We start from the raw sequence: 72,089 nt of genomic DNA, 5'->3' as shown, positions 1-72,089 counted from the left end.
AGTAGGTGAGGAGATTTACCTCTGTTCTAATATTAACAAAATGAACACTTTCGGAGGTGACGAGATTAACCACTGTTTTGATATTAACACTATCGAGGATTGTAGGAGGTGAGGAGATTTACCACTGTTCTAATATGAACACGAATGAGCACTGTAGTAGGTGAGGAGATTTGCCACTGTTCCAATATTAACAATAATGAGCACTGTAGGAGGCGAGGAGATTTACCACTGTTCTAATATTAACACTAATGAGCAGTGTAGGAGGTGAGGAGATTTGCCACTGTTCCAATATTAACAATAATGAGCACTGTCGGAGATGAGGAAATTTACCACTGTTCCAATATTAACAATAATGAGCACTGTAGGAGGTGAGGAGATTTACCACTGTTGTAATGTTAACACTAATGGGCACTGTAGGAGTTCAGGACATTTACCACTGTTCAAATATTAACACTTATGAGCACTGTCGGAGGTGAGGAGATTTACCACTGTTCTAATATTAACACTAATCAGCACTGTAGGAGGTGAGGAGATTTACCACTTTTCGAAAATTAACACTAATGAACACTGTCGGAGTTGAGGAGATTTACCTCTGTTCTAATATTAAAACTAATGAACACTGTAGGAGGTGAGGAGATTTCCCACTGTTCTGATATTAACACTAATGAGCAAGGTCGGAGGTGAGGAGATTAATCAATGATCTAATATTAACACTAATGAGCACTGTCGGAGGTGAGGAGATTTACCAATGATCTAATATTAACACTAATGAGCACTGTAGGAGGTGAGGAGATTTTCCACTGATCTTATATTAACACTAATGAGCACTGTCGGAGGTGAGGAGATTTACCACTGTTCCAATATTAACACTAATGAGCACTGTAGGAGGTGAGGAGATTTACCACTGTTCTAATATTAACACTAATGACACCCCACTAACCCAGTCCTGCGATGTGAGAACTCCCAAGTTCCATGTCACTACGTCAATGAATCAGCTGCTTCTCTTGTCCCTTACCAATCACATTAGTTTTAACAATTACAATTCCCCAAACTCTTGGTATAGCTTCACTTTGAATGAACTGTCCATGAAATCGTTCAACTGGAGACCGTCCCAGAGAGATTTATGAACAATAACCTCCTGCAGGCGGCGTTATCATTTGACTGCATTCCTGACACAGATGTTCTTTCCTCCCGGGCTTACCGCTATCACAGGTACCTTTCTGCAGCCAATTCGGATCACACCACGTGTGAATGAACGGGAGTCAGTGAATATGATTGGTCCTGACTGCATCCCACCGCCGTGCTGAAGAACGAGCTGTCGCCCAGACAAACTATGGCAGTGCACCGATTATACTGACTTTACCCGCCAATGCACAAGCTGGACCTGCTGTGTCCAGTGCACAGAATCAAGGACTAATTGGACCCGGACAATCAGCGCCCTATCAGTCACCTCTCAATCATCAGCAAAGTGATGGAGGGAGTTGGTCCATCAAGTAACATTCGCTCGTCAATAATCTGCCCGCCAGCGCTCAGAACTAATTCCGCCAGAACCACTCGGTTTCAGACTTCTTTCTGGTGTCAATCCATAAATGGATGCGAGAGAGGAGAACCAGAGGAGAAGTGAGAGGAACTCATCCCGTCAACAAGCGGCGTTTGATCGGGTGCTGCACCAAAGAGCTCCAGCAAACTGAGGTCAACGGGAGTCAAAGGGAAAACCTCCAGTGGCTGGAATCATCCGGGCCACCGCATTGGGTTATGTTGGTGGTTGGGGACTGTGTTAAATGTTGCAAAGTGTCAACCTCCAACTGTTTGTTCATAAGCGATGTAATAATTCAGAAATATCTTCCAATAATATTTTAAACAATAGAATTTTAGCGGAAGAGAATAGATTGAGGTTTTTGTCTCTTAAATGACCCTTCCACGAATGTTAATTTCAGGAAATAAGCAACCTTTACATTCTGATCCGTGAGTAATTCCCCGACTTTCAATATAATTGAATTACTTCACCATAAACGGTGAATTCCCCATTGGTCTACTTTGAAACACAATCATTGTGCTCAGTATATTCGGGGACCTTACCTTGTGCTCCGGCTCCTGATCCTGGTTCCAGAGTGTCCGGGTAAGTTAGTGGGGTCTTCAGGTTAATGAACACACCCTGGGTAAAGATCAGTTACACGTCACCGTCATAAACACGACCTTCAGCCTGATCAGTGCAATCGTCCCCGCCCTGTTCTCTGGTGTGGGGCTCGGTCTGAATCACGCACCGTCTCATTCAAATTGAAATAGTCTGATAAATTACTGATATTTTAACCAAAGTCATTAATTCTTTGTGTGGAAAAAAATACCAAATCAACCCACCCCCCACCCCAGCTCTTGCATCTGTGGTTCAGAAGACCCCGCGGTGAAACTGTGTTCTGTAGCCGGATTCAGTTCCATGTCCTCAATTCGATTTTAATACTCAGTATAAAACCTGTTTATTATCGAACCATAAAAGGACACAGATGGCAATGGGCCAAGCTCGCTGTTAGTTTATTGGGGTCAAACACCAGAGGGAAGGATTAAGTGAACTCTTTGAGTTGAAACGTTTCGTGTTTGGAATTATCTCCCCTTTTGATAATTGACTGTTTCATTGTCCCGATTCCAGCTCTGTATAAATGTAACACATTGCGATCCCGGCTCTATTAATCTCAGTATTGGGTCTATTATAATGCTAATCTGATCCAATTGCCCTGAATTTGTACCATTCCTGTCACATGACTGGTTACACTTTATCTTCCAATCATGGCCATTTATTACCAACAGAGCAATGAATATAATCTCCGGCAGATAGTCTCCAGTTAATGAGTAACAGTCTCGGCCTTGATCAGGATATTCACACCCTTCAGTATCAGGATCCAGGTTTCACTTACTGGAACTGATTCAGCAAATCTGTACGGTAAACAAGTGACTTTTCAGTTCATCGGCCTGTTAATCTTTATTGGGGATGATGGAATTTCACCTTTTCATTTAATCTTTGTTGTAAAAGTTTAGCAGCGGGTTCAATTTATTGTGAGGCTGAGAAACTCTGAACATGAAATTCACTTCCAAATTAGTATTTGTATTTAATAGAAATATTAAAGTCCATTGCGACTCCTCCATGTCTGATTCCACTTCTTGCTTCTCTCACCTCCCACTCCAGTTACGGCTCCCCCTGCTTCGTGTGTGAAATCCCTATCTTTTACCTGTCTACTCTCTCCACCGATTCTGTACCTGACCGCTAATGTTTGTTTCCCCCCTCCCCCAACAGAGACCGGTTCCATATCTGTGACTCCCCTTGTTTCCATTCACTCTGCTCTATGTCTGATTCTGCTCTAACTTGCCTTCCCCAGATGCACTCTCCATACCACCTGCACCTATATTTATTCTGAGGCTGCGAAACTCAACATTAGCATTTGTATTTAATATTAATATTAAACGTTGATATTACCTCGTGCGACTCCTCCGTACCTTATCCCCCTTCCTGCTTCTCCGTGTTGCCGCTCCCAGTTTGTTTATAGATCCCCTGATTCGTGTCTGACATCCCTCCCTTTTACCTGTCTACTTCCCCCACCCATTCTGTGCCCGACCGTTAATGTTTCTTACACTTAATATGTATTTATACACATTTTTCCCATTTGCCTTTCTATTATTTGCACTTTTTTCATATTTCCTTTTTGCAGCTCATAATATTTCCTCTGCCTTCCTTTGTTGTTTTCTATATCTCTCCCAGTCCTCTGGATTACCACTTTACTTGGTATTTGTGTAAGTCACTTCCTTTAGCTTTATACTGCCTCTTATCTCACACGTTCACCATGGTTGCTTGACTACATGTGGAATGTTTTGCTCTTTAGGGATATGTTTTGGATGAACAGCTCTGTTCTATCCACAAAACAAAAGAGCAGACTGAATCCAGCCAATTCCCGCCCTCCCAGCCACCTCTCAATGATCAGTAACCTGATGGACGGACTCATCAATCGGGCCATCAAGAAACATTCACTCATCAATAATCTGTACAGCGACGCTCAGTTCGGGCGGTGCCTCAAATCCCCGGATCCCCACTTCTTCACAGATACAAGAGTTGAATGCTAGAGAAGAAGTGACTGTAACTCGCCTGGACAACAAGGCAGCGTTTGTCTGGGTTTGGCACCAAGGAGCCCCAGCATCCTGAGATCAATGTGGGTCAAAGGGTAAACCGTCCCGTTGCTGGAAACATTGGATTTCGGTGACGGTTAGAGGCTGTGATATACTTTGAAAAGTCTCAACCTCTAACAGTGTCATAAACGAAGATTATCTTTGAATACTCGTTAAAACGCAGAATTTTAGTGAGGAGTTTACATTTGGTAATTTGGTTCTGTTAAATGGCGCTTCTTCCATTAAGTTCACTTGTGTAAAAAAAACAATCGTTTCTTACTTGATCCAATATGGGTACAACTTTTCAATCTCATTGAACTAATACACAATTACACGGCAATGGATCAGTTCTGCTGCATTAAAACACTGTAATTGTGCTCAGTATATTCGGGGTCCTTACCTTGTGCTGAGGCTCCTGATTCTGTTTCCACAGTGTCGGGGAAGTTAGTGTTCTGGGGTCTGCAGGTTAATGAACACAACCTGTGTAAAGATCAGTTACACATCACCGTCATAAACACGACCTTCAGCCTGATCAGTACAATCCCTCCCCGCCCTGTTCTCTGTGTGGGTCTCGGTCTGAATCACACACCGTCTCATTCGGATTGAATTGTTCTGATAAATTACTGATCTTTTAACCAAAGTCATTAATTCTATGCGTGGTAACAATGATTAAATTGTCCCCCAGCTCTTCCATCTGTGGTTCAGGTGACCCCACAGAGAAACTGTGTTCTGTCGCCGGATTCAGTTCCGTGTCCTCAATTCGATTTTATTGCTCATCATAAAACTTATTTATTATCGGAAAATAAAAGGGCAAAGACAGCAAGGGGCAAAGCTCGTTGTTAGTTTATTGGCGTCAAACACCAGAGGGAAGGACACAGTGAACTCTCTGAGTTAAAACGTTAAGTGTTTGGAATTATCTTGCCTTTCGATCAGTAGCTGTTTCTTTATCCCTATTCTAATTCCGTGTAAATGAATTGCATTCGGATCCGGGCTTTATTAATCTCAGTATCAGGCCCTTTATAATGTCAATCTGATCCTTATTGCCCTGAATTTGTACCATTGCCGTCACAAGTTATTTTCCTATTAACAACAGAGCAATGATTACGCAGGCAGAAAGGAAATGGCTGACTGCCAGGCAGAGTAAAAGGACTAGGCATGTCGAGCAGGAGTCCCGTGGGGCCATCTCCCTCTCGACAGATATACGGCTTTGGATACTTTTGGGGGAGTTGGCTTAACAGGGGAAAGCAGCAAGAGCCAAGTTCGTGGCACCACGGGTGGCTCTGCTGCACAGGAGAGGACGAAAGAAGTGGCAGGGCTATATTGATAGAGCATTCAGTTGTAAGGGGAACAGATAGGCGTGTCTGTGGCGGCAAATGTGACTCCAGGATGGTATGTTGCCTCCCTGGTGCTTGGTTCAAGGATGTCACGGAGCGGCTGCAGGGCATTCTGGAGGGGAATGGTGAACAGCCATTAGTCGTGGTCCATATTGGTACCAACGACATAGGTAAAAAGGGATGAGGTCCTGCAAGGTGAATTTAAGGAGTTCGGAGATAAATTAAAAAGCAGGACCACAAAGAATTACTACCAGTGCCACGTGCTAGTGAGTATAGGAACAGGAGAATAGACCGGATGAATGCGTGGTTGCAGGGATGGTGTAGGAGGGAGGGATTTAGATTCCTGGGACATTGGGACCGGTTCTGGGGGAGGTGTGCGTTGTACAAGCGGGAGGGGTTACAGCCGAGCAGGACCGTGACCAATGTCCTCGCGGGTGGTTTTGCCAGTGCTGTTGGAGAAGGTTTAAACTGGAGTGGCAGGAGGATGGGAACCTGAGCGGGGAGTCAGAAACGAGTAAAGTTAGAGCAGCAAGAGAGGGGAAGACCTATGGGAAATTTTCAATTCAAATAGTACAAACAGTTGTTCAAGAACAAGTGAAAGGGAAAAGCATAGAGCATCAGAAATGAAGTGTACTTTAGGCACTACAGATAAAGTGAAAACTCGAAGGCGTCAAACGATTAACCCAGCATCAAAGCTGAAGGTCAGGCTAGGGTGTATGGCCCAACTAAGAGTTCTAAATACAAATGCACGGAGTATAAGGAATACATTAAATGAACAACAGGTTCAAATTCAAATTGGAGGGTATGACATGATAGCTATTACTGAGACATGGCTGCAGGATGGTTAGGATTGGGAACTAAATATACTGGATTATAAGATCTACAGGAGAGATAGGGAAAATGGAAGAGGGGGAGGAGTAGCCTTAGTGATAAGAGATGAAATCACTTTAATGATAAAGGAGGATATAACGAGAACTAAGCAGCAACAAAGACCTTATGGGTTGAATTGAGAAATCGGCAAGGATCTAAGACTATAGTGTGAGTTTTGTATAGGACCCCTGGCAGCAGCTCTGAAGTGCTAAATTGTGTAAATGCAGAGATTAGACAAGCGTGTAACAAAGACATAGTGGTCCTAATGGGGGCCTTTAACCTTCACGTAGATTGGGAAAAGCAGACTTGCAACTGTCAGAAAGGGAGTGAATTTCTTGAGTGTGTCCGGGACAGTTTTCGACAGCAGTATGTCCTAGATGCAACAAGAGGGCAAGCCATACTAGATTTAGTAATGAGTAATGAACCAGATTTAGTTAACAGCTTAACTGCGTGAACATCTATCCAACAGCGTTCATAATATGATCGAGTTCAAGGTAGTGTTTGAAAGGGGAAAAAAGTGAATCAGCTGCTAAGATTCGAGACTTGGGAAAGGCCGACTTCAATGGGATGAGACAGAGACTGTCCACATTAAACTGGGCAAATCTGTTCATGGGTAAAACGAATGATGATCAGTGGGAAATGTTTAAATAAACCATACAGAATCGGTTTATAGCCCTGAGGGGCAAGAACTCTACTTGCCAAAAAAAACAGCCATGGACAATTAAAGAGGTAAGGGACAGTATAAGTCACAAGGAAAGGGCATCCAAAAAGGCAAACAATGGCGAATAGGAAAGAAACAAAGATCAATAAGTGGTCACAAAACAGATGGTAAGAGCTACAAAAAGAGAGTATGAAAATAAACTTGTATGGGATATCAAAACCAATACGAAGAACTTTTACAGTTATATTAGGAAAAAGAGGGTGGTCAGGAGCAGTGTTGGCCCCTTAAAAACTGAAAGTGGGGATATCGTCATTGACAATGGGGAAATGGCGGACATGTTGAATAATTACTTTGCGTGAGTATTTACAGTGGAAAAAGAGGATAGCATGCCGGAAATCCCAAGAAAACTAATATTGACTGGGGAACAGGGACTCAATAAAATTAACATAAGTAAAACAACAGTAATGAAGAAAATAATAGCACGAAAGTGTGTCAAATCCCCAGGAACAAATAGTTATCATCCCAGGGTTTTAAAGGAAGTAGGTGAGCACATTGCAGATGCCCTACCTATAATCTTTCAAAGTTCTCTAGATTCAGGAACCGTCCCTCTAGATTGGAACATTGTACATGTCACTCAGCTTTTTAAAAAAGGAGAGAGAGGGAAACCAGGGAATTATACACCAGTTAGCTAACATCTGTTGTGGGGAAAATGCAGGAATCTATAATTAAGGATAGGGCGACTGAACACCTCGAGAATTTTCAGTTAATCAGAGAGAGCCAGCATGGATTTGTGAAAGGTAGGTCGTGCCTGACAAACCTGATTGAATTTTTTGAAGAGGTGACTAAAGTAGTGGAGAGGGGAATGTCAATGGATGTTATTTATATGGACTTTCAGGAGACATTTGATAAAGTCCCACATAAGAGACTGTTAGCTAAGATAGAAGTCCATCGAATCGAGGGAAAAGTACGGACTTGCAGGCGACAGAGAGTAGGGATAATGTGTAGGTAGTCACATTGGCAGGATGTGACTAGTGGAGTCCCTTAGGGATCTGTCTTGGGCCCTCAATTATTCAAAATATTTATTAACGACGTAGATGAAGGCATAGAAAGTCGCATATCTAAGTTTGCCGATGTCACAAAGATTGGCGGCATTGTAAGCAGTGTAGATGAAAACTTAAAATTACAAAGGGATATTGATAGATTTGGTGAATGGGCAAATCTGTGGCAAATGGAAGTCAATGTAAGCAAATGTGAGATCATCCACTTTGGATCAAAAGTGGATAGAACTGTGTACTTTCTAAATGGTAAAAAGTTAAAAACAGTAGATGTCCAAAGGGACTTCAGGGTTCAAGTACATAGATCATTGAAGTGTCATGAACAGCTGCAGATAATAATCAATAAGGCGAACGGAATGCTGGCCATTTATCTGAAGGACTAGAGTACAAGGGGGCAGAAGTTATGCTGCAGCTATACAAAACCCTGGTTAGTCCACAACTGGAGTACTATGAGCAGTTCTGGGCACCGCACCTTCGGAAGGACATATTGGCCTTGGAGGGAGTGCAGCGTACGTTTACTGGAGTGATACCCGGACTTCAAGGGTTAAGTTACGAGGAGAGATTACACAAATTGGGGTTGTATTCTCTGGAGTTTCGAAGGTTAAAGGGTGATCTGATCGAAATTTGTAAGATATTAAGGGGAACAGATAGGGTGGATAGAGAGAAACTAATTCCGCTGGTTGGGAATTGTAGGAGTAGGGGGCACAGTCTAAAAATTAGAGCCAGACCTTTCAGGAGTGAGATTAGAAAATGTTTCTACACGCAAAGGATGATAGAAGTTTGGAACTCTCCTCCGCAAACGGCAATTGATACCAGCTCAATTGCTAAATTTAAATCTGAGATAGATAGCTTTTTGTCATCTAAAGGTAATAAGGGATATGGGCCAAAGGCGGGTATCTGGAGTTAGATCACAGATCAGCCATGACCTTATTAAATGGTGGAGCAGGCACGAGGGGCTGAATGGCCTACTCCTGTTCCTAAATTCCTATCTTCCTAAATACCAGCTAGTGCCAATCTGACTTCGTTTGTATCTTTAAGTATAGTGTAACGGTGATTTAATAGGAACAGCAAATGAACCCTCTCCGTGCCTCTCACCATAACAAGCTTGCCCCTCAGTAAGATGGCTGCTTGATTGGCAGCCGTTACGTTTCAGGATCAGGGTGGCCATTTTGTCTTAGCTTCATGGCGGCCAATTTGTTCAATATGACCATCTTGCCTCCCAGTAAGTTGGCCGCCTTGCCCCTCAGTTAAATGGCCGCATTGCCCCTCTGTCAGATGTCCTGCTTGCGCCACAGTAAGATGACTGCCTTACTGGTGTCCACTTTGTTGCAGGTTCATGGCGTTGAAGTTGTTGTTCAGAGATTCATGGTTTCATGGTAACTACGGCAGCAGAGAAGACCATTCGGCCCACTGTGTCAGTGCCAGCTCTTTGAAAGGGTTGTCGAATTAATCCCATTTCCCACTCTGCTCTTTCCCTACAGCCATTGTGAAGGCTTTATAATTGTAGTTGTATTATGGAAATACATATCTATGTATATATGCAAATTGATGTTGTCGTAATTGGTGTAATATATAAATACAAGTTGTTGTTGTTTTCGATAAAGATTGTCTCAATCTTTTACTCTTTAGAATCTTCTCCTTTAATAACTGGGCTTTGTTTCTGTGTAAAGGAATGTTGCTGAGAGATTGTCCCTGGAACTGAGTGAGGGATCATGCTGTGTATTAGTTTTTTAAAAAAACTTTTTTGCTTTGTCTGTTTCAAAAGTCATGAATTTGTTTGAACTCTTTGGCTAATTGGAAAAAGCCACAAACTGTAAGTTGAACACAAACTCCAGGCTTTTTGTCCACTGCTAATTAAAACAAGAGAAAAGAGCAAAGGGAAAGTTCGTTCACCTTCGCAAACTGCAACAAGAAGGGTGAAGTAGAAAAAATGCCCGGGCTTTTTGTTGCCTGCTCCAGGAACAGAAGAGAAAAGAAGCACAGGGGCAATTTAGAACCTACAGCAAACACTAACCAGGACATGCAGACAGACCAGCACCTTTTAGGGGAGGGGTGAGGGTGAGTGCTGAGTGAGGGAGTGAGTGGCAAAGCAGGAGGGAAAACCCTGCGAACTTGTATTAGAGAGAGAGAAAAGCATCATTTGCTCTTCAGTCTGCCCTGTGTGTCTTTCTGTCTCTCTCTCTCTCCCATCTTTTCTCTCTTTTCTTTCGATTCTCTGCTTTGTAACTGAGGATTTTGTTTGTCAGTGGTGTTTGCTGGGAGATTGCCTGCCTGTGTAATGGAATGAGTGAGTGAGTGAGTGTGAATGTGTATGAGTGAGTGAGTGTGAGGGAGCCCTGGGCTCCTGCTATGCCTTTGTAATCGCTTGCTTTGTTTTAATCAATTCCATTTCACTATCTTTCTCTTCCTGCAGAGGAATATTTTTTGTGGAAATGCTGTAACATGAAGATGTGCAAAGAAAATTTTTGGTAGGACGTTGATTCCTTGGACAGGAAACTTTCTCTCCACAGGGGACTGACCGAGGCCTTCATCACAGGCTGCACGCAATTAACCTCACATGAGTTGTGTTTGGGTCACCGTGAGATCAATGGGACCACTGTGGGATCACGGGTTGCTGTGGGATCTCTGGGACACGGCAAGTTCACTGGGATATTATGGGATCACTGGGACACTGTGGGATCGGGACAATGTGGGATCATTGGGTTGCTGTGAGATCACTGGGACACTGTGGGATCATGGGTTATTCTGAGATCACTGGGACACTGTGGGATCATGGATTACTGTAGGATCACTGGGACACTGCATGTTCACTGGGATATTGTGGGATCACTGAACACTGTGGGATCAGAGGGACACTGCTGGTTCACTGGGATATTGTGTTATCACTGGGACACTGTGGATCAGTTTAAAAAGGATAATGGAATGTTGGCCTTTATTTCAAGAGGGCTGGAATATGAAGGGATGGAAATTAAGTTACAGCTGTAAGGAACTCTGGTTAAACAACACCTGGAGGACTTCATTGAGTTTTGGGCACTGCGCCTCAGGAAGGATATTGGAGGGGGTGCGGCGCAGATTCACCAGAATGATATCAGGGCGGAAAGGGTTAAATTATGAGGCCAGGTTGCATGGACAAGGCTTGTATTCTTCTTAATATAGAAGATTAAGGGGTGATCTAATTGAGGTGTTTAAGATGATTAAAGGAGTTGATAGGGTAGATGGAGAGAAACTACTTCCTCTGGTAGGAAATCCAGAACAAGGGGGCATAACCTTAAAATTAGAGCTTGGCCGTTCACGGGTGATTTCAGGAAGCACTTCTTGACACAAAGGGTAGTGGAAATCTGGAACGCTCTCCCACAAAAGTCTGTTGAGGCGGGGGGTCAATCAGACATTTTAAAACGGAGATTTATAGATTTTTATTAAGCAAGGGTATTAAGGATTCTGGAACCAAGGCGGGTAGAAGGAGTTAAGATGCAGATCAGCCATGATCTAATTGAATAGCGGAACAGGTTCAAAGAGCTGAATTGTCTACTCCTGTTCCTATGTAACAGCGTCGTGGGGCTGAATGACCTCGTTTGTTCCTATGTAACATGCTCGAGGGGCTGAATGACCTCCACCTGTTGCTATGTAAGAGGCTCGATGGACGGAATGTCCTCCTGTTCCTGTGTAACAGGCTCGAAGGGCTGAATGGCCTCGTCCTCTTCGAGTGTAATAGGCTCGAGGGGCTGAATGGACTGTTCCTGTTTCTGTATCACAGGCTCGAGGGGCAATGGCCTCCTCCTGTTCCTGTGTAGCAGCCTTGAAGGGCTGAATGGCCGCCGCCTATTCCGACCTAACAGGCTTGAGGGGCTGAATGGCCTCGTCCTTTTCCAGTGTAATAGGCTCAAGGGGCTGAATGGCTTTCAGTTGCAATATAACAGGCTTGAGGGGCTGAATGGCCTCCTCCTGATACTATCTAACAGGCTTCTGGAGCTGGTTAGCCTCCTGTTCGTGTCTAACAGTCTCGAGTGGCTAAATGGCCTCGTCCTGTACCAGTGTTATAGGCTTGAGGGACTGCATGACCTCCAGTTCCTGTATAACAGGCTCCAGGGGCTGAAAAATCTCAACCTGTTCCTATCTAACAGGCTTGAGGGACTGATTGATCTCCTGTTACTGTGTGACAGGCTCGAAGGGCTCAATGGCCTGCTGCTGTTCCTGTTTAACAGCCTTGAGGTGCTTGCCGCCATTTCATCCAAGATGGCTGCCGTACTCGCTGTCATTTTGTACAAGTTGGCCGCCGGACAAACAGCCATTTTATCCAAGATGGCCGTCGTAATTGCCGCCATTTTTCCAAGATGGCTACCGTACTTGCCGGCATGCGGGCGGTGTGTAAATACACACATATATATGTTATGAATACAGATTGTTGTTGGTGTAATAGTAGTTGTTGTGGTGGTGGTCTGAATATAAAGGTTGCCACTTTGGGTTCACTCTGGTGTGACTAGTTTCATTGTGGGATCAATGTGTGCAATCTTCATTCACTGTAGGGTCGCTGTGGGATCACTGGGGAGGCTCTACGCGGTACTTACCGCCATTTTGTCCAAGATGGCCAAAGTACTTGCTGCCATTTTGCCAAAGGTGGCTGCTGTAGGTGCTGCAATGCTGGCCGCGTGTAAATACACACACATATATATCATATATTTCTATGATACATATCTTATAAAGACAAGTTATTGTTGTGGTCATGTTCTAAGTATAAAGACTGCCAAGCTGGGATCACTGTGAGGTGACTGTGTGCATTCTGGGAACCCTGGGTGCAATCTGGGACCACCCTGAGCTGACTGGATTCACTCTGGGATGCTGCGTGCAATCCGGGATCACTCTGGGGTGACTGGGTGCATGCTGGGATCCATCGGTGCACTCTGGAATCATTCTATGGTGACGAGGTGCACTCTGGGATCACTGAGGGTTCATTGGGACATTCTAGGATCACTGTCGACACTCTGCATGGTAACTTCCGCCGTTGTGTCCAAGATGGCTGCTGAGTTGTTGCCATTTTATCCAAGATGGCTGCCGCACTGGTCGCCATTTTGTCCAAGATGGAAACCGTATTTGCGCTCATTTTGTCGAACATGGCCGCAATAGTTATCACCATTATGTTCAAGATGACCGCCGTACTTGCAGCTTTTTTTCCAAAATGGCCGCCGTTATTGCCGCCATTTTGACCAGGAAGGCCGCTGGACAAATCCGCGTTTTGTCCAAGAAGGCTCCTGTACTTGCAGTCATGCGGGCCGTGTGCAAATACACATATATATGTTATAAATACAAGTTGTTGTTGTGGTAGCAGTTGTTGTGGTGATGGTCCAGCTATAAAGACTGTCACTCTCGGATCACTGTGGGGTGAATGGCTGCATTCTGGAATCCCTGGGTGTACTCTGGGATCGCTGTGGGGTGACTAAGTGCACTCGAGATCCCTGAGTGCACTCTGGGATCACTCTGCGGTGACTGGATGCATTCTGGGATCCCTGGACGCACTCTGGGATCACTCTGCAGTGACCGGATGCACTCTGGGATCACTCTGAGGTGACTGGTTTGACTCTGGGATACTGCGAGCACTCGGGGATTATTTCGGGGTGACTGTGTTCACTCTGGGATCCTTGGGTGCACTTTGGGATCACTCTGTGGGTCGAGGTGCACTCTGGGATCACTGTGGCTTCACTGGGACTTTCTGGGATCACTGTCGTATCACTGTCGACATTCTGAGTGGTAATTGCCGCCATTTTCTCCAAGATGGCCGCTGTGCTTGCCGCCATTTTGTCCAAAATGGCTGACATACTAACGGCCATTTTGTCCAAGATGGCCGCAATAGTTGCGGCAATTTTTTCAATGAAAGCCGCCGTACTTTCCGCCATTTTTTCCAAAATGCCAGCCACGCTGTCCGTGTCTTAATGCACATATATATATATATATATATATGTTCTATATATTATAAATACATGTTGTTGTTGCAGTAGTAGTTGTTGTGGTGGTGCTCTAAATAAAAACGCTGCAACTCTGCGATCCCTCTGGGGTGACTGGGTGCACTCTGGGATCCCTTGGTGCAGTTTGGGATCAAAATGGGGTGAATGAGTACACTCTGGGACCACTGTGGGGATACTGGGAGATTCTGCAGTCACTGTGGTATCACTGGGGACATTCTGTGTGGTACTTTCCGTCATTTTTTCCAAGATGGCTGCCGCACCAACGATATTTGTCCAAGAAGGCCGACGGATATTCCGCGATTTTGTCCAAGATGCCGCCGTGCTGGTCATGTGTAAATACACATATATATGTATATAATATATATATATATATATTTATTATGAATACAAGTATTTGTTGTTGTCGTAGTAGTTGTTGTGGTGGTGGTCTAAATATAAAGATTGCCACTCAGGGATCCATCTCGGATGCCCATTGCCTCCCCGAGAGGGGACCAGCCGAGGCCTCCTCTAGAGGGAACCGACGAAGGCCTCCCCTATAGGGACCGACCGAGGTCTCCCCCAGAGGGGACCGACCGTGGCCTCCTTCACAGGCTGCAACCAAGCAGGGCCCACGTGAGTTTGGTCTGTTTATTTCCCTGGGGTTTAAATTCCTCTCTGGGACCTGGTTTTGGGGATTCGGTTTAACATGTTCCTATTCGATTGTGACCTATGTCTAGAAGTGAATGATGCCTAATATTGCTCGCTGAACTGTCTCACATCTCCCAGTTCAGATTGAATGAGTTCACCTCACCGACCATTAATTAGGATCCCCACAAGCTACTGAGTGACTGTGTTAACGCTTTCTTACCAAATCATCAAAGAAGAAGAAGTCAGACTGCAAATCATGCACAACAATGGTTTCTTGACTTGGAATTCATAATTACCTTTATTTAAACATTGAGTATATCAATAATAATAACATAAAAACAGTTCTCGATAGGGTCACCAAGCAATTTAGAAACAAAATTAATATGCAGATACTGAAAACAACGAATAACCGATGCTAAAAGCAGATGAGATTATCACCGTCATTCAGCATTAGCTGGAACACTGATTATCACATTATAGTTTAGATCAGTGTCTGAAACGACTGCAGATTGATAAGATTAATTTAGGATTAACCATTTACATATCTGACAATTCAACCCCATTAGATCGCCAGTCCACGGAACAGATTAGAGAATAAATTCACATTGAGCGTCAGAGCAAAACTGGCGAAAGCGAATAAGCAGCTCGTTTTCTACTCTGACTGATTTTATTTTCGATTGACTGTTGCTTTCAACGAAGAGATGTTAAACCAAGGCCTACTCTGTCTGATTTAGAGGACGGAACAGATCCAGCAGCAATAACACAAGAAGATATGGGGAGTCCCTGGTGTTCCGATGAACATTGATCCAACAATGACCCAGTGTCCCACTGCAGCCCAAACTGAGCCCCACCCTGGGCCCTTCCGTTCTGTACATTGACCCAGTGTCTCATTGCAGCCCAGACTGAGCACCAAACTGGGATCTTCCTGTCTGATCATTGACCCAGTGCCCCACTGCAGCCCTGTCTGAGTCCCACCCTGGGTCCTTCCTGTCTGTACATTGAAACAGTTTCCCACTGCAGCCCAGAATGAGCCCCACCCTGGGCCCTTCCTTTCTGTACATTGACCCAGTGTCCCATTGCAGCCCAGACTGAGCCCCACCCTGGGCCCTTCCTGTCTGTACATTGACCCAGTGTCCCACTGCAGCCCAGACTGAGCCCCACCCTGGGCCCTTCCTGTCTGTACATTGACCCAGTGTCCCACTGCAGCCCAGACTGAGCCCCACCCTGGGCCCTTCCTGTCTGTACATTGACCCAGTGCCCCATTGGGGACCATCCAGTCCCGGATATCGTGCAGAATCAGCGCTGGGGGACCGGGTGACTGAGTCTCGTGACCCTGTCGCTGGGCCTCTGACGTCACAATGGGAGACGACGCTCGCTCAGCTCGAGCTGGAAACCGTTAAAGGGCCGTTCGGATTTAAACCTGGAGCGCGGCCGGTTAAAGGGGAGGGACAGAGAATCGGCCAAAAATATTCATATAATGAGACCAGGAATGGTTATAAATTGAAATGTTCATATAATGAGACCAGGAATGGTTATAAATTGAAATGTTCATATAATGAGACCAGGAATGGTTATACATTGAAATGTTCACACTTCCACACTCAGTCTGGGTCTGGTATCCTGCAGCGACTTCAGCTGATTCTTCGCGTTTGAACTGAACTTATTCCCCCACAGCCTGAAACAGATTAAAGATTAAACAGGAAATAAACAGATTGAACAACAGTGTAAATAACAGGGAGACTGGGGTTAATATTTCAATAATAATTACAGACAAATATTACCCATAAAGGGGACTGAATCCCAGTGATATTTTATTTATTACATCAAACAATAACACAAACACTCACCAGATCCACTCCAGACTCCTGCAAGTGAGTATGACGGAGCGGAGAGCGGGGACAGATCGGTCTGTGAAGAAGTTTGATCCCAGGGACAGATCCGTCAGTGACCGGTTTGTTCTGAGAGCGGAAGCGAGATCCTCGATACAAGAATCGATGAGACCGACATCAGCCAGACTGGGGATCAGAGAGAGAGAAATGACAGGAATCAGGGTAAATCCCCAGTGTTTATTAATACCACTATTATTGATAGTAATACTGTATACCTTTATTAGTAACACAATTACTGATACTACTAATAATAGTTTATTAATAACACTATTATTGACACTAATAATAATGTACAGCGTTTATTAATAACACTATTTCTGATACTAATAATAATGTAAAGTGTTTATTAATAACACTATTACTGATACTAATAATATAGTGTTTACTAATAACACGATAACTGGTACTAATAATAATGTACAATCTTTATTATTCACATTATTACTGAAACTAATAATGTACACTGTGTATTAACTCCATTACTGAAAGTTATAATAATGTGTGTAATATACATCCAGTTATTATAAACACAATCTCACACAGCCTGATACTTACCACAGTTCCTGTATTTTACAGTCCGGGTTCCTCAGAGCCGCAGACAAAAGTTTCACTCCTGAATCTCCCAGTTTATTACCACCCAGGTTCAGAACCGTCAATGACCGATTTGTACTGAGAGCGGAGGAGAGATCCTCGGCACCAGAATCTGTGAGACAGACACTATTCAAACTGGGTATCAGAGAGAGAAAAATAACAGGAATCAGGGTGAATCCTCAGTGTTCATTAATAACACTATTACTGATACTAATAATAATGTAAACAATTTTACAACACCAAGTTATAGTCCAGCAATTTTATTTTAAATTCACAAGCTTTCGGAGACTTCCTCCTTCCTCAGGTAAATGTTCAGGAGCTCATTGAAGCCTACGCATTTATACATATAGAACAATACATGGTGTTTACAGAATGCCCCTGCAACTGCCCGTTGCCAAGGCAATCACCGTGTTCAGACAGAGAGGTGTCACCTGCAGAACCCCCGAATACACATTCAACAAAAAAACAAACAGGAAAAAAAAACAGAGAGAGGCAGAAACATCCGGAAGGCAGAGAAAGCCAGCAAATGACCCATTATATTAAAAACAGATAACATTTGTTCGCTGGTGGGTTAACGTGTTGCGTGACATGAACCCAAGATCCCGGTTGAGGCCGTCCTCATGGGTGCGGAACTTGGCTATCAATTTCTGCTCGTCGATTTTGCGTTGTCGTGTGTCTCGAAGGCCGCCTTGGAGTACGCTTACCCGAAGGTCGGTGGATGAATGTCCATGACTGCTGAAGTGTTCCCCGACTGGGAGGGAACCCTCCTGTTTGGCGATTGTTGCGCGGTGTCCGTTCATCCGTTGTCGCAGCGTCTGCATGGTCTCGCCAATGTACCATGCTCTGGGGCATCCTTTCCTGCAACGTATGAGGTAGACAACGTTGGCCGAGTCACAGGAGTATGAACCATGCACCTGGTGGGTGGTGTCCTCTCGTGTGATGGTGGTATCTGTGTCGATGATCTGGCATGTCTTGCAGAGGTTACCGTGGCAGGGTTGTGTGGCGTCGTGGATGCTGTTCTCTTGAAAGCTGGGTAACTTGCTGCGAACGATGGTCTGTTTGAGGTTGGGTGGCTGTTTAAAGGCGAGTAGTGGAGGTGTGGGGATGGCCATAGCGAGGTGTTTGTCCTCATTGATGACATGTTGAAGGCTGCGGAGAACATGGCATCGTTTCTCCGCTCCAGGGAAGTACTGGACGACAAAGGGTACTCTGTTGGTTGCGTCCCGTGTTGGTCTCCTGAGGAGGTCGATGCGATTTTTCGCTGTAGCCCGTCGGAACTGTCGATCGTTCAGTCGAGCGTCATATCCCGTTCTTACGAGGGCGTCTTTCAGCGTCTGTAGGTGTCTATCGCGTTCCTCCTCGTCTGAGCAGACCCTGTGTATTCGCAGGGCCTATCCATAGGGGATGACCTCTTTCACGTGGTTCGGGTGGAAGCTGGAAAAGTGGAGCTTCGTGAGGTTGTCTGTGGGCTTGCGGTAGAGTGAGGTGCTGAGGTGCCCGTCTTTGATGGAGATTCATGTGTCCAAGAAAGAAACTGATTCTGAGGAGTAGTCCATGGTGAGCTTGATGGTGGGATGGAACTTGTTGATGTTATCATCTAGTCTCTTTAGTGATTCCTCGCAGTGGGTCCATAGAAAGAAAATGTCGTCGATGTATCTGGTGTATAGTGTTGGTTGGAGGTCCTGTGCAGTGAAGAAGTCCTGCTCGAACTTGTGCATTAAAATGTTGGCATATTGGGGTGCGAATTTGGTCCCCATGGCTGTTCTGTGTGTTTGGGTAAAGAACTGGTTATCGAAGGTGAAGACATTGTGATCCAGGATGAAGCGGATGAGTTGTCGGATGGCGTCTGGAGATTGGCTGTTGTTTGTGTTGAGTATTGATGCTGTCGCAGCGATGCCGTCATCGTGGGGGATACTGGTGTAGAGTGCCGAGACGTCCATCGTGGTGAGAAGTGTTCCTGGTTCAACTGGTCCGTGGGTACTGAGTTTTTGTAGGAAGTCTGTAGTGTCGCGACAGAAGCTGGGAGGTCCCTGTACGATGGGTTTCAGGATGCTCTCGATGTATCCAGAGATGTTCTCACACAGGGTTCTGTTGCCTGATACGATAGGACGTCCGGGTGTGTTGGCTTTGTGTATCTTTGGGAGGCAGTAGAAGTCTCCCACGCGGGGAGTACGTGGGATGAGTGTGCGTAGGATGCTTTGAAGGTCTGGATCGAAGGTCTTGATCAGTTTGTTGAGCTGGTGGGTGTGTTCTTTGGTTGGATCTGCGGGTAACCGTCTGTAGTGTTCCTGGTTGTCCAGTTGTCGGTATGCTTCTTTGCAATAGTCCGTTCTGTTCTGTATGACGATGGCTCCTCCTTTGTCCGCTGGTTTGATGACGATGTTGCGGTTGGTCTTGAGAGCGTTGATGGCGTTGCGTTGTGCTCGGGTGACATTCTGGACTGTCTTCTGAGTGCGGCTGATGAAGGAGGAAGCCTCCGAAAGCTTGTGAATTTCAAATAAAATTGCTGGACTATAACTTGGTGTTGTAAAATTGTTTACAACTAATATTAACACTAATGGTTACTTTAGGAAGTGAGGAGATTTACCACTGTTCTCATATTAACAATAATGAGCACTGCAGGAGGTGAGGAGATTTACCACTGTTCTGATATTAACACTAATGAGCACTGTAGGAGGTGAGGAGATTTACCACTGTTCTAATATTTACACTAATGAGCAGTGTAGGAGGTGAGGAGATTTACCACTGTTCTAATATTAACACTAATGAGCACTGTAGGAGGTGAGGAGATTTACCACTGTTCTAATATTAACACTAATGAACACTGTAGGAGGTGAGGAGATTTACCAATATTCTAATATTAACACTAATTAGCACTGTCGGAGTTGAGGAGATTTACCACCGTTCGAATATTAACACTAATGAGCACTGTAGGAGGTGAGGAGATTTACCACTGTTCCAATATTAACACTGATGAGCACTGCAGGAGGTTAGGAGATTTACCACTGCTCTAATATTAACACTAATGAGCAGTGCAGGAGGTGAGGAGATTTACCACTGTTCTAATATTAACACTAATGAGCACTGTAGGAGGTGAGGAGATTTACCACTGTTCTAATATTAACACTAATGGTTACTTTAGGAAGTGAGGAGATTTACCACTGTTCTGATATTAACACTAATGAGCACTGTAGGAGGTGAGGAGATTTACCACTGTTCTAATATTAACACTAATGAGCACCGTAGGAGGTGAGGAGATTTACCACTGTTCTAATATTAACACTATTGTATAATATTATGAATCATGTAACTTTAAACATTTAGGTCATGCACAGTATTTATTTTCAGAATGTCTCCAGGGATCTTACAATCTCATAAATGTTCAAGTGGTAGATTTGACTGTTTTTATCTAATCATCTGTGTGTGTGACTCGCTGTTGTGTATGTGTCTCATGAATGTGCGTCCAATCAAACTATCAGTCAGTGTACTTTCCTTTCCCCACTGTGGAAATGTAAAAGTGAATAGGTTTCGGATCAGTGATTTACCATCACCGAATCCCCCACCGTCAACATCCTGGGGGTCACCATTTACCAGAAACTTAACTGGACCAGCCATATAAATACTGCAGCTGCAAGTGCAGGTCAGAAGCTGGGTATTCTGCGGCGAGTGACTCACCTCCTGACTGCACAAAGCCTTTCCATCATACTATTAGTACTCCTCCGCTCCATTCCGGACAGTATTAATAATCTCGAGCTTCATTACTCACACTATTAATGCTCCTCCGCTCCATTCCTGACAGTATTAATAATCCCGGGCTTCATTACTCATACCATTAGCACTCCTCCGCTCCATTCCTGACAGTATTAATAATCCCGAGCTTCATTGCTCACACTATTAATGCTCCTCCGCTCCATTCCTGACAGTATTAATAATCCCGGGCTTCATTACTCATACCATTAGCACTCCTCCGCTCCATTCCTGACAGTATTAATAATCCCGAGCTTCATTACTCATACTATTAATGCTCCTCCGCTCCATTCCTGACAGTATTAATAATCCAGAGCTTCATTACTCATACTATTAATGCTCCTCCGCTCCATTCCTGACAGTATTAATAATCCCGAGATTCATTACTCATACTATTAATGCTCCCCCGCTCCATTCCAGACAGTATTAATAATCGCGGGCTTCATTACTCATACTATTAATGCTCCTCCGCTCCATTCCTGACAGTATTAATAATCGCAGCCTTCATTACCCACTATTAATGCTCCTCCGCTCCATTCCTGACAGTATTAATAATCCCAGGTTTCATTACTCACTACTAATGCTCCTCCGCTCCATTCCTGACAGTATTAATATTCCCGGGCGTCATTACTCACATTATTACTACCCCTCCGCTCCATTCCTGACAGTATTAATATTCCCGGGCTTCATTACTCACATTATTACTACTCCTCCGCTCCATTCCTGACAGTATTAATATTCCCGGGCTTCATTACTCACGTTATTACTACTCCTCCGCTCCATTCCTGACAGTATTAATAATCCAGAGCTTCATTACTCATACTATTAATGCTCCTCCGCTCCATTCCTGACAGTATTAATAATCCCGAGATTCATTACTCATACTATTAATGCTCCCCCGCTCCATTCCAGACAGTATTAATAATCGCGGGCTTCATTACTCATACTATTAATGCTCCTCCGCTCCATTCCTGACAGTATTAATAATCGCAGCCTTCATTACCCACTATTAATGCTCCTCCGCTCCATTCCTGACAGTATTAATAATCCCAGGTTTCATTACTCACTACTAATGCTCCTCCGCTCCATTCCTGACAGTATTAATATTCCCGGGCTTCATTACTCACATTATTACGACTCCTCCGCTCCATTCCTGACAGTATTAATATTCCCGGGCGTCATTACTCACATTATTACTACCCCTCCGCTCCATTCCTGACAGTATTAATATTCCCGGGCTTCATTACTCACATTATTACTACTCCTCCGCTCCATTCCTGACAGTATTAATATTCCCGGGCTTCATTACTCACGTTATTACTACTCCTCCGCTCCATTCCTGACAGTATTAATATTCCTGGGCTTCATTACTCACATTATTACTACTCCTCCGCTCCATTCCTGACAGTATTAATAATCCCGGGCTTCATTATTCACATTATTACTACTCCTCCGCTCCATTCCTGACAGTATTAATATTCCCGGGCTTCTTTATTCACATTATTACTGCTCCTCCGCTCCATTCCTGACAGTATTAATATTCCCGGGCTTCTTTGCTCACATTATTACAACTCCTCCGCTCCATTCCTGCCAGTATTATTACTCCCTGTTCCCACACCCACCTTCTGCTGGGTCCGCGGCCAGCGCCGAAGGCGGACTCTCAGTCCGCCCGTCCCGCTCCTCCTCCTCCTCTCCTTCCACCATCACCCCCGGGCCCTTCAACCGCCGCTCCTGATCCTGATCCTCGCCGCCCTCCACGGCCGCCGCCTGCCGCTCATCCTTCTTCTTCTTCTTCCTCTTCCTCAACCTCCACCGCCACATTACCGACTCTCGGGCGGACGCGCTCTCCCAACAAGTGCCCCCCACCGTGCGTCTGCAAAAGCGTCAGTGCGCCTGCGTCAAACGCAGCCCCGCCCCGCCCGTCGCCCCTGACAACCAGGCGGTGAGTGACAGCGCCGCCCCGCCCACTCCAACACCACGGCAGCTGATTGGTTGGTTGACTGACTGACAGGAAGGCGGTGACCCCGCCCTCGTCTCCCCGGCAGCCGCTAGGTGAGTGACAGCGAGGCCCAGGCCCGTCCCCTGTTACCCTGACAACCAGAGTGATTGACGGAGAGGGCGCTTCCAGGGACTGGAAATCATGGGTCAGAGAATCATTGTATTGTAAGGGGGGTGGAGTACAGGTGTGAGGAAGTCTGACTGTAATTGGACAGGGACTTGGTGAGAGCTCACCTGGAGTACAGGGGTGAGGAAGTCTGACTGTAATTGTACAGGGACATGGTGAGAGCTCACCTGGAGTACAGGGGTGAGGAAGTCTGACTGTCATTGTACAGGGACTTGGTGAGAGCTCACCTGGAGTACAGGGGTGAGGAAGTCTGACTGTAATTGTACAGGGACTTGGTGAGAGCTCACCTGGAGTACAGGAGTGAGGAAGTCTGACTGTAATTGTACAGGGACTTGGTGAGAGCTCACCTGGAGTACAGGTGTGAGGAAGTCTGACTGTAATTGTACAGGGACTTGGTGAGAGCTCACCTGGAGTACAGGGGTGAGGAAGTCTGACTGTAATTGTACAGGGACTTGGTGAGAGCTCACCTGGAGTACAGGGGTGAGGAAGTCTGGCTGTAATTGTACAGGGACTTGGTGAGAGCTCACCTGGAGTACAGGGGTGAGGAAGTCTGACAGTAATTGTATTGGGACTTGGTGAGACCTCACCTGGAGTACAGGAGTGAGGAAGTCTGACTGTAATTGTACAGGGACTTGGTGAGAGCTCACCTGGAGTACAGGGGTGAGAAAGTCTGACTGTAATTGTACAGGGACTTGGTGAGAGCTCACCTGGAGTACAGGGGTGAGGAAGTCTGACTGTAATTGTACAGGGACTTGGTGAGAGCTCACCTGGAGTACAGGGGTGAGGAAGTCTGACAGTAATTGTACAGGGACTTGGTGAGACCTCACCTGGAGTACAGGGGTGAGGAAGTCTGACTGTAATTGTACAGGGACTTGGTGAGAGCTCACCTGGAGTACAGGGGTGAGAAAGTCTGACTGTAATTGTACAGGGACTTGGTGAGAGCTCACCTGGAGTACAGGGGTGAGGAAGTCTGACTGTAATTGTACAGGGACTTGGTGAGACCTCACCTGGAGTACAGGGGTGAGGAAGTCTGGCTGTAATTGTACAGGGACTTGGTGAGAGCTCACCTGGAGTACAGGGGTGAGGAAGTCTGACTGTAATTGTACAGGGACTTTGTGAGAGCTCACCTGGAGTACAGGGGTGAGGAAGTCTGACTGTAATTGTACAGGGACTTTGTGAGAGCTCACCTGGAGTACAGGGGTGAGGAAGTCTGACTGTAATTGTACAGGGACTTGGTGAGAGCTCACCTGGAGTACAGGGGTGAGGAAGTCTGACTGTAATTGTACAGGGACTTGGTAAGAGCTCGCCTGGAGTACAGGGGTGAGCAAGTCTGACTGTAATTGTACAGGTACTTGGTGAGAGCTCACCTGGAGCACTGGGGACAGTTCTGGTTTCCTTATATAAGGAAAGATATACTCGCCTTACTGTCAGTGCAACAAAGGTTCACTGGATTAATCCCTGGGATGAGGGGGTTGTCCTATGAGGAGAGGTTGAGTGGAATGGGCCGATACTCTCTGGAGTTTAAAATAATGAGAGGAGATCTCATTCAATCATATAAGATTCTGAGGTGTTTTGACAGGGTAGATGCTGAGAGGCTGTTTCCCCTGGCTGGATAGTCCAGAACAAGGGGGCATAGTCTCAGGATATGGGGTCGGACATTTAGGACTGAGATAAGGAGGAATTTCTTCACTCAGAGGGTTGTGATCCTTTGGAATCATCTACCCCAGAGGGCTGTGGATGCTCAGTCATTGACTATATTCAAGGCTGAGATCGATAGATTTTTGGACTCTAGCGGAATTGAGGGATATGGGGATCCGGCGGGAAAGCGGAGTTGAGGTCGAAGATCAGCCATGATCTGATTGAATGGCTGTGCAGGATTGAGTGGCCGTGAGGCCGACTCCTGCTACTATTTCTTACGTCCTAATAGATCATAGAATCATATATCACAGAATGATGGATAACAGAGTCACATATCAGAATCATATATCATAGGATGATAGGTGATAGAATCACATGTCATAGGATCACATATCATAGGATCATAGATCATAGGATCATAGATCATAGAATCATATATCATAGGATGATAGGTGATAGAATCACATATCATAGAATCACATAACATAGAATCATATATCATAGGATGACATATCATAGAATCATATATCATAGGATGACATATCATAGAATCATATATCATAGGATGACATATCATAGGATGACCTAACATAGAATCATATATCATAGGATGACCTATCAGAATCATATATCATAGGATGACATATCATGTAATCATATATCATAGGATGACATATAGAATCATATATCATAGGATGACATATCATAGGATGACATATCATAGAATCATATATCATAGGATGACATATCAGAATCATATTTCATAGGATGACATATCATAGAATCACATATCATAGAATCTTAGAAATTTACAGCACAGAAGGATGCCATTTGGCCCATCGTGCCTGCGCTGGCCGAACATGAGCTATCCAGCTATGCAGCCTGATCCACTCCATCACTGAGAGAGTTCATTTTCTGCCACTCCATCACTGAGACTGTCAATACTCCCCGCTCCATTACTGACAGTATCAATACTGCCCCGCTTATCTCCTGACAGAATTAATGCACCCCCGTCCAATTCCTGACAGAATTAATACACCCCCGTCCCATTCCCGACAGAATTAATACGCCTCCGCTCAATTTCTGACAATATTAATGCTCCCTCGCTCCATTCCTGACAGTATCAATACTCCGGGTTCCATCACTGACAGATTTAGTACTCCAACGCTCCATTCCTGACGGTATTAATACTATCCCACTCTATTACTGACGGTATTAATAATCTCATGCTCCATTACCGAGGGTATTAATACTCCACCGCTCTAATTCTGATGGTATTAATACTTCACCGCTCGATTCCTGACAGTATAATACTCCCCAATCCATTGCTGACAGTATCAATACTCCCTCGCTCCATTCCTAACAGTATCAATACTTGCTGTTCCATCACTGACAGTATTATTATTCCAACGCTCCATTCCTGACAGTATTAATGCTCCCTCACTCGATTTCTGACAGTATTAATTCCACCCGCTCCATTCCGGAGAGTTATAATACTACCCCGCTCTATTACAGAGAGCATTAATACTCTCCCTGTCCATCACTGTATGTATTAATAGAACTACATATCAGAGAATCAAATATCATAGATCTTAAAATCATAGAATCACATATCACAGAATCACATATCATGGAATCATATATCATAGAATCATATAGAATCTTAGAATCATAGAAATTTATGACACAGAAGGATACCATTCTGCCCATCGTGCCTGCGCTGGCTGAAAATGAGCCATCCAGACTAATCCCACTATCCAGCACTTGGTCCATAGCCTTGCGGCTTACGGAACTTCAAGTGCATATCCAAGCACTTTATAAATGCGATGAGAGTTTCTGCCTCTACCACACTTACAGGCAGTGAATCCCAAACCTCTACCACCCACTGGGTGAAAAAAAATTCTACTCAGCTCCCTTCTGATCCATCTATCAATTACATTAAATCTATTCCCCCTGGGTATTGACCCCTCCACGAAGAGAAATAGGTCCTCCCTATCCGCTCTATCTCGTCCCCTCATAATTTTATATCTCTCAATTAATCTCCCCTCAGCCTCCTCTGTTCCAATGAAACATCCCCAGCCTATCCAATCTTTCCTCAATGCAAAAATTCCCCAGTCCTGGCAGCATCCTCGTAAATCACCTCTGTACTCTCAAGTGCATTCACATCTTTCCTGTAATGTGGTGACCAGAACTGTACGCAGTACTCAAGCTGTGGCCTAACTAGTGTTTCATAAAGTTCAAGCATAACCTCCCTGCTCTTATATTCTATGCATCGGCTATATCCCATTTGCCTTCTTAACGACATTCTCTACCTGTCCTGCTACCTTCAGGGATCTGTGCACATGCACTCCAAGGTCCCTCTGTTCCTCTATACCTCTCAGTATCCTCCCATTTATTGTGTATTCCCTTGCCTTATTTACCCTCGCCAAATGCATTTCCTCACAATTATCTGGGATTGAATTCCATTTGCCACTTTTCTGCCCACCTGACAAGTCCATTGATATATTCGTGCGGTCTACAGTTTTCCTCCTCACTATCAACCACACGGCCAATTTATGTATCCCCTGCCAACTTCTTAATCATGCCCCCTACATTTCAGTCTAAATCATTACTATATACCGCAAAAAGCAATGGACCTAGTACTGAGCCCTGCGGAACCCCACTGGAAACAGCCTTCTAGTCACAAATACATCCGTCGGCCATTACCCTTTTCTTACTGCCAATGAGCAGTTTTGGATCCAACTTGCCTCTTTCCCTTGGTTCCCCTGGCCTTTTACTTTTCTGACCAGTCTGCCAAAATCCATGTAGATTACAATCAAACGCGCTACCCTAATCGACCCTCCATGATACCTCCTCAAAAAATTCAATCAAGTTAGTCAGACACGACCTTCACTCAACAAATGCATATATCATAGAATCATATGTCAGGGAATGATAGATCGTGGAATCCTAAATCATAGAATCACATATCATAGAATCATAAATTATAGAATCATGTTTCATAGAACCACATACCATAGGGTCACATATCATAGAAAGATAGAATCTTACAGCACATGTGTAGACCATTCGGCCCATTGTACCTGTGCCAGCTCTTTGAAAGAAAGAAAGACTTGCATTTGTATAAAAGCAGAATATGCTGGAAATACTCAGTAAGTCAGGCAGCATTTGTCGAGAAAGATTGTTAACTTTTCACGTCGATGACCCTTCGTCAGAACTGGAAGAAATTGAAGATGAAACAGATTTTGAACAGGGAAAGGAGGGTGGGGGGGGGGGGGGGCGCGGGTGAAGGAGAAGAGGAAAGAACGAAAGGGAAGGACTGTGATAGAGTGGAGGGCAGGAGTGATTAAATGACGAAAGCGATGATGGTGCAAGGTAAGGAGGGTGCTAACGGGACAAGTAAAGAAACAAAAGTTGCGTCTAGAGGAGCTGTAAATGGCAATAACAGAACCACAATCAGCACCTGCTCGTCCGGAAAAATGGGAGCACTGGTGGTGACCTGAAGTTTTTGAGATCAGCAAAAAAGGACCAAGAGATTGATTGAGAGGAAAAATAGTGTATGAGAGTAAAGGTGGAAGGAAGATAAAAGCGGACTGGAAAAGATTCTCCAAGGATGGAAATAGAACAAGATTAGTGAAGACAAGTGTTGGTCGGTGAGGGTGAGAAAGGGGAGAATTTCTAATGGGGAACAAGGACTGACTGGGTTTCACTGGGCAGCTGTCAGTGTCCCACCTGATGGGGAGCGTTGATCATCACACTGAGAAATGTTCAATCCCAGAGCAAACCGATGGTGTATTGGTGTAAAGGGGCATCCTCGCTCACACTCACCGATATACAGGGACATCCTCATCACACTCACCGATATACAGGGGCATCCTCGCTCACACTCACTGATATACAGTGGCATCCTCGCTCACACTCACCGATAAAGAGGGGCATCCTCGCTCACATTCACCGATATACAGGGGCATCCTCGCTCACACTCACCGATATACAGGGGCATCCTCGCTCACACTCACTGATAATAAGGGCCATCCTCGCTCATACTCATTGATATAAAGGGGCATACTCGCTCTCTCACGCACACTCAGAGTCACTCAGATATACAAAGGCATCCTCGCTCATATACTCACTCAGAGTCACTCACTGATATACAGGGCCATCCTCTCTCTCACACACTCACTCAGAGTCACTCACTGATATACAGAGGCATCTTCTTTATCTCACACACACTCACCCAGAGTCACTCACTGAAATACAGAGGCATCCTCTCACATTCATCCAGAGTCACTCACTGATATACAGAAGCATCCTCTCTCATTCACGCATCCAGACCATGCGGGGAGTGTCCGGGACTGTGGGAAGGAGGGAGGAGGATCAGGATCAGACCATGCGGGGAGTGTCTGGGACTGGGGGAGGGAGGGAGGGAGGGAGGGGGATCAGGACAAGACCGTGCAGGGAGTGTCTGGGACTGGGGGAGGGAGGGGGTTCAGGATCAGACCGTGCGCGGAGTGTCTGGGACTGTGGGATGGAGTGAGGGAGGGTGATCAGGATCAGTCCGCGAGGGGAGTGTCTGGGACTGGGCGAGGGAGGGAGGGGTTCAGGATCAGACCGTGCGGGAGTGTCTGGGACTCGGGGATGGAGCGAGGGAGGGGGATCAGGATCAGAACGTGCGGGGATTGTCTGGGACTGGGGGAGGGAGGGAGGGGGATCAGGATCTGACCGTGCGGGGAGTGTCTGGGACTGGGGGATGGAGGGAGGGGGATCAGGATCTGACCGTGCGGGGAGTGTCAGGGACAGGGGGAGGGAGGGAGGTGGATTAGGATCAGACCGTGCGGGGAGTGTCTTGGACTGGGGGAGGGAGGGAGGGAGGGGGATCAGGATCACACCGTGCGGGGAGTGTCTGGGACTGTGAGAGGGAGGGAGGAGGATCAGGATCAGACCGTGCGGGGAGTGTCTGGGACTGGGAGAGGGAGGGAGGGGGATCAGGATCAGACCGTGCGGGGATTGTCTGGGACTGGGAGAGGGAGGGAGTGGGATCAGGATCAGATCGTGCGGGGTGTGTCTGGGACTGAGGGAGGGAGGGAGGGGGATCAGGATCAGACCGTGCGGGGAGTGTCTGGGACTGGGAGAGGGAGGGAGGGGGATCAGGATCAGACCGTGCGGGGAGTGTCTGGGACTGGGAGAGGGAGGGAGGGGGATCAGGATCAGACCGTGCGTGGAGTGTCTGGGACTGGGAGAGGGAGGGAGGGGGATCAGGATCAGACCGTGCGTGGAGTGTCTGGGACTGGGAGAGGGAGGGAGTGGGATCAGGATCAGATCGTGCGGGGTGTGTCTGGGATTGAGGGAGGGAGGGAGGGGGATCAGGATCAGACCGTGCGGGGAGTGTCTGGGATTGGGGGAGGGTGGGCGGCGGATCAGGATCAGACCGTGCGGGGAGTGTCTGGGACTGGGGGAGGGAGGGAGGGGGATCAGGATCAGACCGTGCGGGGAGTGTCTAGCAGGGGGGGAGGGAGGGCGGGGGATCAGGATCCGACGGTGCGGGGAGTATCTGGGACTGGAGGAGGGAGGGAGGGGGATCAGGAACTGACCGTGCAGGGAGTGTTTGTGACTGGGGGAGGGAGGGAGGGGGATCAGGATCAGACCGTGCGGGGTGTGTCTGGAACTGGAGGAGGGAGGGCGGGGGATCAGGATCAGACCGTGCGGGGAGTGTCTGGGACTGGGGGAGTGAGGGAGGGGGATCAGGATAAGACCGTGCGGGGAGTGTCTGGGACTGGGGGAGGGAGGGAGAGGGATCAGGATCAGACCTGGTGTGGAGTGTCTGGGACTGAGGGAGGGAGGGAGGTGGATCAGGATCAGACCGTGCGGGGAGTGTCTGGGACTGTGAGAGGGAGGGAGGGGAATCAGGATCAGACCATGCGGGGAGTGTCTGGGACTGGGGGAGGGAGGGAGGGGGATCAGGATCAGACCGTGCGGGGAGTGTCTGGGACTGGAGGAGGGAGGGAGGTGGATCAGGATCAGACCGTGCGGGGAGTGTCTGGGACTGGGAGAGGCAGGGAGGGGGATCAGGATCAGACCATGCGGGTAGTGTCTGGGACTGGGAGAGGGAGGGAGGGGGATCAGAATCAGAACGTGCGGGGAGTGTCTGGGATTGGGAGAGGGAGGGAGGGGGATCAGGATCAGACCGTGCGGGGAGTGTCTGGGACTGGGGGAGGGAGGGAGGGGGATCAGGATCAGACCGTGCGGGGAGTGTCTGGGACTGGGGGAGGGAGGGAGGGGGCTCAGGATCAGACCGTGCGGGGAGTGTCCGGGACTGGAGGAGGGAGGAAGGGGGATCAGGATCAGACCGTGCGGGGAGTGTCTGGGACTGGGGGAGGGAGTCAGGGGGATCAGGATCAGACCGTGCGGGGAGTGTCTGGGACTGGGAGAGGGAGGGAGGGGGATCAGAATCAGACCGTGCGGGGTGTGTGCGGGACTGGGGGCCGCTCGGAGTGGGGGGGCTCAGGATCCAGGGGCAAATGTGATCCTAAAACCAGAGGCGGGACATCGAGAAGGAATTGCCTCAAACTGGGGCTGGAGAATGAAACGATCACATGTTGTGGTCGGGGTGGTGAAGAGACATGGAATGTGGAACAGAGTTCCTCAAACAGTGTGTTAATTTTAATAATAGAGGAAAAGTGTTGATTAGATTCTCCTTCACACCGTCAGTATTGGTCTCATTTTCTGCCCTGCCATCATTAGATCTCCCGGTGAATGATGGAGTGATTGAGAAAAGCCCACAGCTGGAAGTAAACTGGGATTGTAGACTGAGGAACAACAGCAGGTGAATCAGCACAGGATTGTGAGAGCAGCAACCAGAGAGAACGCTTCCGATTCAAAGAGCTTCCATAGATCGACTGGGGAGAAAGGTAAGAGAAAGTCCCATTTCCTCAGATAAACACTGGTCCTGTCGACAGTCCACAAAGGTTACAAGGTAATGGGGGAAATGGTGAGAATGAGACTGGGAGAATCTGATCACCGAGTACAATTATCCAGCATGAGGCCGTGCAATGAAATGTGAAGTAAGATCAGTTTCTGTCTCAAAACACACAGGCACAAATGGATCTTGTGTGTGTTTTAGAGCAAAGGGGTTTGATCTAAGAGGTGACTCCAGTCTGAGGCAGAGCCCAGCAGATATGCAGTGTCTCCCAGCCCCCAGCACCAACTCGGAAACAACCCACCTTTATAGCCCCCATAATATCGATATGTTGTATGTTAATATTTTACCAGACAGTGTTACCGAATTCAAATATATTTCATATCCATCAAAATCAATCATCTTACAATTCTGAACTGGATACTGGGTTTTACTTAATGTTATTTCCCATCAGTAAATCTATTTCTGGATTTCACAATTGTAGTTGGATTAAATTATAATTTAAATATAAACTGGTGAAAAAATGATACGTAAATCGGATTCTAATATTGATTTGTAAAATTTCTTCCAATTGATTATGTTGTGTTTTGTATCAGAATAATGTTCTAGGTGATCACATAATCCAGCTCCCGGCCTCGGCCGAGGGTTCCTTTTATTAAACTGAGAGCGATCTTTTTCCCCATACAATCCAGATTCATTTCCATGCTCTTTCAACACAATCACCTGATTATTGCAAGAGCGTTGGAGTACAAGAATAAGAAAGCCTTGCTGCAATTGTACAAGGCTTTGGTGAGACCACACCTGGAGTACTGTGTACAGTTTTGGTCTCCTTATCTAAGGAAGAATATGCTTGCCTTAGCTGGGGTGCAATAAAGTTTCATTAGATTGATTCCTGGGATGACAGGGCTGTCCTATGAGGCGAGATTGAGTCGAATGGGCCAATACTCTCTGGAGTTTAGAAGAATGAGAGGTGATCTCATTGAAACATATGATTCTGAGGGGGCTTGACAGGGTAGATGCCGAGAGGCTGCTTCCCCTGGCCGGAGAATCTGGAACGAGGGAGTGCAGTCTCAGGATATGGGATCGGCCATTTAGGACTGAAATGAGGAGGAATTTCTTCACTCAGAGGGTTGTGAATCTTTGGAATTCACTAGCCCAGAGGGCTGTGGATGCTGAGTCATTGAATATATTCAAGGCTGAGTTCGATAGATTTTTGGACTCGAGGGGAATCAAGGGAAATGGGAATCGGGCGGGAAAGTGGAGATGAGATTGAAGATCAGCCATGACTTTACTGAATGGTGGAGCAGGCTCGAGGGGCCGTATGGCCTACTCCTGCTGCGATTTCTTATATTCTTGTTATGGGAACCTGCTTTTAGCAGAAAATATAAACACCGTCTTTCAGCCCTTTAAACACTAACTGGAGTTTGCAGAAATGTGGTTTATACAAGTTTTGTACTATTCCAGATGTACAAAGAATGTGACGACCAGATGTTTCGCCATCGAATTCAGTGTTGTGGCAGTAATTTAAATGGTCACTGCTAACAGTTACAGATTTAGGTGGTTTAAGACGTTCAGATTTTCAGAGCAGACGCGGTCTGTTTTTAATAATGTGACTATTTTATCGATGTCCTTCTGTGGATGCGGTGCTGCTTAATGTTCTGCAGAGCTCAAACTGATGGTGAATTTACTAAATCCCAAGTATCAGCTCTTGTGGTGTAAAAAATCCGTTATTGGAATCGCAGCTTCATGGTTCGAAAAAGTGTCTGAATGTTCAGGGTTAATCTTCATCTGAACTAAACTCTCAACACGATGGTGGTTTTTGTTATTTCCATTTCAGTTATTTTCGTTGAGTGATTTCCTGTATTGCCAGGGTAACAATCTGTCAGATCTCAGTACAAGAGGCGTTGGTTCCAAATTATATCCGAAAGACCATGAAACATTCAGTGTAAACTCCTATCTATATATCCAGACCGTGAAACATTCAGTGTAAACTCCTATCGATATATTCAGACCATGAAACATTCAGTGTAAACTCCTATCTATATATTCAGACCATGAAACATTCAGTGTAAACTCCTATCGATATATTCAGACCATGAAACATTCAGTGTTATCTCCTATCGATATATTCAGACCATGAAACATTCAGTGTAAACTCCTATCGATATATTCAGACCATGAAACATACAGTGTAAACTCCGATCTATATATTCAGACCATGAAACATTCAGTGTAAACTCCGATCGATATATTCAGACCATTAAATGAGGATGCCCAAATCTCTCTGAACACCAACATTCAATATTTTCTCATCATTTAAAAAATATTCAGTTTTTCTAATCTTCCTACCAAAGTGAATCACCTCATATTTCCCCACAGACTCTTTGTGTCCTCTTCACAGCTTACTTTCCCACCTACCTTTGTATCATCAGCAAACTTGGAGACATTACACTCGGTCCCTTCATCTAATTCATAAAATCATAGATTGGTTACAACACAGAAGGAGGCCATTCGGCCTGTCGACTCTGCGCCGGCTCTATGCAAGAGCAATCCAGCTAGTCCCACTCCCCCGCCCTATCCCCGTAGGCCGACATTTTTTTCCCTTCAAGCGTTTATCCAATTCCCTTTTGAAGGCCATGATTGAATCTGCTTCCACCACCCCCTCGGGCAGTGCATTCCAGATCATAACCAATCACTGTATAAAAAAAAGGTTTTTCCTCATGTCGCTTTTGGTTCTTTTGCCAATCATCTTAAATCTATGTCCTCTGACTCTTGATCCTTCCACCAATGGAAACAGATTCTCTCTATCCACTCTGTATGTTCCCTTCATGATTTTGAATACCTCTATCAGATCTCCTCCAAACCGTCTCTGTTCCAAGGAGAACAACCCCAGCTTCTCCAGTCGATCCACATTACACGAACATAGATTGTTAATAGCTGAGGCCCAAGCACCGATCCCTGCAGCACCCCACTAGTTACAGCCTGCCAACCTGAAATTGGCCCATTTATCCCTACTCTCTGTTTTCTGTCCATTAACCAACCCTCTATCCATGCCAATATATTACCCCCAACCACCTTAACTTATGTAATAACCTTTTATGTGAAACCTTATCGAATGACTTTTGGAAATCCAAGTATTCTACATCCACTGGTTCCCCTTTATCGACCCTGCTAGTGACATCTTCAAAGAACTCTTAGGAAAATCGTGTTTAACAAATTTACTTTCATAAAACCATGTAATCATATTATGATTTTCTAAGTGCCCTGTTACCACTGCCTTAATGGATTCCAGCATTTCCCTGATGACTGATGTCAGGCTAACTGGCCTGTCGTTCCCTGTTTTTTCTCTCCCTCCTTTCTTGAATAGCGGGGTTACATTTGCTACCTTCCAATCCGCTGGGCCCGCTCAAGAATCGAGGGCATTTTGGAAGATCATAACCAATGCATCCACTCTCTCTGCAGCCACCTCTTTTAGAACCCTCGGATGTGGGCCATCAGATCCAGGGGATTTATCAGCTTCAGTCCCATTAGTTTCTCAAGTTCTTTTTCTCTTCTGATATTAATTGTTTAAAGTTCCTCACTCTCATTTGCCCCTTTGTTCCCCACTATTTCCAGTATGTTTTTTCTGTCTTCTGCTGTGAAGACAGATACAGATTATCGACGCATATTAATCTTAAAAGGTTTTATCTAACCATCCGTTTATCGATTAATAAATATATTTAATTTTACTTAGCAGTTGTAAATAGAGGACTGTGTTTTAATATGTGATTTCAAAACATCAGTGAGCGACAGGCCCTTTAGATTAATGTACAAGTCTGGCGTGTCATGTAACTTTCATATTACAAAGTGATCATCATAAGTAATACCGTTGTTGAGAAATGGCGGGGTTATAATATGTTCGATGCAAAACAAGTATAAGTGCAGAGACACAAAGTTCAAAGCACTTTTTTCCACTTGGCGGCTGTAAGTTGTCAGCGAGCTCAGGGAACGGAAATGAGATTCTGGGTGGAAACCAGATGGTGATCAGAATTAAAGATAAAACCTAATGCAGTGAATTAATCAACACCAAATGCGGGTGACCCCATTATTCTCAGATGGATGTTAGGGTCGAATTGAAACCCAGTGCTACTTTAATCAAAAAACACAGGGATTGAATAAACCTTCTGGTAAAAAAATCAAACTGAAGGGGGAACTGAGTGGGTCTCAAAATGTCTGCCCCTGAGTGACACAAAGTAACAGCAAAATGCTGAAACTTGCAGAGACAGAAGCGAACGGTTTTCGTTTGTGGGAACTCACTTCCTCAAACTTTGGGTTGATATGAGGAAGAGCTTTCTGCACTTTGCACGGAGACACCACTTGCTGAGTCTGATCCAACCTGTGATATGGACACGTGTCTTCTGGCAATTTAACTTGTTCAATCCCAGTCTGTGTAGGATTTTCCAAGTTGTTGATAGTTAAAGGTCGGGTTTCATCATGATGCCGCTTGTCCCCAACACAAAATACACACGGATACTCAGAGTCACTCACTGATATACAGAGGCATCCTCTCTCTCACACACTCACTCACTGATATACAGAGGCATCCTCTCTCTCACACACTCACTCTCACTCAGAGTCACTCACTGATATACAGAGGCATCCTCTCTCTCTCACACTCACTCAGAGTCACTCACTGATGTACAGAGACATCATCTCACACACACACACACACACACACACTCAAAGTCACTCACTGATATACAGGTGCATCTTCTCTCTCACACACACACTCACTGATATACAGGGGCATCCTCTCTCTCACACACACACTCACTGATATACAGGGGCATCCTCTCTCTCACACACACACTCACTGATATACAGGGGCATCCTCTCTCTCACACACACACTCACTGATATATAGGAGCATCCTCTCTCTCTCACACACACTCACTGATATATAGGAGCATCCTCTCTCTCACACACACACTCACTCAGAGTCACTCACTGAAAAACAGAGGCATCCTCTCTCACACACACACTCACTGATATACAGAGGCATCCTCTCTCTCTCTCACTCACTCACTCAGAGTTACTCACTGATATACAGGGGCATCCTCGCTCACACACTCACTCAGCGATATACAGGGGCATCCTCGCTCACACACACACTCACTGATATACAGGGGCATCCTCTCACACTCACACTCACTCACTGATATACAGAGGCATCCTCTCTCTCTCACACTCATTCAGAGTCATTCACTGAAAAACAGAGGAATCCTTTCTCACATTCACTCACTCAGAATCACTCACTGATATACAGGGGCATCCTCTCTCTCTCTCACTCACTCAGAATCACTCACTGATATACAGGGGCATCCTCTCTCTCACACACACTCACTCAGTGTCACTCACTGAAACACAGAGACAGCGTCTCTCTCTCACACTCACTCAGAGTAACTCACTGATATACAGGGGCATCCTCTCTCTCTCACACACACTCACTGATAGACAGGGGCATCCTCTCTCTCTCACACACACTCACTGATAGACAGGGGCATCCTCTCTCTCTCACACACACACTCACTGATAGACAGGGGCATCCTCTCTCTCTCACACACACTCACTGATAGACAGGGGCATCATCTCTCTCTCACACACACACTCACTGATAGACAGGGGCATCCTCTCTCTCTCACACACACTCACTGATAGACAGGGGCATCCTCTCTCTCTCACACTCACTCACTGAAACACAGGGGCATCCTCTCTCTCACACACACTCACTGATATACAGGGGCATCCCATCTCTCTCACACACTCACTGACATACAGGGGCATCCTCTCTCTCACACACTCACTGATATACAGAGGCATCCTCTCTCTCTCACACACTCACTGATATACAGAGGCATCCTCTCTCTCACACACTCACTGATATACAGAGGCATCCTCTCTCACTGTCTCTCTCACACGGTTCATTGCCTTCCGCAAAGTGTGTGACACTGTGTCATTACCCGTTTGTTTCACACCCCACCCAATAAACAGTACACAGGAACAGGAGAGGGCCGTCCGGTCCCTCGAGCCCGTTACACAGGAACAGGAGGAGGCCGTCCAGCCCCTCGAGCCCGTTACACGGGAACAGGAGGAGGCCGTCCAGCCCCTCGAGCCCGTTACACGGGAACAGGAGGAGGCCGTTCAGCCCCTCGAGCCCGTTACACGGGAACAGGAGCAGGCCGTTCAGCCCCTCGAGGCCTTCCAGCCCCTCGAGCCCGTTACATGGGAACAGGAGGGTCCATCCAGCCCCTCGAGCCTGCCCCGCCACTCTATTATATCGTAGCTGATCTGTACCTCAACTCCATATCACCTCAATATACCTAATAAAAGGGTAGATTTGATTACCTGTTACTTTGTACTGAAAACAGAATCTGACCCTGTTGGGGAAACTGGAAAGCAGGGACACAGACAGAGTGAGTGAGTGAGGAAAACTGTGGGAGATGGTGTTTAATGTGCGCAAGTGTGACGTCATCCACTTTGGATCAGAAAAAGACAAATCGGAATATTTTCAGAATGGGAAGAGTGTGGGAACTGTGGATGAGCACAGAAATTTACGGCTCCAAGTACACACATCTCTAAATCCCAGTGGGCAGGTACAAGAAGTTATCTCAAAGGCTAATGGAGTGTTGGCCTTTATCTCAAGGGATGGAATATAAAGTGGAGGAAGTTATGTTACAGCTGTACAGAGCTCCGGTCAGAGCCCATCCAGTGCTCGGTCAATGAGGTAGGTTTTAAGGAGCGTCTTAAAGGAGGAGAGAGAGAGAGGTGGAGAGGTTTAGGGAGGGAATTCCAGAGCTTGGAGTCCAGGCAGGTGAAGGCACGGCCGCCAATGGTAGAGTGATGGAAATCGGGGGATCGGCAAGAGGTCAGAATTGGAGGAGTGCAGAGATCTCGGAAGGTTGGAGGGCTGGAGGAGGTTGCAGAGAGAGGGAGAGGGGCGAGGGTCATGTCGGGATTTGAAAACCAGGATAAGAATTTTTAAATGGAGGCGTTCCCGGACTTGAGCCAATGTAGATCAGTGAGCACAGGGGGTGAAGTGTGAATGGGAGTTGGTGTGAGTTCAGATACGGGCAGTAGAGTTTCAGATGTTTATGGAGGGTGGAAGATGGGAGGCCGGGCAGGAGAGTATTGGAATAGTGGAGACTGGAGGTGAGAAAGGAATGGATGAGTCTGATTCACCGTCTGATTCACACTCATATCCGGGGGAGGATGGCGGTGGATTGAGATGATGGCGATGGATGGGGACCGGTTGATCCTCTCCAGGGGGAGGATGGCGGTGGAAGGGGACCGGTTGATCCTCTCCAGAGGGAAGATGGCGGTGGATTGAGATGATGGCGGTGGATGGGGATCGGTTGACCCTCTCCAGGGGGAGGTGGCGATGGATTGAAATGATGGCGGTGGATGGTGACCGGTTAATCTTCTCCAGGGGGAGGATGGCGGTGGATTGAGATGATGGCGGGGGATGGGGACCGGTTGATCCTCTCCAGGGGGAGGATGGCGGTGGATTGAGATGATGGCGGTGGATGGGGACCGGTTGATCTTCTCCAGGGGGAGGATGGCGGTGGATTGAGATGATGGCGGTGGATGGGGACCGGTTGATCCTCTCCAGGGGGAGGATGGCGTTGGATTGAGATGATGGCGGTGGATGGGGACCGGTTGATCGTCTCCAGGGGGAGGATGGCGGTGGATGGAGAGGATGGCGGTGGATGGGGACCGGTTGATCGTCTCCAGTCCCCTGGACTCTTCCATCCATCAGGTCGCGACCCCGCCGGATTGCTGACATCACGCAAGCGCGCTGCATCAGGGCCCGTGCTGAGTCGGTGAAACAGCCAAAAGGGTTTAAAAATCTGGGGACACGTGACCCTTTCTGCGGTCGGTCAATCAAGTGAGAGAGGGCGGTGTCTGTGGGGGAGGCGTTCATTTGTCCCGAGTCCGCAGTGCGCATATCCCGCTCCGGGTGGGCCCCGGGGGAGGAGACGGTTGGAGAGGACAGGGGAACGGACTTGTCAATCGGGTTTGATCCAATGGGTACAAAATCTATGGGGGGAGTTGGAGGATGAGAGAGAGCCCCATACTTTAATCAGTGATGGGCGGGGGGATGGGGGAGAGGGAGAATGAGAGAGAGCCCCTGACTTTAATCAGTGATGGACGGGGGAGGGGGAGGGGGAGAGGAAGAATGAGAGAGAGCCCCTTACTTTAATCAGTGATGGGCGGGGGAGGGGGGAGAATGAGAGAGAGGCCCTTACTTTAATCAGCGATGGGCGGGGGAGGCGGAGAGGGAGAATGAGAGAGAGCCCCTTACTTTAATCAGTGATGGGCAGGGGAGGGGGAGGGGGAGAGGGAGAGGGAGAATGAGAGAGAGCCCCTTACTTTAATCAGTGATGGGTGGGGGGAGGCGGGGAGGGAGAATGAGAGAGAGCCCCTTTACTTTAATCAGTGATGGGTGGGGGGAGGCGGGGAGGGAGAATGAGAGAGAGCCCCTTACTTTAATCAGTGATGTCGGGGGGGGGGAGGGAGAATGAGAGAGAGCCCCTTAATTTAATCAGTGATGGGCGGGGGAGGCGGAGAGGGAGAATGAGAGAGAGGCCCTTACTTTAATCAGTGATGGGCGGGGGAGGGAGAATGAGTGAGAGCCCCTTACTTTAATCAGTGATGGGAGGGAGAGAGGGAGAATGAGAGAGAGACCCTTACTTTAATCAGTAATGTGGGGGGGAGGGAGAATGAGAGATGGCCCCTTACTTTAATCAGTGATGGGCGGGGGGATGGGGGAGAGGGAGAATGAGAGAGAGTCCCTTACTGTAATCAGTGATGGGCGGGGGAGGGGGCAGAATGAGAGATGGCCCCTTACTTTAATCAGTGATGGGCGGGGGGATGGGGGAGAGGGAGAATGAGAGAGCTCCTTACTGTAATCAGTGATGGGCGGGGGAGGGGGGGAGGGAGAATGAGAGAGAGCCCCTTACTTTAATCAGCAATGGGGGGGGGGAGGAAGAATGAGAGATGGCCCCTTACTTTAATCTGTAATGTGGGGGAGGGGGGAGAATGAGAGATGGCCCCTTACTTTAATCAGTGATGGGCGGGGGGATGGGGGAGAGGGAGAATGAGAGAGAGCTCCTTACTGTAATCTGTGATGGGCGGGGGAGGGGGGAGAATGAGAGAGAGCTCCTTACTGTAATCAGTGATGGGGGAGGGGGGGAGGGAGAATGAGAGAGAGCCCCTTACTTTAATCAGCAATGTGGGGGGGGGAGGAAGAATGAGAGATGGCCCCTTACTTTAATCTGTAATGTGGGGGAGGGGGGAGAATGAGAGATGGCCCCTTACTTTAATCAGTGATGGGCGGGGGGATGGGGGAGAGGGAGAATGAGAGAGAGCTCCTTACTTTAATCAGTGATGGGGGGAGGGAGAATGAGAGAAAGCCCCTTACTTTAATCTGTGATGGCCGGGGGGAGGGAGAATGAGAGAGAGCCCCTTACTTTAATCAGTGATGTCGTGGCGGGGGGCGGGGGGGTGGGAGAATGAGAGTTGGCCCCTTACTTTAATCAGTGATGGGCGGCTGGATGGGGGAGAGGGGGGATGGGGTAGAGGGAGAATGAGAGAGAGCCCCTTACTTTAATCTGTGATGGCCGGGGGGAAGGAGAATGAGAGAGAGCCCCTTAATTTAATCAGTGATGGGCGGGGGAGGCGGAGAGGGAGAATGAGAGAGAGCCCCTTACTTTAATTAGTGATTGGCGGGGGGATGGGGGGGAGGGAGAATGAGAGAGAGCCCCTTAATTTAATCAGTGATGTGGGGGGGGGAGGGAGAATGAGAGATGGCTCCTTACTGTAATCAGTGACGGGCGGTGGAGGGAGAATGAGAGAGAGCCCCTGACTTTAATCAGTGATGGGCGGGGGAGGGAGAATGAGTGAGAGCCCCTTACTTTTATCAGTGATGGGAGGGGGAGAGGGAGAATGAGAGAGAGAGCCCCTTACTTTAATCAGTGATGGGGGGGAGGGAGAATGAGAGATGGCCCCTTACTTTAATCAGTGATGGGCGGGGGGATGGGGGAGACGGAGAATGAGAGAGAGCCCCTTACTTTAATCTGTGATGGCCGGGGGGAGGGGGGAGAATGAGAGAGAGCCCCTTACTTTAATCTGTGATGGCCGGGGGGAGGGGGGAGAATGAGAGAGAGCCCCTTACTTTAATCTGTGATGGCCGGGGGGAGGGGGGAGAATGAGAGAGAGCACCTTACTTTAATCAGTGATGGGAGGGGGAGAGGGAGAATGAGAGAGAGCCCCTTACTTTAATCAGTAATGTGGGGGGGGGGGGAGGGAGAATGAGAGATGGCCCCTTACTTTAATCAGTGATGGGCGGGGGGATGGGGGAGAGGGAGAATGAGAGAGAGCCTCTGACTTTAATCAGTAATGTGGGGGGGGGGGGAGGGAGAATGAGAGATGGCCCCTTAATTTAATCAGTAATCTGGGGGGGGGAGGGAGAATGAGAGATGGCCCCTTACTTTAATCAGTGATGGGCGGGGGGATGGGCGAGAGGGAGAATGAGAGAGAGTCCCTTACTGTAATCAGTGATGGGCGGGGGAGAGGGAGAATGAGAGAGAGCCCCTTACTGTAATCAGTGATGGGCGGGGGAGGGGGGAGAATGAGAGAGAGCCCCTTACTTTAATCGGTGATGGGCGGGGGAGGGAGAATGAGGGAGAGCCCCTTACTTTAATCAGTGATGGGCGGGGGAGGGGGAGAGGGAGAATGAGAGAGAGCCCCTTACTTTAATCAGTGATGGGCGGGGGCGGGGGCGGGGGAGAGGGAGAATGAGAGAGAGCCCCTTACTTTAATCAGCGATGGGTTGGGGGAGGGTGAATGAGAGGGAGCCCGTTACTTTAATCAATGATGGGATGGGGGAGGGCGAATGAGAGAGAGCCCTTTACTTTAATCAGCGATGGGTGGGGGAGGGGGAGAGGGAGAATGAGAGAGAGCCCCTTACTATAATCAGTTATGAGCGGGGGAGGGGGAGGGGGAGAGGGAGAGGGAGAATGAGAGAGAGCCCCTTACTTTCATCAGCGATGGGCGGGGGAGGGTGGGAGGGAGAATGAGAGAGAGCCCCTGACTTTAATCAGCGATGGGCGGGGGAGGGGGAGAGGGAGAATGAGAGAGAGCCCCTTACTATAATGAGTTCTGGGCGGGGGAGAGGGAGAATGAGAGAGAGCCCCTTCCTTTAATCAGTGATGGGCGGGGGAGAGGGAGAATGAGAGAGAGCCCATACTTTAATCAGTGATGGGCGAGGGAGGGGGAGAGGGAGAATGAGTGAGAGCCCCTTACTTTAATCAGTGATGGGCGGGGGGATGGGGGAGAGGGAGAATGAGAGAGAGCGCCCCTTACTTTAATCAGCGATGGGCGGAGGAGGGGGAGAGGGAGAATGAGAGAGAGCCCCTTACTTTAATCAGTGATGGGCGGGGGGATGGGGGAGAGGGAGAATGAGAGAGAGCGCCCCTTACTTTAATCAGCGATGGGCGGAGGAGGGGGAGAGGGAGTATAAGAGAGAGCCCCTTCCTTTAATCAATGATGGGCGGGGGAGGGGGAGAGGGAGAATGAGAGAGAGCCCCTTACTTTAATCAGTGATGGGTGGGAGGGGGAGAATGAGAGATGGCCCCTTACTTTAATCAGTGATGGGTGGGGGGAGGGGGGAGGTAGAATGAGAGATGGCCCCTTCCTTTAATCAGTGATGGGCGGGGGAGGGGGAGAGGGAGAATGAGAGAGAGCCCCTTTCTTTAATCAGTGATGGGTGGGAGAGGGAGAATGAGAGATGGCCCCTTACTTTACTCAGTGATGTGTGGGGGAGGGGGTGAGGTGGAATGAGAGAGCCCCTTACTTTAATCAGTGATGGGTGGGAGAGGGAGAATGACAGAGAGCCCCTTACTTTGAACAGTCCAACTTGTTTCCTGTTTTAATATAAAATGCTGACTATTCAGATTTCCCACATTCCTGAGCTGCTTGCATTGACTTAAATGACATTAACTTCCAGCGAATATCCTGCAATTTTCTGCGTCTGGCCCGAGGGACTTCAAAGCTCGGTTTGTTCGTCTTAGAGCAGGTAAAGGGGAGATTTAATAGTGGAGTTTTGATCGGGTAGATCGGGAGAAACTCTTTCCACTGGCAGGAGGGTCGGTTACCAGAGGACGCAGATTGATGAGAATTGGGAAAAAAGCCAGGTTGAAGATGAGTGGAATTTTCTTTACGCAGCGAGTTGTTCTGATCTGGAACCGAATGCCTGATAGGGCTGCGGAAGCAGATTCGTGTTTAAAATCTACCCCAATGACTCTGTCTATAACTGATGCTCCGACTGTCCAGTCGCTCGCGGTGAACAAATTTGTTTAGTAACTTTCAAAATGGAATTGGTTAATCACTTGTAAAGGAGAAAGGTTGCAGGACTATTGGGAAAGTGCAGGGGAGTGGGATTAAATGGATACCACTTTCAAAGAGCCAGCAGGGGCCAAATGGCCTCCTTCTGTGCTGTCTGCTTCAAATCAATGGGGGGATTGTAAATCGAAGCATTTACGTCATTTGAGCACTTAATACGAAACTTAACTCGCATCAAACCCACGTGAAACAGCTGGTAGGAAGAGTAAAGGCAACGCGAGGTTTCGGGTTCTGTCCCACATGATCTTTATATGTCAGTAACATTTAGCGGAAGAGGTGACAGCGAGGTTGATGTGCGCTGACACTTCCTGGAGGGCTCCACTCAGATTGTGTCCAGGGGAGAGCAAGGCGGGGAGATCAGCCGAATCCCCGAGTACCAGAGTCCTGACTGGGGACAGGGAGAGCAAGGCGGAGAGATCAGCCGAATCCACGAGTACCAGAGTCCTGACTGGGGACAGTGAGAGCAAGGCGGGGAGATCAGCCGAATCCCCGAGTACCAGAGTCCTGACTGGGGACAGTGAGAGCAAGGCGGAGAGATTAGCCGAATCTACGAGTACCAGAATCTTCACTGTGGACAGGGAGAGCAAGGCGGGGAGATCAACCGAATCCCCGAGTAGCAGAGTCCTGACCGGGGACAGGGAGAGCAAGGCGGGGAGATCAGCCTGATCCCCGAGTATCAAGTCCTGACTGGCGACAGGGCCCGTGCGGACCAGATCACATGTCGCTTCAGTCTTTTCAATGGACGAATTGGGTGAGTGACTGAGAATGATGAGAGTGGGGGATTATATCGAAGGAAACACATGTCTGCATTTAGTGCAGATCTCTCCTCTTTTTCTCTCGTCACACACACGGTTCTGGGTGGAAACCAGGTGGTGATCAGAATTAAAGATAAAACCTAATGCAGAGAATCAATCAACACCAAATACGGGTAACCCCATTATTCTCAGTTGGATGATAGGGTCGAATTGAAACCCAGAGCGACTTTAATCAAAACACAGTGGAATTGAATAAACCTTTTGGTAAACATTAAACTGAAGGGGGAACTGAGTCGGTCTCAAAATGTCTGCCTCTGAGTGACAGAAAGTAACAGCAACATGCTGAAACTTGCAGGGACAGAGGCGAACGGTTTCCGTTTGTGTGAACTCACTTCCTCAACCTTTTAATCTATAAGAACAAGACGCTTTTGCACTTTGCATGTGGTCTGCCCTTGCTGTGTCTGATTGAACGTTTGATATGGACATGTGTCTTCTGGCAATTTAACTTGTTAAATACCAGTCCGTGTACGATTTTAGAAGTGGTTGATGGTTAAAGGTTAGATTTCATCATCCTGCCGCTTCTCCCCCAACAGAAAATACACACAGATACTCAGTCACTCGCTAATATACAGAGGCATCCTCTGTCTCCCTCTCACACACACAAACTCACTCAGATATACAGAGCCATTTTCTCTCTCTCTCTCTCTCTGCCTCTCACATACACAAACACTCAGTCAGTCCCACATTGATACACAGTGTGTCTCCCTCCGTCACGTCTACACACACCTGCTCAGAGTCACTCAGATATACAGACACATCCTCTCTCTCTCTCTCTCTCTCTCTCTCTCTGTCTCTCTCTCACACACACACACACCCACTCAGTTGTTCACTGATGCACAATGTATCTGGCTCCATCACATAAACACACATTCAGAGTCTCACAGTTAGACAGAGGCATCCATTGTCTCTCTCTCATACTCATACAATCCTCAGTTGCTCACTGATAAAATCTGTTTCACTCTCCCTCTCTCTCATGTCCACACAAACATTAAGATTCACTCACTGAAACAGACACGAGTTCACTTCCCCTATCTCTCTCTATCAAACACACAAAGAATCACTGACTGATATACCCACGCCTCCTCTATATCTCAAATGGTACATTGCCATCTTTTGGGGTCGGTACCCGAGAGAGCCTGCCCCGCCCATTGTGTAAGGAACGGTAAACTGCCATCCTGTGGTGACACGGTGCCCTCCCCGCCCCATTGTGCCATACACGGTACACTGCCATCCTGTGGTGACAAAGTGCCCTCCCCGCCCCCTTGTTCGAGACAAGGTACAATGCCATCCTGTGGTGACAAAGTGCCCTCCCCGCCCCGTTGTATCAGACACGGTACAATGTCATCATTGGGGACACCGTGCCCTCCCTAAAGTGTGAGTCCTTCGATCATATCCATTGTGTTTGGACAGTGGCCACAATAAATCTTTCAATTCCAATTACGCATTCAACTATTGATATTTTTGGGGATAGTGATTTGATTTATCCTAAAACTAAGAATGGGCCATATTTGTTCACACATTCTACTTCAAATCATTTCGTTACTGATCGTGATTTTATCTAATCAGAGATATTTTATTACAGGCATGAGAATGAGTTGTAATCTATCGTCCAGTTCTGTACATCAATGACCATTTATAGCAAAATAGAAACAAGTTAATTGCTGAGAGCTTCTATTTTCTCTTGTTCTCTTAAATATGGTCAAAGTTCCCACCACATTCCCACACTGAGGTGTTGTTATTACAGTTAATACCTATTTGACAGTTAAATATTGTTATTAAAATGTCTCACTTGTAGTTACAAACGTTCCTTCCCCACCCCCACGTGCCAGAACTTTGGAGTTTGCAGCTAACTGGAGACACATCCAGCCTCTGAGTCAGGAACTGTCAATTCAAGACGGTTAGAAACCCGGTCCACAGTTGTTACTAGGACTTATACTCATCGCAGTGTCCAAACAGTAACACTCACAGCAGGGGAAATCTCTTCTTTCTGTGATAAATCAGTCCCATGTTATGTTATGTTTTGTAAATATTCAGCGAAGTGAACTCACTGTAATAGTCACACTTCCCAGTCACGGTGTTGGGGCAGTACAGCTGCCTTCTGTGGGTAGAACCATATCCCTGAGGATATTGTCCCATCAACTCTCCCTGTTTGTCGATGATGCTACTAAAATACACTTGGAAACTGGGGGTCTCGCCCCTGGATGGAGTTCAGCCAGAAAATATAAAGGAATGGTCACTGATTCACAAATAGCAAATGTGATCCTAAAACCAGGGGCGGGACATGGAGAAGGAATTGCCTCTAACTAGGGCTGGAGAATGAAACGATCAAATATTGTGGTCGGGGTGGTAAAGAGACATGGAATGTGGGAACAGAGTTCCTCAAACAGTGTGTTTATTCAATCAAATATTTGTTGTTCAATTGTTTAAGTTTCAATTACTTTTATTTTAATTCAACATTAGAGGGAAAGTGCAGATTACATTCTGCTTCACACAGTCAATGTTTGTCTCATTTTCTGCCCTGCCATTATTAGATCTCCCGGTGAATGACGGAGTGATTGAGAAAATCCCACAGCTGGAAGTAAACAGGGATTGTAGACTGAGGAACAACAGCAGGTGAATCAGCACAGGATTGTGAGAGCAGCAACTAGAGAGAACCCTTCCGATTCAACGAGCTTCCATAGATGGACTGGGGAGAAAGGTAAGAGAAAGTCTCACTTACTCAGATAAACACTGGTCCTGTTGACGGTCCACAAAGGTTACAAGTTAAGGGGCGAAATGGTGAGAATGAGACTGGGAGAGTCTGATCACCGAGTACAATTATCCAGCATGAGGCCGTGCAATGAAATGTGAAGTGAGATCAGTTTCTATCTCAAAACACACAGTCACTGATGAATCTTGTGTGTGTTTTGGAGTGAAGGGGTTTGATCGAAGAAGTGGCTCCAGTCCGAGGCAGAGCCCAGCAGAAAAACAGTGTCTCCCCGCCCCCAGCATCAAATCGGAATGAACCCACCTTGATAGCCCTCATAATATCGATATTATGTTGTGTGTTCAGGTAGTACCAGACAGTGTTACCGAATTCAAATATATTTCAGATCCAACTATCAAAATCAATCATCTTACTGGGTTTTACTTAATGTTATTTCCCATCAGTAAATCTATTTCTGAATTTCAAAATTACAGTTGAATTAAATGATTACCATTTCGATATAATTTGGTGATAAAATGATATGTAGATCTTAAATTTTAATAAAGATTTATAAAATTTCTTCCATTTGATTATTTTGTGTGCGGTGTCACAATAAAGACCATCCTAAAACTCACTTCTTTGACCAAAATTTTGGCCATTTTCTGTCTGATTCGGCATCTGTGAAGCGCCTTGGGATGTTTTTTCGATGTTAAAGGCTCTGTGGTGATGCAAGTTGTTGCTGTTGTGTGTTTATTATACTAGTGTCAGTGTGAGTGAAACAGCAGGAATTGAATTTTACAAAGTCTCAAACTTGGTTATAAATTAATGCCGGAGAATAACTTCAAATATAGTTTGGAGAAATTACTGATCCGAGATTTAATCATTTTTACATTTCCACAGTGGGGAAAGGAAATGGCACTGGGACTGATTTTTTGATTGGGAGCACATTCGTGAGACACACATACAACTGCCAGTCACAAACGTGATTATATAAAAACAGTCAAATCCACCACTTGAACATTGAGACTGTAAAACCCAGAACGACATTCTCTAAATAAATATTGTGCATCACCTGAATGTTTAAAGTTACACGATTCATAACATTATACATTAGTGTTAATATTAGAACAGTGGTAAATCTCCTCACCTCCTACAGTGCTCATTAGTGTTAATATTAGAACAGTGGTAAATCTCCTCACCTCCTACAGTGCTTATTAGTGTTAATGTTAGAACAGTGGTAAATCTCCTCACCTCCTACAGTGCTCATTAGTGTTAATATTAGAACAGTGGTAAATCTCCTCACCTCCTACAGTGCTCATTAGTGTTAATGTTAGAACAGTGGTAAATCTCCTGACTTCCTACAGTTTTCATTAGTGTTAATATTAGAACAGTGGTAAATCTCCTCACCTCCTACAGTTCTCATTAGTGTTAATATTAGAACAGTGGTAAATCTCCTCACCTCCTACAGTGCTCATTAGTGTTAATATTAGAACAGTGGTAAATCTCCTCACCTCACACAGTGCTCATTAGTGTTAATATTAGAACAGTGGTAAATCTCCTCACCTCCTACAGTGATTGTCAGGTGCTGACACCATGGGGATGTGGTAAATATATTCCAGTAGAAACACCAACCAGGACACCTCTCCATGAACACACGGACACTTTCACTGCCCAAAGGCACCAGAGGAATCCCACCCAGCTATATATTGTGTATGAGGATAGATATCATATTCATAAAGTATCTGAATTTAATGACGAAACTCAACAAATCAAAAATATTCAACACAATTTGTGAATAAAAATAACACAATTGCCTCAGACTGTGTTAAACCGAGTGAAGGGTCATTTAATCCATCAATGATCACCCCGCTCCAGATTTCCCTCCAGAATATTCACTGCCTCAGGAATAAGGCTGGTTCTGGCCTGTACTGTGTGAGTAAATCTTACCAAGGGACGTTCCCAGTTCAGAGTCTCTGCCGATGGGTTCCCGTCTGGAACTGGGTTGTGGAGATCAGCGGGACTCACTGGACTTCACTGGGCAGCTGTCTATGTCACACCTGATGTGGAGTGTTGATCATAACACTCGGGAAATGCTCGATCCCAGAGCGAACAGCTGTTGTGCTGATGGGGGAGGAGAGACTTGGAATCATGTTTAACAAGGCAATGCTCTGCTTATTTTAATATTTCTGTCTAACCCTCCTATTTATATTATATTTATTACAGGGCATCAGAATCTGGGAACGTCTGTCACCACCATGGCTGAAGGTTCAAACAGGGGAGAAGATCCAACATCTTCAACAAGAATGAGAATGGACACAGGTAGGTTCAGAAAATTCTTCACAATACAATTTCCGTCCTGACAAAGGGTCCAGATCAGGAGCAAGAACCTGCAGTTCATACAGGAAGATGTAACAGTACAGATACAGTGTAGATAGAGGGAAGTGAGTGACCATCGAGAGGCATAGTGCAGTCACAGGTGTAGGGATCTCCTGAGTACTGGAACTGTCCAATTGATACCTGATGGTGGGGACTGTAATGTGGACAGAGACAGTGACTCAGAGGATGGTCTTCCTGAGTAACAGTGTGAGGCCAGGGAGCAGGGGGACACCCCGAGTGGGGCGGGGGTGAGAGGCAGGTGGGACACAGGAATAGGAGAGTGATAGTGATGGGATATTCCATAGTCAGGGAATAGACAGGCTCTTCTGCAGCCCTGAGCAGGTCCCGATCCGAACCGATCAAGAACAATGGTTTTACAGACTGGGTGAATGTAGCAGGAGGGAAGAGTTCACGGTCTTGGCGAATAGAGTGAGTTTCGGGAGAAGGGAAGGGACGGACACGATATGAACCGACCAACAATGGTTTTACAGACTGGGTGAATGGAGCAGGAGGGAAGGGTTCACGGTCTTGGGGATAGAGTGAGTTCAGGGAGAAGGGAAGGGACGGTCACGGTCTGAACTGACCACCATTGATTTTACAGACTGGGTGAATGGAGCAGGAAGGAAGGGTTCACGGTCTCGGGGCACGAGGGTGAGTTCAGGGAGAAGGGAAGGGACGGTCACGGTCTGAATCGAACAACAATGGCTTTACAGACTGGGTGAATGGAGCAGTGGGAGGGTTTCAGCTGATATGACTGGAGGGTGGGAAATATCCGGGTCTGAGATGAGAGAACGGAATTCATAAAACTGTTGGAGCAGGAGCAGAAGATTTATGAAATAATGAAAAGTTATTGGCAGGTAAAAAGGAAGGTGGTTTTGAAGTATTGAGAGATAAAGTCACTTGGTATTAAAAAAAACAATAAACGGAAACGGGTCAACATTCCAAAAAATCGGAGTAATGGTTGATTTTTATCTCTAAATATACAAATCACTCCAAACACATTTGGAAAATCAGAATCATCAGAGATGTGATCTAGTATCTGTAAGACAGGGCCTGATTTTTCACAGGACTCAGAGCAAAACGTTCTTGGTTATCACATTTTGAGGAGAAAGAAAAATACCTCTGGTCGCCAGTATTAATAAAGCTTCTATGACAGAGCTGGAACAATAACAACTTACATTTATATAGCGCCTTTAATATAGTAAATCTACCCAAGGGGCCTCACAGGAGCGATTATCAAACAAAATTTGACACAGAGTCAAATAAGGAGATATTCGAACTGGTGACGGAAAGCTTGGTCAAAGAGGTAGGTTTCAAGGATATTCCAAAAGGAGAACAGAGAGGTAAAGAGAAGGATTTGGATCTGAGAAACATCGCCGAGGTGGATAAATCACTGGCCCCAGAGATAACACATCCGAGGCTGTTAAAGGAAGTCAAAGAGGCGATAGGAGGGATTCTGACCCCAATTTCTCAATCCTCGCTTGTTATCAAAAATATCCAGGTGGACTGAAGGAGCCCAAGTAATGTCTCTGCTAAAATAGGGAGAGAGGGTCAACGGGTAACTGGAGACCAATTAGTCTCCGTCAGTAGTGGGCAAACTCCTAGAATCTGTAATTCCAGATCGAATTCGTGAACGTTTCGAGATGCAGGGGATGATCAGGGGAGGCTGGAAATGATTCGCTGCAGACAAGCCGTATTTGACAAATCTGATGCAGCTTTGTTGAGAGGTGACTATATAGGTCGATGGAATGTATCACATGCGGTGTCTCTGGGTTTTCAGAAGGTGTTTGATAATGTGGCTCACAGGAGGCTTTAGCCGTTTGTTATAAGAGGAAATGTAACCGCCCGGATAGAAAGTCGATAATGTGTTTAGTTTTCTCCATTTTTGATCACAGATCCGAACACTGCAATCACTGAGTTCCTGACAAATTGCGACGACTATCATCTGTTCCAGTTGACGAAATTCTACCGGGACAGACTGGAACAGGCGATTGAAGAAGGGGTGGACGGAGTCAGCTCGTTGTTAACATACGAGTGGCATTTCAGTGGACAGGAACATCGGGTAAGTGGGAGGGACACAGAATGAGTTTGAATTATTTAAACATCAGGGAACTAACAGGATATGAGATCTTAGAATCAAACAATGTTACAGAACAGAAACAGGCCAAATAGGAAATAAATGGATCAAACTGAAAATACAGTAAATCTGAAACAATGATACGATGAGAGGAAAATACCCAGTGGATCGGTCAGTGCTTGCACAAAGGATAGAGGAACGCTTCGGGTATAACTTTTCTGTGGAATGAAAAAAAAGGAAATAGTTTCAGTGGGACTGGGAAAAGGAGAGACCAATATATTAAATATTGTTCTTTGCAGAAAGTCGTTGATCTCGTGGAGAAGGGAAACAGGGCGGACAGTTCCAAACTTCTCCTAAATCTGGTGATGGAGAAAGGCTCTCGGGCCCGAAGGGTGATGTGGGAATCCTTTGTGAAAATGCACCATGTGGTACCAAAGTTGGACAAAATACTGAAAGAGATGCAGGAACTTGGTACAGTAAAATCAGACACTGAATTCAATTTCAGATTGAAAAACTGCAGAATTTACTTTAATATTACACAGATCAGATTTCATGAAAGCTCATTGATTTAAACAGGTCCTGATCCATTTGATTATATGAACATCGGACGAGGTTTATCTGAAATACCCAGTCACCTGAAAGGTAAGTGATGAAATGGGGATTTCAAACCGTTTATTTCACTTCTGAGAATCAGAATGTTTGACTGTAGACTTTTGTTTAGAGATTGTCAGAATCTGGGAATCAGAAATTCATAGGGTGGAGGGAACAGAAATGAAACCTCGTTAGGAATATGCGGAGGTTGCATTATTTCACTTAATCCAGCTGATGATCGCCAGCACTTGTTAAATCCCCACACACCTGGTAGGATCCTGATACACCGTGAATCCCCATACACACCTGGCAGGGTCCTGATACACTGTGAATCCTCATACACAGCTGGCAGGATCCTGATACACTGTGAATACCCATACACACCTGGCATGATCCTGATACACCGTGAATCCCAATACACAACTCCTATGAGGCACATAGAAGCTCTGGGATCAGAATTAATGAGCAGTGCCTTAAGCCAGACTTTAAGGTTGACCGACTGCTCTAGAAATCTGGCCCACCATCAACGGTAGGGAAAGAGGTGGAGAAATGCAAAATATTAAAATGTTTTCATTACACAGCACAGAATGAGACGTCGGTGTTCGATCTGATCTGAGAAGATGTTCAGATGTTCAAACAATAGATCGTTAATCCGTGGAGTAATGTGAGGGAAAGACAATATTCAGGGTAATTCGGAAGTTCTGGGCTGGCTTCCTAATGGCAGTGAAAGAGTGAACTTATTCCACTCAAAGAATAGTCCTTTAACTCAGGGTCTTTTTTAGACCCAATGGAATGACTGATGGCAGTGAAAGAGAGAATTTATTCTACTCAAAGAACAGTCCTTTAACTCAGGGTCTTTTTGGACCCAATGGAATGACTGATGGCAGTGAAAGAGAGAACTTATTCTACTCAAAGAACAGTCCTTTAACTCAGGGTCTTTTTGGACCCAATGGAATGACTGATGGCAGTGAAAGAGAGAACTTATTCTACTCAAACAATAGTCATTTAACTCAGGGTCTTTTTAGACCCAATGGAATGACTAATGGCAATGAAAGAGAGAACTTATTCGACTCAAAGAATAGTCATTTAACTCAGGGTCTTTTTAGACCCAATGGAATGACTAATGGCAATGAAAGAGAGAACTTATTCTACTCAAAGAATAATCCTTTAACTCACGGTCTTTTTAGACCCAATGGAATGACTGATGGAAACAGATTTGTAATTTCCCAATCCTGCATTGTAGGAAATTCAGACCAAAATGAAACAACAGAGTATAATTATTGGGAGAACAGTTGATATGAACTGTGAATGTTTTCTGCTCTAACATTACACTGAGTGATGTGGGCAGTAGTTCTAATTCTAATTCTATGAAAGGACTGTTATAAAAACACATTAAATATAGGTGCAAAGCTGCTGAAATATTGTTCACAATTTCTGAAACACAATATAACGGGAGAATGATTAGAGACAGGAAAAGGCCATTTGGCCCAAATAAGCCTGCCTCTTTTAGAGAGATGGCCCCACCTACTCCTCCTCTCAGTGTATCCACAGAAACACGTTCAATTGTCTTTTAACCCCACTTACACTGCCCCTTCAGTGTGTTTCCCTGGTAACTGTGTCCCCCGCTCTCTGACCCTTCAGTGAGAAAATTACCCTGATTTCTCTTCTTATTTCTGACTTTAAATTTTCTCCGTCTCTAATTATTTTCGTGAGTGTGAGCCTTTTTCCTGCATTAAAGTTGTGAATTACGTTGAAATGAGTCAATACCGAAGTCTCTTACACTAACAAGATACATCAAACCCTCTCACCATTCCCTCAACCTAAACTCCTAATACCTTAAATTGTCTTTCTTAATCCCCCCTGTACCTTCAGAATGTCAGTAATATTTACCTGTGATCAGGTGACTGAAGAAGTATAGGTCTGATACAATAACATTGAAACTTCTGTTCATTCACAGTCTGTCCCTCTCCCAGTGCCCACAATATCCCAGATAACCTGCCCGAGGTCTGATACAATAACAGTGGAACTTCTGTCCATTCACAGTCTGTCCCTCTCCCAGTGCCCACAATATCCCAGATAACCTGCCCGAGGTCTGATACAATAACAGTGGGACTTCTGTCCATTCACAGTCTGTCCCTCTCCCAGTGCCCACAACACCCCAGATAACCTGCCCGCGATCTGATACAATAACAGTGGAACTTCTGTCCATTCACAGTCTGTCCCTCTCCGTGTGCCCACAATATCACAGATAACCTGCCCGAGGTCTGACACAATAACAGTGGAACTTCTGTCCATTCACAGTGTGTCCCTCTCCCAGTGCCCACAATATCACAGATAACCTGCCAGAGGTCTGATACAATAACAGTGGGACTTCTGTCCATTTACATTCTGTCCCTCTCCCAGTGCCCACAATATCCCAGATAACCTGCCCGAGGTCTGACACAATAACTGTGGGACTTCTGTCCATTTACAGTCTGTCCCTCTACCAGTGCCCACAATATCCCAGATAACCTGCCCGAGGTCCGTTCCAATAACAGTGGAACTTCTGTCCATTCACAGACTCTCCCTCTCGCAGTGCCCACAATACCCCAGATAACCTGCCCACGGTCTGATACATTAGAATCATAAAATTTTTACAGCACAGAAGAAGTCCGTTCAGCCCATCGAGCCCCTGCCGGCTCTTTGCAAGAGCTACCGAGTTCGCCACATTCCCCTGCTATTTCCCCGTAGCCCTGCAAAACTTTTCCTTCAAGTATTTATCGAATTCCTTTTCGAAAGCCACGATTGAATCTGCTTCCACAAACCCTTTCAGAGAGAGCAGTCCAGACCATAACTACTCGCTACTTAAAAAAAGTTTATTCTCCTGTCGCCATTGGTTATTTTGCCAATCACTTTCAATCTGTGTCCTGTGGTTCTCGACCGTCCGATCAATGGGAACAGTTTCTCCTTATTTACTTGACCTAAACCCTTCATGGATTTGAAAACTTCTATCAAATCTCCTCTCAATCTTCTCTGCTCCAAGTGGAACAACCCCGGCTTCTCCAGTCTATCCACGTAACTGAAGTTCCTCATCCCTGGAGCGATTCGAATAAATCTTTTCTGCATCATCTCTAAGGCCTTCACATCCTTCGTAAAGTGCGGTGCCCAGAATTGGACGCAGTACTCCAGTTGTGGCCAAACCAGGGAATTATAAAGCTTCATCATCACTTCCTTGTTTTTGTCGTCTATGCATCTATTTTTCAAGCCAAGTATCCCGTATGCTTTTTAAACTGCTTTCTCAACTTGTCCTGTCACCTTCAAAAATTTGTGAACATACACCCCCAGGTCTCTCTGTTCCTACACCCCCTTTAGAATGATACCATTTAGTTTATATTGCCTCTCCTCATTCTTCCTGCCAAAATGTTTCACTTCGCACTTCTCTGCGTTAAATTGTATCTGCATATGTCCGCCCATTCCACCAGCCTGTCTATGTCCTATTGAAGTCTATCACGATCCTCCTCACTGTTTACTGCACTTTCACGTTTTGCGTCACCCAGATCCAAGTCATTAATATATAGCAAAACAAGCAATGGTCCGAGTACCGACTCTTGGGGAACACCAATGTAAACCTTCCTCCAGTCCAAAAAACAACCGTTCACCACGACTCTCTGTTTCCTGTCACTGAGCCAATTTCGTATCCATGCTGCCACTGCCCCTTTTATTCCATGGCTTTCAAATTTGCTAATAAGCCTATTTTGCGACACTTTATAAAACGCCTTTTGAAAGTCCATATCAACATCAATCGTATTGCACTCCTCAACGCAATCTGTCACCTCATTTAAAAACTCAATCAAGATAGTTAAACACGATTTACCTTTAGCAAATCGGTGCTGGCTTTACTTAACTAATCCACACTTAATAAATTGAATACTAATTTTGTCCCGGATTATCGTTTCTAAAAGCTTCCCCACAACTGAGGTTAAACAATAGATTTCTGCCCATTTCAGTCTATTCAGTACACACAGTATCCCAGATAACCTGCCCTAGACATGATACAATAACAGTGGGACTTCTGTCCATTCACAGTCTGTCTCTCTCCCAGTGCCCACAACAATCAAGATAACTTGCCCAAGGACTGACGAAATGACACTGACGAGTAAAGTGATAATGAGAAGTTGTTACTTTTTTCAAAATAACTAACATTGAGAACCACTTTCTGTCTGTTCTCATTGAAGATGTTCAACAGAAACACAAGGAAACACTCCGGGTCCAAACTGAAACACTGAGAGTGAACACGATCCTAATAAAGGAGAAGGTTAAGATTTTCCAGCTGGTCACTCTTTACACTGAGCTAACGGTTATTTCTACTGTTCGAGATCGGACACTTGTAGAACATGAACTGCTGGCAAGAGGCCGAGACCATGAAGAGTGGAGAGGGAAACATCTCTGGAGAGAACTGGAAAAAATCCGAACAGATCAATTGTTCCAGAGCAGTTTTTCTCAGAGAGGCAGTTTGTTCCAGAAAATGAAAAGTTTCTTCCAGCGATCCAGTTCTGGGAGTTCAGCAGCAGTGAGCGGAGTCGCGGGGATTGGAAAAACAACAATGGTACAAAAGATTGTTTATGACTGGGCCACTGGGAAAATATACCCACACTTTCAATTTGTTTTCAGTTTTAAATTCCGGGATTTGAACGCTATTAACTGTAGAATAAACCTGAGGAATCTGATACTGGATATGTATCCTTACTTTGGGAATATTCTGGGAGATCTCTGGAAGAACCCAGTAGGATTACTGTTTATATTCGATGGTTTAGATGAATTCAAGGACAGTATCGATTTTGCTGACAATCGGAGAAATACAGAACCTCAGTACATGTGCACAGATCCTGAAGACTGGTGTGAAGTGTCTGACATTGTGTACAGTTTAATACAGCACAAGCTGCTCCCAGGATGTTCAGTGCTCGTGACCAGCCGCCCCACTGCATTACATTTATTGGAAAAGGCTGAGATCAGTGTCTGGGCTGAAATCCTGGGATTTGTTGGTGAAGAACGGAAGGAATATTTCAACAAGTTTTTTGAAGATCAGGCGGTGGCAGCAGCTGTTTTCAAACATGTGGAAGAGAACGAGCTCCTGTACACCATGTGTTACAACCCTTCCTACTGCTGGATCCTCGGTCTGTCACTGGGTCCCTTCTTCACACAAAGAGACAGGAAACAGCAGCGAGTTCCCAGGACCATCACCCAACTATATTACTACTATATTTACAACATTCTTAAAAACCATGGCCGAGAGATTGAATCCCCCCGTGATGTGTTACTGAAGATCGGTGAGATGGCCTTCACTGGAGTCTCCGAGAAGAAGATTGTGTTTAGAAATGGAGATTTGATCAAGAACAATCTGCAACCTTCCCAGTTCCTGTCTGGGTTCATGGTGGAACTTTTGGAGAGAGATGATTCTGCCCAGAGTATGGTTTACACATTCCCGCACCTCACCATCCAAGAGTTTGTAGCCGCACTCGCCCAATTCCTGACTCCAGATCCAGGGGACATCGGGAAACTCCTCAGTGAAGCCCACAGCAAGGAAGATGGGCGATTTGAGATATTTCTCCGTTTTGTTGTTGGTCTCTCCTCCTCACGGTCAGCTCGGCCCCTGGAGGAGTTTCTGGGTCCATTTCTTCATCACACAATTTGTGGAGTGATTGACTGGGTGAAGGAAAAGGTTGAAGGAGAGATTGGAAACATAGGGAGAGAAACTCGTAAAACGGACCTCCTGAACACATTCCACTACCTGTTTGAGTCTCAGAATCAAACACTGGCTCGGGTCACAGTGGGATCTGTGGAAACACTTACATTGAGTGAATTGCGACTGACCCCGATTGACTGTGCGGTGCTGTCTCATGTCATTGGACTCTGCGATACTATAAAACACCTCAATCTGGAGAACTGCTCCATTCGGTATGAAGGACTCCAGCGGCTGGGACCCGCACTGCACAAATGCCAGGTGTTGAGGTAACTGTTCATTTGTCTCTAACTGTTCGACCAATTGTAGAACAGTCACGAATTATATTGTTGCTCCGTAATGAAGGGAAACAAACAGTTCAGATAAACCAGAGAGAAGCAGATTCAACACAAATATGACAAATGATAAGAGGATCGGTTAGTAATTTCCTAAGGACTCGAGAATCTAAAATGGATCCTTGTGAACAAGTCGGGATTTTACAGTCTTTATCGGATCAGTAAATACAGGTCACTGGAGGAGTCTGACAATTGAATTGCAATAAATGATATTTATTGTAGTTTTTCTCACTGCCTGAGATACGTCCATTGAAGAGACTCCTTCTCACTGTTGCTTTCACGTAGACCGACAGTAACTGCAGCAGTCTGTGTGTCGGAGCATCCCACCCTCTTACCGAGGTGTGGGGACAAGTGACTGTCCCCGGACTGTCAACGTGTGTAGGAGAGGGAACCAGAAACACCGAACATTCAGTAACAAAGAGCAAAACACAGCTTTCGGGCAGTCAACCGCCAGTGGGCGAGCTGAGCTTTCCCCACAGGACGTCGGTCCGTTATCTTAACTCATCAATGACACAGCCCTTCACACTCTCCAATACATCCACTATCTCTTCACCCAGCTGGCAGCACTCGTGCCTCTGAGTCAGAAGGTCGTGGATTCAGGCCCCTCGCTCATTAATCCAGGCCGACACTTCAGTGGATTTGGGAACTAAAATATGCCGGTAAAAAGGTTGAAATCGAACGGGTTGTGGGATATTAGCCCAGCAGAACAAATACACACTGGGCAGCGTTGGGGCTTCACACACAGCCGGAGGCTCCTGGGTGAACCAGGGGCAGTGAACCCGGGAATTTCCCATAATCTGTCCCCTTGTGCGTGATGTCCTGCTCGGGGAGGGAACTTCAGAAAATTCCCCAAAAACGGTCGGGCCCGTTCCACCTGAAATAAATGTAGAGCCAGTTTAATGGGAATAAAGAGAGAGACTCCCCTCCCCTATAAACTCGGAGTACAGGGACATTTAAAACTTGTAACAGGACAGAATAAACTCTCCTTGATACATAAAGTCCTGTGGGACGCATTTTACAGCAGCCGTTAGCGCCTTTTCACAATATAACTCACTCCGAGATATTATACAGATTAATAAAATACTGCATAATGTACAGGTAATCGCCGCTTTATCATTTAATTCAGGGAAATCGCCCCATTCCCATAAAATCTGGGATTTAAGAAGCAGCAAAAATGAGACAAGTTTTCACAAACCTGACGGGACCGGTCACTGATCTCCAGGAGGGTAATTCTGATCATCGGGGAATGAGACCGGACTGAGGGACATTTAAAGGCTCCACACAGACAGCACGTTATTGAATAAATACATTTACTGATAGTCCCTGAATATATGTGGCATTGAACAGAGCGAAATTCATTGTCAGTGACAGGGACATCTGGTTATTAATTTCCTGAAGATTTTTGTGTTTCCTGTAATATCAGAGAGAAATTGTGTCAGATCGGGGATTGAATTCAATGTGTTTCTCACTGTCTGTTTGTGTTTAGACTGGGGAGCAACAAACTGGGAGATTCAGGAGTGAAACTACTGTCTGCGGCTCTGAGGAACCCGAACTGTAAAATACAGGAACTGTGGTAAGTATCAGACTGTGTGAGGTTGTGCTTACAATAACCGGATGTCTAACACGGTATATTAATGTAAGTTTTAGTAATAATAATACAAATCAATACTGGGAATTTACTCTGATTCCTGTTCTCTCTGCTTGCCTCTGTCTCTCTCCTCTGACTTTCTCTGATCTCCAGGTTATGGAAGAACGACCTCACAGATTCTTGCACCGAGCATCTCGTCTCCGCTCTCAGGACAAACCGGTCATTGACGGTCCTGGATCTGAATTTCAATGGACTGGGAGATTCAGGAGTGAAATTACTGTCTGCGCTTCTGAGGAATCCGGACTGTAAAATACAGGAACTGGAGTAAGTACCAGACTGTGTGAGATTGTGATTATAATAACTGGATGTCTGACACTGTACATTATTATTATCATCAGTAATAGTGTTTTTAATAAACACTGTACATTATTATTAGTGTCAGTAATAGTGTGATTAATAAACACTGTACATTATTATTAGTATCAGTAATAGTGTTATTAATAAACACTGTACATTATTATTAGTAACAGTAATAGTGTTATTAATAAACACTGGGGATTTACCCTGATTCCTGTTATTTCTGTCTCTCTGATCCCCAGTCTGGATGGTGTCGGTCTCACAGATTCTTGTACCGAGGATCTCGTCTCCGCTCTCAGTACAAACCGGTCACTGACGGGTCTGTCCCTGGGATCAAACTCCTTCACAGACCGATCTGTCCCCGCTCTCCGCTCCCTCATACTGACCCGCAGGAGTCTGGAGTGGATCTGGTGAGGGTTTGTGCTAATGTTCAATCTAACAAATAAAATATCAATGGGATTCAGTCCCTTTTGTGGGTAATATTTGTCTGTAATTTTTATTGAAATGTTAACCCCAGTCTCCCTGTTATTTACACTATTGTTCAATCTGTTTATTTCCTGTTTAATCTTTAATCTGTTTCAGTCTAGTGGAGAATCAATTCAGTTCAAACGGAAAGAGACACCTGGAGTCGCTGCGGGAATCCAGACGCGGACTGAGAGTGGGAGTGTGAACATTTCAATTTATAACCATTCCTGGTCTCATGATATGAACATTTCAATTTATAACCATTCCTGGTCTCATGATATGAACATTTCAATTTATTACCATTCCTGGTCTCATTATATGAACATTCCAATTTATAACCATTTCTGGTCTCATTATATGAACATTTTTGGCCGATTCTCTGTCCCTCCCCTTTAACCGGCCGCGCTCCAGGTTTAAATCCGAACGGCCCTTCAACGGTTTCCAGCTCGAGCTGAGCGAGCGTCGTCTCCCATTGTGACGTCAGAGGCCCAGCGACAGGGTCACGAGACTCAGTCACCCGGTCCCCCAGCGCTGATTCTGCCGGATATCCGGGGCTGGATGGTCACCAATGGGGCACTGGGTAAATGTACAGACAGGAAGGGCCCAGGGTGGGGCTCAGTCTGGGCTGCAGTGGGACACTGGGTCAATGTACAGACAGGAAGGGCCCAGGGTGGGGCTCAGTCTGGGCTGCAGTGGGACACTGGGTCAATGTACAGACAGGAAGGGCCCAGTGTGGGGCTCAGTCTGGGCTGCAGTGGGATACTGGGTCAATGCACAGACAGGAAGGACCCAGGGTGGGGCTCAGTCTGGGCTGCAGTGGGACACTGGGTCAATGTACAGACAGGAAGGGCCCAGGGTGGGGCTCAGTCTGGGCTGCAGTGGGACACTGGGTCAATGTACAGACAGGAAGGGCCCATGGTGGGGCTCAGTCTGGGCTGCAGTGAGACAATGGGTCAATGTACAGACAGGAAGGTCCCAGGGTGGAGCTCAGTCTGGCCTGCAGTGGGACACTGGGTCAATGTACAGCGAGGAAGGGACCAGGGTGGGGCTCAGTCTGGGCTGCAGTGGGACACTTGGTCAATGTACAGACAGGAAGGACCCAGGGTGGGGCTCAGTCTGGGCTGCAGTGGGACACTGGGTCAATGTACAGACAGGAAGGGCCCAGGGTGAGGCTCAGTCTGGGCTGCAGTGGGACAGTGGGTCAATGTACAGACAGGAAGGGCCCAGGGTAGGGCTCAGTCTGGGCTGCAGTGGGGCACTGGGTCAATGAACAGACAGGAAGGGCCCAGGGTGGGGCTCAGTCTGGGCTGCAGTGGGACACTGGGTCAATGTACAGACAGGAAGGGCCCAGGGTGAGGCTCAGTCTGGGCTGCAGTGGGACAGTGGTTCAATATACAGACAGGAAGGGCCCAGGGTGGGGCTCAGTCTGTGCTGCAGTGGGACACTGGGTCAATGTAAAGATAGGATTGTCCGAAGGTGGGGCTCAGTCTGGCTGCAGTGAGACACTGGGTCAATGTACAGACAGGAAGGGCCCAGGGTGGGGTTCAGTCTTGGCTGCAGTGGGACACTGGGTCAATGTACAGACAGGAAGGTCCCAGGGTGGGGCTCAGTCTGGTCTGCAGTGGGACACTGGGTCAATGTACAGACAGGAAGGGCCCAGCGGTGGGGTTCAGTCTGGGCTGCAGTCGGGCACTGGGTCAATGTACAGACAGGAACGGACCAGGGTGGGGCTCAGTCTGGGCTGCAGTGGGACACTGGGTCAATGTACAGACAGGAAGGACCCAGGGTGGGGCTCAATCTGGGCTGCAGTGGGACACTGGGTCAATGTACTGACAGGAAGGGCCCAGGGTGAGGCTCAGTCTGGGCTGCAGTGGGACAGTGGGTCAATGTACAGACAGGAAGGGCCCAGGGTAGGGCTCATTCAGTGCTGCAGTGGGGCACTGGGTCAATGAACAGACAGGAAGGGCCCAGGGTGGGGCTCAGTCTGGGCTGCAGTGGGACACTGGGTCAATGTACAGACAGGAAGGGCCCAGGGTGAGGCTCAGTCTGGGCTGCAGTGGGACAGTGGGTCAATGTACAGACAGGAAGGGCCCAGGGTGGGGCTCAGTCTGGGCTGCAGTGGGACACTGGGTCAATGTAAAGATAGGATTGTCCGAAGGTGGGGTCAGTCTGGGCTGCAGTGAGACACTGTGTCAATGTACAGACAGGAAGGGCCCAGGGTGGGGCTCAGTCTGGGCTGCAGTGGGACACTGGGTCAATGTACAGACAGGAAGGGCCCAGCGGTGGGGTTCAGTCTTGGCTGCAGTCGGGCACTGGGTCAATGTACAGACAGCAAGGGCCCAGGGAGGGGCTCAGTCTGGGCTGCAGTGGGACACAGCTCAATGTACAGACAGGATTGTCCCAGGGTGGTGCTCAGTCTGGGCTGCAGTTGGACACTCGTTCAATGTACAGACATGAAGTGTTCCTGGTAATTAATGTCCCCATGTACAGTCTCTGTCCCTCCCAGTTATGAGTCGGACTCTGTAACAACTGACCCTCGAACCCTCCAAAATCTCTGTGCTCCTCCAGTTTTGGCCTCTTGCACATCCCCCACTCCCTTTGCTCCACGATTGCCGGCCGTGCCTTTCGCTGTCTCGGCCCTATTCTCTGGAATTCCCTCCATAAACCTCCCCGCCTCTCTCTCCTCCTTTAAGACTCTCCTTAAAACCTACCTCTTTGCCAAAGCTTTTGGTCACTTGTGCCAATACCTCCTTGTGTGGCTCGGTGTCACATGAATCGCTCCTGAGAAGCGCCCTGTGACATTTTTCTACTATAAAGGTGCAATATAAATGTAAGTTATTGAAAGTTACTTCAGCTCAGGCCTGGTCTCGTTATTTTTTAAAATGGTGTTAGTGTTTCAAATTATTGAGTAAAGGATCCTGGAAATTCCATCCTTCCTCCTCCAAGCAGCACCGCAGACGTGACTGTTTGGTCGAGTGAACTGTATGTGTTTATGTTTGGTGGGGGGGGGTCTTACTCGGGAGGCTGGATATGCAGTTTGCACAAAATGGTGAGACGGACTATGAGCAAAAGAGCTCAGCTGGGACCCCACAAAATGGCCTCCCGACATGCAAAACAAAATGACCGCCATGCACCTGCCGCAAAATGGCTGACGTGGACCGGCCGCAAAATCACAGAATGATCCATCACAAAGGGAAACCATTCGGCCCATCGTGCCATTGTCGACTCTATTAAAAAGCTAACCAGATAGTCCCATTACCCTGATCTTTCCCCGTGGCCAACACATTTTTCCTTTTCAGTAATTATCTAATTCCCTTTTGAAAGTTACTTTTGAATCTGCTTCCACCTCCCTTTCAGGCAGTGAATTGCAGATCATTGCAACTCGCTGCATAAAAAATAATCCTCATGTCACCTCTCGCTTTTTGACAATTATTTTGAATCTGTGTCCTTTGGTTACCGACCCCCTGCCACTGGAAACAGTTTCTCCTTATTTACTCCATCAAAACCGACTCAACTCGCCGCTCTGTCCCCTCAAAGTTGTCGCATCTCCCCGAAACACAAGCATCATTTTGAAATTGTAACAAACCCTCGAAGCCCGTACAGGGGTTCATGTTTCCGACGTTAATCTCCTCTCGGCCCCTGTTTGTCTCACAGTGGGTTAACGTGTTTGTATAATATTGCAGGCCTGGCTACTTTAACCCCAGACTTTAACCTGGTTAAATCACAACGGTCACAATCGAACAGGAACGTGTTAAACCGAGGCCCCAAAACCAGGGCACAGAATGGAAATTAAACCCCAGGGCAATAAACAGACCGATCTCATGTGGGCCCTGTTTGGGTGCAACCTGTGCAGGATCTCTGGCTCGGTCCCTTCTAGAGGAGGCCTCGGTCAGTCCCCTCTTCATGAGGCCGCATTCGGTACCCCCTGGAGGAGTCCTCGGTCAGTCCACTCTGTAGAGGAGGCTTCGGTTGGTCCCCTTTGGGGGATGGCTTAGTCGGTCCACTCTGGGGGAGGACTTGGTCAGGCGCTCTAAGGGAAGCCACCATCCATCCCCTCCAGGGAAGGAGGCCTTGGTCGGTCCCTTCTGGGGGTGTCATCCGTCACCCAGAGTGATCCCAGAGTTGAAGTCTTTATATTTAGACCACCTCAGCAACCCCCAACACAACAACAACAACAACAACAACAACAAACAAACAAACAAACAAAAAAACAAACGACGACGACGAGGACGTGAATTAGTGTGGTGGCCATCTTGGACAAAATTGCCCCAAGTACCGAAGCCACCTTGGACAAATCGCCAGCGAGTACGGCAGTCATCTTGTTCGAAATGCTGGCAAGTGCCGCGCAGAGTGTCCCCAGTTACACCACAGCGACCCCGGAATGTCCCAGTGACCCCACAGTGAATCCAGAGTGCACCCAGTGATCCAAGAGTGCAACCAGTCACCCGTGATTGATCGCAGAGTGCATCCAGGGATCCCAGATTGCACCCAGAGTGATCCCAGAGTGCAGCCAGGGAATCCTGAGTGCAGCCAGGGACCTCAGATTGCACCCAATGATCCCACACTGTACTCAGTCACCCCAAGTTGATCCCAGTGTAGCAGTCTTTATATTTAGACTATCACCACAACAACTACAACAACAACAACTTGTATTTATAGTATATATATGATATATATATGTATATTTAAACACGGCGAACATGGCGGTAAGAATGGCAGCCATCTTGGAAAAAAATGGCGGCAAGCACAGCGGCCACCTTGGACAAAATTGCGGCAAATATGGTGGCCATCTTGGACAAAGTGACTGCAAGTGTGGCTGCCATCCTGCAAAAAATGGTGGCAGAGTGCACCCAGTCACCCTGGAGTGATGCCAGAGCGCACATAGGGATCCCAGATTGCACACCGTCTCACAAGAGTGATCCCAGGATGCACCCAATGATCCCAGAGAGCGCCCAGACACCCCAGAGTGATCACAGAATGGCAAACTTTTATATTTAGACCACGAACACAACTATTACTAGTACAACAACAACAACTTGAATTCATAATATATATATCATATATGCGTATTTACACAAGGCCAGCATGACAGCAAGTATGGCAGCCATCTTGGACAAAATGGGCACAAGTTTGGCGGCCCTCTGGGACAAATGGCGGCAAGTAAGGTGGCTATCTTGGACAAAATGGCGGCGATTACGGCAGCCATCTTGGATGCAGTAGCTGCAAGTAACTCACTGCAGTTCGACAGGAACAGGAGGAGGCCATTCAGCCCCTCATGGCTGTTACACAGGTACAGGTGGAGGCCATTCATCCCCTCGAACCTGTTATATAGGAAAAGGAGGATGCCATTCAGGTCCTCGAGCCAGTTACATCAGTACTGAGGCCGATCAGCCCCTCAAGCATGTCACATAGGAGCAGGAGGAGGCCATACGGACATTCGAGTCTATTATACTGGAACTGGAGGCCTACCAACCACTCAAGCCTGTCAGATAGCAACAGGAGGAGGCCATTCAGCCCGTCAAGCCTGTTACACAGGAACAGGACGAGGCCATTAAGATCGTCGAGCCTGTTACACAGGTACAGGAGGAGGCCATTCAGTCCTTTCAGCCTGTTTTGCAGGAACTGGAGGCCATTCAGCCCCTCTATCATGTTAAGTAGGAACTGGAGAAGGCTATTCATCCCCTCCAAACTGTTGCACAGAAACTGGAGGAGGCCATTCAGCCCCACGATCATGTTACATAGGAAGAGGAATGGAACATTCAGATCCTCGAGCCTGTTCCGCCATTCAATTAGATCATGGCTGATCTGTATCTTAACTCCATCTACCCGCCTTGGTTCCTTAATCCTTAATACCCTTGCCTAACAAAAATCTATCAATCACCATTTTGAAATTTCGTATTGACCCCCCGACTCAACAGACTTTTGTGGGCGAGAGTTCCATATTTCCACTACCCTTAGTGTGAAGAAGTGCTTCCTGACATCACCCCTGAACGGCCGAGCTCTAATTTTAAGGTTATGCCCCCTTGTTCTGGATTCCCCACCAGGGGAAATAGTTCCTCTCTATCTACCCTATCAATTCCTTTAATCATCTTAAATACCTCAATTAGATCACCCCTTAATCTTCTCTATGCAGGGGAATACAAGCCTAGTCAATGCAATCTGTCCTCATAATTTAACCCTTTAGCCCTGAACGACAGATCAGAAGTAGGGAAAATGCTGGAGTCTATTATAAAGGATGTGATATCAGAACACCTAGAAAATATCAACGGGATCAGACAAAGTCAACATGGATTTATGAAAAGGAAATCATGTGTGACAAACCTACTGGGTTTTTTTGAGGACGTAACTGCTAGAATAGATAAGGGAGAACCCAATGGATGTGGTTTATTTGGATTTTCAGAAGGCTTTTGATAAAGTCCCACATAAGAGGTCAGTGTGCAAATTTAAAGCACATTGGATTGGTGGTAATATACTGGCATGGATTGAAAAATGATTAACAGACAGGAAACAGAGAGTTGGAATAAATGGGTCTTTTTCGGGGTAACAGGCAGTGACTCGTGTGTTACCGCAGGGATCGGTGCTTGGGGTCCAGCTATTCACAATATATATCAATGATTTGGATGAGGGAACCAAATGTAATATTTCCAAGTTGCTGACGACACAAAACTAGGTGGGATCGTGAGTTGTGAGGAGGATGCAAAGAGGCTTCAAGGCGATTTAGACAAGTTGAGTGAGTGGGCAAATACATGGCAGATGCAGTATAACGTGGATAAATATGAAGTTAACCACTTCGGAAGGAAAAACAGAAAGGCAGAGTATTATTTAAATGGTGATAGATTGGGAAATGTTGATGTACAAAGGGACCTGAGTGTCTTTGTACACCAGTCACTGAAAGCAAAAATGCAGGTGCAGCAAACGGTGTGCGGACGACACAGTGTGCTGAGTGTTCGGTAAGTGTGGGAGTTTAAGGGTTAATCTCTTTAAATCTAGTGCATATTGCTTCAACTGTTTAAGGTCAATTTAAAAGTTTAAATTTTTAAGTTTCTGTCAGGCTTCAGCAGAGAGCTGCTGTAGCAAGTTAATTGGTTAGCTAGATTCAACTGGTAATTGAAGGTGGGGCAGGCCTGACTCATCTGAGTCTCAACTGCAGAAATACAGGGGCCTGTCAGTGCGGACTGCATGGTGTGCGGACTACACAGTGTGCTGAGAGTTCGGTAAGTGTGGGAGTTTAAGGGTTAATCTCTTTAAATCGAGTGCATATTGCTTCAACTGTTTAAGGTCAATTTAAAAGTTTAAATGTTTAAGTTTCTGTCAGGATTCAGCAGAGAGCTGCTGTAGCAAGTTAATTGGTGAGCTAGATTCAACTGGTACTTGAAGGTGGGGCAGGCCTGACTCATCTGAGTCTCAACTGTAGAAATACAGGGGCCTGTCACTGCGGACTGCACGGTGTGCGGACTACACGGTGTGCTGAGACTTCGGTAAGTGTGGGAGTTTAAGGGTTAATCTCTTTAAATCTAGTGCATATTGCTTCAACTGTTTAAGGTCAATTTAAAAGTTTGATTTTTTATTTTCGGTCAGGCTTCAGCAGAGAGCTGCTGTAGCAAGTTAATTGGTTAGCTAGATTCAACTGGTACTTGAAGGTGGGGCCGGCCTGACTCATCTGAGTCTCAACTGCAGAAATACAGGGGCCTGTCAGTGCGGACTACACAGTGTGCTGAGAGTTCGGTAAGTGTGGGAGTTCGGTGTAGTGGGGGAAGGAGGTGCTGCTTTGCCTTGCTTTTCCGAACTTTTCCCGCAGAGCGGCAGTGGACCTGAGAGTAGAAGACTGAGATTGTGGAATAAAAGCAGCAGCAGACCTGCACCAAGAGACAACTACTGTGCGACATCACAGGTGAGGCAGGAGAGTCCGAGAGGTGAGCAGAGTATAAAAGGGGAGGCCGAGAGCGGGAAGAGAGTCTAGGAGTCTGAGGAAAGTCATGGCAGCACAGCTCGCACCCGTGATATGCTCCTCCTGCACTATGTGGGAAGTCATGGACACTACCAGTTTCCCTGGCGACCATGTGTGCAGGAAGTGTGTCCAGCTGCAGCTCCTGGCTAACTGTCTTTCGGAGCTGGAGCTGCGGGTGGACTCACTGTGGAGCATCCGCGATGCTGAGACTATCGTGGATAGCACGTTCAGTGAGGTGGTCACACCGCAGGTAAAGAATACGCAGGCAGAAAGGAAATGGGTGACCGCCAGGCAGAGTAGAAGGACGAGGCAGGTAGAGCAGGAGTCCCCTGGGGCCATCTCCTTCTCAAACAGATATTCTGCTTCGGATACTGTTGGGGGAGATGGCTTATCAGGGGAAAGCAGCAAGAGCCAGGTTCGGGGCACCACGGGTGGCTCTGCTGCACAGGAGGGGAGGAAGAAGAGTGGCAGGGCTATAGTGATAGGGGATTCCATTGTAAGGGGAACAGATAGGCGTTTCTGCGGCCGCAAACGTGACTCCAGGATGGGATGTTGCCTCCCTGGTGCTAGGGTCAAGGATGTCACGGAGCGGTAGCAGGGCATTCTGGAGGGGGAGGGTGAACAGCCAGTAGTCGTGGTCCATATTGATACCAGCGACATTGGTAAAAAAAGGGATGAGGTCCTGCAAGGTGAATTTAAGGAGTTAGGAGATAAATTAAAAAGCAGGACTTCAAAGGTAGTGATCTCAGGATTACTACCGGTGCCACGTGCTGGTGAGCATAGGAACAGGAGAATAGACCGGATGAATGCGTGGCTGCAGGGATGGTGTAGGAGGGAGGGATTTAGATTCCTGGGACATTGGGACCGGTTCTGGGGAAGGTGGGACATGTACAAGCGTGACGGGTTACACCCGAGCAGGACCGAGACCAATGTCCTCGCGGGGGTGTTTGCTGGTGCTGTTGGGGAATGTTTAAACTAGAATGGCAGGGGGATGGGAACCTGAGCGGGGAGTCAGAAGGGAATAAAGTTGAGAGCAGCAAGAGAGGGGAAGACCCAGGGGAAATCTACAATACGAATAGTACAAACAGTTGTTCAAGAACAAATGAAAGGGAAAAGCATAGAGCAGCGGAAAGAAAGTGTACTTTAGGCACTTTAGGCACGACAGATAAAATGAAAACTAGAAGGCGTAAGGCGATTAACCCAGCATCAAAGCTGTGGCAGGGGGTTGGGAACCTGAGCAGGGAGACTGAGGAAAGCATATCAGGAAGGGACAGAAGGTATGGAGTAAAAGGTAAAGTGTTAAAAAAGGAAAAAGCAGGAACTAAGTGTCACAAAACATATTTGTAAGTTCTTCATCTGAATGCACGTAGCATTCGTAACAAAATGGACGAGTCAACGGCAGAAATAACAACGGATGGGTATGATCTTGTGGCCATTACAGAAACATGGCTGCAGGGTGACAACGACTGGGAATTAAATATGCCAGGGTATTTAACAATCAGGAAGGACAGGCAGGAAGGAAGGGGAGGTGGGGTGGCTATGTTAATAAGGGAAGGAATCACTGTAATACAGACAAAAGATATTGGGACAAAGGATCAGGATAATGAAACAGTTTGGGTAGAGATAAGGAATAATAAGGGGCAAAAAACACTCGTGGGCGTAGTATATAGGCCTCCTAATAGTTGCAACTCTGCTGGAAGAAGTATTAATCAAGAAATAGTCGGGGCATGTAATAAGGGAACAGTTATAATTATGGGGGATTTTAACCATCATATTAACTGGACAAATCAAATTGGGCAGGGTAGCCTTCAGGAAGAGTTCATTGAGTGTATTAGGGATGGATTTCTTGAGCAGTATGTAACTGAACCAACAAGGGGGCAAGCAACCTTGGACCTGGTCCTGTGTAATGAGCCAGGATTAATTAATAATGTCCTAGTTAAGGATCCCCTTGGAATGAGTGACCATAATATGGTTACATTCCATATCCAATTAGAGGGTGAGAAGGTTGGTTCTGAAACAAGCGTACTGAGCTTGAATAAAGGAGACTATGACGGTATGAGAGCGGAATTGATTAAAGTAGACTGGGAAAATAGATTAAAGGGTAAGACGGTACATGAGCAGTGGTGTTCATTTAAGGAGTTATTTTACAACTTTCAAAAAATATACATTCCACTGAGGAAAAAAGGGTGTAAAAGAAATGACAGCCATCCGTGGCCAAGTAAAGAAATTAAGGATAGTATCCGACTAAAAACAAGGACATATAAGGTAGCCAAACTTAGTGGGAGGATAGAAGATTGGGAAGTCTTCAAAAGACAGCAGAAAGTAACAAAAGGATTGATTAAGAAAGGGAAGATAGATTATGAAAATAAATTAGCAAAAAATATAAAAACAGATAGCAAGAGTTTCTACAGTTGTATGAAAAGAAAAGGGGTGGCTAAGGCAAACGTAGGTCCCTTAGAGGATGAGACCGGGAAATTAATGGTGGGAAACATGGAGATGGCAAAAATGCTGAACAAATATTTTGTTTCAGTCTTTACGGTAGAGGACACTAAGAATATCCCAACACTGGAAAAACAGGGGGCTCTAGGGGGGGAGGAGCTAAATACGATTAAAATCACTAAGGAATTGGTACTCAGTAAATTAATGGGACTCAAGGCGGTTAAATCCCCTGGACCTGATGGCTTACATCCGAGGGTCTTGAGGGAAGTGGCAGAAGGGATTGTGGATGCTTTGGTAATAATTTTCCAAAATTCTCTGGACTCGGCAAAGGTCCCGGCAGATTGGAAAACTGCCAATGTAACACCCTTATTTAAAAAGGGTAGTAGGCAGAAGGCTGGAAAATATAGACCAGTTAGCTTAACATCTGTGGTGGGTAAACTTTTGGAGTCTATTATGAAGGAGACAGTAGCAGAACATTTGGATAAACATAATTTAATCGGACCAAGTCAGCATGGCTTTACAAAGGGGAAGTCATGTCTGACAAATTTGCTTGAGTTCTTTGAGGATATAACGTACAGGGTGGATAAAGGGGAACCAGTGGATGTCGTGTATTTGGACTTCCAGAAGGCATTCGACAAGGTGCCACATAAAAGATTATTGCTCAAGATAAATAATCACTGGATTGGGGTAATA

General features: G+C 46.5%; 2 protein-coding genes across 4 annotated transcripts; one reads left to right on the top strand and one right to left on the bottom strand.

Moving 5' to 3' along the window:
* Window positions 1-14,937: 14,937 nt before the first annotated feature.
* LOC137316322 (NACHT, LRR and PYD domains-containing protein 3-like) lies at window positions 14,938-22,785 on the bottom strand. The gene is made up of 4 exons (XM_067980386.1): window positions 22,503-22,785; window positions 17,098-17,245; window positions 16,501-16,668; window positions 14,938-16,328 (listed from the first exon to the last, which is right to left on the bottom strand). Exons 1-4 carry the CDS (start codon window positions 22,699-22,701, stop codon window positions 16,241-16,243), a joined length of 603 nt encoding a protein of 200 aa, XP_067836487.1. The 5' UTR covers window positions 22,702-22,785; the 3' UTR covers window positions 14,938-16,240.
* An 8,375-nt stretch (window positions 22,786-31,160) lies between these two features.
* LOC137316360 (NACHT, LRR and PYD domains-containing protein 3-like) lies at window positions 31,161-63,857 on the top strand. Of its 3 annotated transcripts, XM_067980428.1 has the most exons (12): window positions 31,161-31,292; window positions 31,385-31,551; window positions 47,347-47,513; window positions 49,725-49,820; window positions 51,773-51,939; window positions 52,254-52,425; window positions 52,531-52,596; window positions 56,760-58,533; window positions 60,086-60,172; window positions 60,341-60,511; window positions 60,787-60,954; window positions 61,127-63,857. In XM_067980428.1, the coding sequence occupies exons 4-12, from the start codon at window positions 49,757-49,759 to the stop codon at window positions 61,212-61,214; spliced, it is 2,757 nt and encodes a 918-aa protein (XP_067836529.1). In that variant the 5' UTR covers window positions 31,161-31,292; window positions 31,385-31,551; window positions 47,347-47,513; window positions 49,725-49,756; the 3' UTR covers window positions 61,215-63,857. The 3 variants fall into 3 exon arrangements, with proteins under 3 accessions (XP_067836529.1, XP_067836528.1, XP_067836527.1); XM_067980427.1 differs by having other exon boundaries at window positions 31,161-31,551; XM_067980426.1 differs by lacking the exons at window positions 31,161-31,292; window positions 31,385-31,551 and adding an exon at window positions 44,264-44,751.
* Window positions 63,858-72,089: the final 8,232 nt, after the last annotated feature.

The sequence above is a fragment of the Heptranchias perlo genome, unplaced genomic scaffold, assembly GCF_035084215.1.
Source record: "Heptranchias perlo isolate sHepPer1 unplaced genomic scaffold, sHepPer1.hap1 HAP1_SCAFFOLD_59, whole genome shotgun sequence".
Lineage (NCBI taxonomy): Eukaryota > Metazoa > Chordata > Chondrichthyes > Hexanchiformes > Hexanchidae > Heptranchias > Heptranchias perlo.
This window is presented reverse-complemented; position numbering and strand designations above follow the sequence as displayed.

Excerpts from the sequence above, each read along its gene's own strand:
- LOC137316360 (XM_067980428.1), top strand. The coding sequence starts at position 49,757 with ATGGCTGAAGGTTCAAACAGGGGAGAAGATCCAACATCTTCAACAAGA. Across the intron at positions 52,426-52,530 it reads GAAAGAGATGCAGGAACTTG|GTCCTGATCCATTTGATTAT; the intron begins GTACAGTAAAAT and ends TGATTTAAACAG. Across the intron at positions 60,512-60,786 it reads TGTAAAATACAGGAACTGGA|TCTGGATGGTGTCGGTCTCA; the intron begins GTAAGTACCAGA and ends TCTGATCCCCAG.
- LOC137316322 (XM_067980386.1), bottom strand. The coding sequence starts at position 22,701 with ATGTGGCGGTGGAGGTTGAGGAAGAGGAAGAAGAAGAAGAAGGATGAG. Across the intron at positions 17,246-22,502 it reads GGCCGCGGACCCAGCAGAAG|ATTCTGGTGCCGAGGATCTC; the intron begins GTGGGTGTGGGA and ends TCTGTCTCACAG. Across the intron at positions 16,669-17,097 it reads TGTAAAATACAGGAACTGTG|TCTGGCTGATGTCGGTCTCA; the intron begins GTAAGTATCAGG and ends TCTGATCCCCAG.